General features: G+C 44.3%; 1 protein-coding gene across 5 annotated transcripts; it reads left to right on the top strand.

Moving 5' to 3' along the window:
• Nucleotides 1–30,592: 30,592 nt before the first annotated feature.
• On the top strand, nucleotides 30,593–60,551 carry Mmaa (metabolism of cobalamin associated A). Of its 5 annotated transcripts, none has more exons than XM_045131249.1 (7): nucleotides 30,593–30,618; nucleotides 44,486–44,956; nucleotides 48,683–48,805; nucleotides 52,169–52,339; nucleotides 56,601–56,686; nucleotides 58,863–59,012; nucleotides 60,238–60,551. In XM_045131249.1, exons 2-7 carry the CDS (start codon nucleotides 44,515–44,517, stop codon nucleotides 60,526–60,528), a joined length of 1,263 nt encoding a protein of 420 aa, XP_044987184.1. In that variant the 5' UTR covers nucleotides 30,593–30,618; nucleotides 44,486–44,514; the 3' UTR covers nucleotides 60,529–60,551. The 5 variants fall into 5 exon arrangements, with proteins under 5 accessions (XP_044987184.1, XP_044987183.1, XP_044987185.1 ...); XM_045131248.1 differs by lacking the exon at nucleotides 30,593–30,618 and adding an exon at nucleotides 30,817–30,950; XM_045131250.1 differs by lacking the exon at nucleotides 30,593–30,618 and adding an exon at nucleotides 43,889–43,967.
• Nucleotides 60,552–71,769: the final 11,218 nt, after the last annotated feature.

Here is a 71,769-nt window from a genome sequence, read left to right as displayed (position 1 = left end):
ATGATCATACTGTATTGTCTATAGTTATGGAAGTTCCAATAAAAAGTCCTTCCTCAGATATGCAAATGGAGCAAGGGAGGCAGTGAAAGTTCCTAAGAGTCCATCACTGTTTATTATGAAAAAGACAGCGGGGGGAGGGGGGCACATCTGCCCTCCCTCTCCGAGAATTTCTTATACAAGAGATATTAAGAAGACAGGAAAACAGATCTGGGCATTATGCAAATGTGGTAAAAGAAAGCATTAGCATAATGCAAATAAAGAGGAGATTAGAGACCCAGAGCTGCTGGAGGGCCGACCCCAGTGAAAACTCCAGCCACGGGCAGAGCAGGACAGTCAAGATAGATGGAAAGGGAGGAAGGGAGGGAATGGGGATAAAGGAGAAAGAAAGGGGAGAGAGGGCGAAGAGAGGAGGGACGTTGCGAGGTGCAGCGTCCTTGTCCTTGAGCATCCAGTCTCAGGTCATCCTCTCGGGTCCACAAACATTTCTTCAGTACGTTACTGAGAATGCTCTGCCAAGAGTCAAGATTCCATCCAGCCTTGGAGCGGGGCTGCCAGGCCATGTGATGGGGAAGTGAAAACTGGAAACGTTCCCAAAAGGGTCTTGGTCACCTGCAGTGTGGGTCACACTGAACAGAATTGGGGTGTCTGGCCTAATGATCCCTCCGTACTCACTCAGCTCTTCATATACTTCACTGGGCCAGTTGTGTGCTGACCAGGCAAAGGTGGCCTGCCGTTGGAGACACTGAAAATGACTGGGAATCAATAGTTCTGTTAGCATCATCAGATCCTTGACTGCTCTTTTCCCCAGCATCTGGACAGGCTGTGTTACGCCGGACTGACCTGCCTCTCTGATCCCCAAATATTAATCTTGGTGAGATCTATTGTGTATAGTTAGATGGTAGAAAATGGAGTGGTAATCCTATATTCTCGTTGAAATAATAAGATCGTGACTGATCTCTGGTGCCTAATTTCATCCATTACATATCCCACCCAGCACTCTCTGTTTTGGTTTAAGTATATCTGCTTAAAATTTTGGGGCTCAGTCTATGGAGTGCTTCCTGAGCAAGCGAGAGGTATCCAAGTTTTGATGCTTAGCACCCACATAAATACCAGGCCTAATGGTGGGCTCCTATAATTCTAGCGCTCAGGAGGAGGGCACAGGAGGGTTCTTGGGCAAGCTGGATAGCTAGACTCACATACACAAACACACACAACACATGTGCACATGCAACGATACATAGATAAATAGACAGACAGACAGACAGGCTGGAGAGATGGCTCAGCAGTTAAGGTGCTTGCCTGCAAAGGCTAATGACCCAGGTTCGATTTCCCAGTGCACAAAGTAGCACATACATCTGGAGTTTGCAGCAGCTGAATGCCCTGGTATGTCCATTCTCTCTGTCTCTTCTATTGCTCTCTGCTTGCAAATAAATAAATAAAAATATTAAAATATATATATATATATAGAGAGAGAGAGAGACACACAGTATTATAGATATTTGACTAATTAACAATTAAATATCACCAAAAGATTTCTAGTTGCAAAGCAACCACCCTGGGCTCTTTTTTTCTTCAATGTTGCTGCCCAGAGCTTGCCATTGCTCACATTTGTTATTGTTTTCTTTTGGTTGTCATCTCCCCGGCTCTGAATAATAAGCTCCTAGTTCTATTTCTGGTATATTAACTCTAGACCTTATTTATTGATTTCCTCCCTTGACACAGGATTTAGCTCTTATATGACTCCCACATCCCCTTCCTGCCTACTCCCAGTATAGCAATTTTGAGATTCTCATTTCCTTCCTGGCCTTCCTCATGTCTCCAAGCGTTGGACCGAGGTCCGAGATGAAGAGACGGGATCACATCTTCGCTTGAGCTTCACCTCAAACAGCCACGTCCACTGGAACCTCCAAGTGTGTGCTGCCAAGATCGACAGCATACAAGCCATGTCCCTTTAACATAGCCAACACTCCTGTGAATGGCCCACAAGTTGATTCTAAATGTTCCAGGCCAATAAACAGCACTTCCATTGTTGTAACTGTGTCAAATGTCCATCCAGAGCCAAACAATGAACCCTCATTGCCCCTTGCCCTTGTGGTTCTATTACCCAATGACTGAGCCCCTGAGGAGATAATATTTTCAAATGCATTGTCATCTTGTATGCTGTACTAGGCAATCGAAGTAACACTTTCATTTGAGCTTTTTTTTTTTTGCTTTGTATGTAGATCATTGATTTCTTTTTTTTTTTAATTTTTTATTTATTTATCTGAGAGCGACAGACATAGAGAGAAAGACAAATAGAGGGAGAGAGAGAGAATGGGCACGCCAGGGCTTCCAGCCTCTGCAAACGAACTCCAGACGCATGCGCCCCCTTGTGCATCTGGCTAACGTGGTACCTGGGGAACCGAGCCTTGAACCGGGGTCCTTAGGCTTCACAGTCAAGCGCTTAACCGCTAAGCCATCTCTCCAGCCCCATTGATTTCTGATAATGGGATTTCTTTTCTTTTTCTCCTTGGTATGTGTGCGTGTGTGTGTGTGTGTAGGTATGTGCCCTGAGGAGGTCAAACATGCTTGGAGTCCACCTTATTTCCCTGAGGCACAGTCTCTCACTGAACCTGGAACTCCCTGTTTTTCAGCTGCACTGGTTGACCAGGAAACCTCAGCAATTCTCCTGCCTCTGCCGCTCTCAGCGCTGGCACACAGACATGCATGGGCACACCTGCTTTTTACATGGTTCTGAGGATTGAACCCACGCTTGTACGGCAAACGCTCCTCCTGCTGAGCCATCGCCCCTGCCACAAGATTTTTTTTTATAGTTCCTTTATTTTTATTTATTCATTTCTGGGGCTAGAGAGATGGATTAGTAGTTAAGGCGCTTGCTTGCAAAGCCAAAGGACCCAGGTTCGATTCCCTAGGACCCACCTAAGCCAGATACACAAGCAGGCACATGTGTTTGGAGTTTGTTTGCAGCAACTAGAGGCCCTGGTGCTCCCATTATCTCTCTCTCTCTCTCTCTCAAATAAATGAATAAAAATACTGAGATATAGTAGTCCAGGCTGTCCCCAAACTTGCAATCCTCCTGCATTAGCTTCCAGAGTACAGGAATTACTCACATGCTCCAACATGTCTGGTTTCTTATTCCTTTTTTTAAAAAAAATTATTTGTGTGTGTGTGAGAGAGAGAGAGAGACAGAGAGACAGAGAGACAGAGAGACAGAGAGAGAGAGAGAGAGAGAGAATGGGAGTACCAGGGCTTCCAGCCACTGCAAACAAACTCCAGACACATGCACCACCTTGTGCATCTGGCTTATGTGGGTCCTGGAGAATCAAACCTGGGTCTTTTGGCTTTTGCAGGCCAGCACCTTAACTGCTAACCCATCTCTCCAGCCCCGATTCCTTTTCTTTTGACTACACATGATGACTCTTTGGATATGTCAACCTTACTGAAGTAAAGTCCTAAGTTATTCAAATGTTACTGATCTCCGTGTTGCTGGGAAGGGATTCTGAAGATATAAAGTCCTAAGGAAAAGAAGTTGAAAGGTATAGGACTGAAGTTGTCCTTTGAAAATACTGAAAACCTAGGCCCCAAATTTCTCTGAGAGAAAAAAATAAAAAATCCTACCTGTGGACAATAGCTTCAGTTGTTCCCAGTGTTTCACCTTTGCCTTAATCTTCTCTTCCTGACAACAGAATTTCACAGCCAGCCACTAGCTCATAAGCACTTCCTTGTAGTAAAGCTATCTGTCTGTCTATCTGTCTATCTATCTATCTATCTATCTATCTATCTATCTATCTATCTATCTATCTATCATCTGTCTATCTATCTATTGATCTATCATCTGTCAATCATCTATCATCCATCCACCTATCTATCCATCCATCCATCCATCTATCATCTATCATTTCCTTTCTGTTGCTTTAAACCCTCTTTAAGTTTTACAAATATTGTCGCACTCTTTTTAAAAAAATTTTTTGTTTATTTTTTATTTATTTAAGAGTGACAGAGAGAGAAAGAGGCAGAGAGAGAAAGAGAGAGAGAATGGGCACACCAGGGCCTCCAGCCACTGCAAACGAACTCCAGACGCGTGCGCCCCCTTGTGCATCTGGCTAACGTGGGTCCTGGGGAGTTGAGCCTTGAACCGGGGTCCTTAGGCTTCACAGGCAAGCGCTTAACCGCTAAGCCATCTCTCCAGCCCTTGTCACACTTTTTGAGCCTTCCAAACTCCCAAGTTTCTGGAGCCCACTTTCTAAGACCATGTTGGATGAAGTTGAGCTTAAAACTTAAAGTTATCTTTTCAAGCAAGCAGAAAAAAAGCGAAGATAAACAAAAAATTTCTAACTTCTTTCTTACTCTTGATTGCTGAAGCACAGAATTCCAGATTAGTGTCCCTTCCATGAACTTCAAAGAGAACCTGATTCCAGTCTGATTACCAGTCTCTTTCACTTGGTCTGGGCTTAATACTGAAAGCTGTATGGATTCTTTCTGTACCTTAGGCACGCTGAAATTCACAATTATAGTTTGAAGGTTCTTTATTCCACCAGTGTTGGGGGCGCATACTAATCCCCAGCCCTTTACCTGACAAGGCAGAAAGGGACCTGCAGGTGTGAGCAAGTTAATAATCTTGTGATGGACAGAGTGTCCAAATGTGTCTCATGAATTCACAAGATCATAAATTTTGTACCAGATATTGCTCTGGGTGTTTGGCATACAGTGTTGAGCAAAATGGGATAGATTTCCATCCCTCCTAGAGTCATCATCTTGGGGTCATTGAAGAATGTAAAATTGCACTTTGGTAAGTGTTCTTTATAGGCCAACTATCAAGCTCTGAGGAGGCCTGGTTTATCTAGTCTGAAGAGGGAAGGTATATTTCTGTGGTAACTAACTTAATGTTATGACTAAATCAAGACCATTGACATTGTCTTTTTTTGTTTTGTTTTGTTTTTTTGAGGTAGGGTTCACTCTGGCCCAGGTTGACCTGGAATTCATTATGGAGTCTCAGGGTGGCCTTGAACTCATGGCGATCCTCCTACCTCTGTGTTCTGATTTGCTGGGATTAAAGGTGTGCACCACCATGCATGGCAGACATTGTCAATGTTTTTTAAAAAGGGATGAAATTTATTTGGCTTTTTAAAATTTATTTTACTTGAGAGAGAGGGAAAGAGAGAGAGGCAGATAGAGAGAGAGGGAGAATGGGCAGGCTAGGGCCTTCAGCTATTGCAAAGGAACTTCAGACACATGTGCCACCTTGTGCATCTGGCTTACATATTTCCTTATTTCTGGGAGTTACGTTAACTAAAAAACAGTTTTTAATTATTTTTAAGCACTAAGTGTACCTTTGGGACTTTTACTCCTAGGTTTATTTTAAATTTGAAATAATTTTAAATGTTCACTTATTACATAGTGTTAACTATTTCTCTTGAAATATTCATGAAAATAGTTGGATGCTTGTGTGTGTATCTTTTTCATGGCAACAAAAAGCCTTCTTTTGGAAAATATAAGACTATTTTCTCAGTCCTTAGAAATGGTAACATATCTCAGGTTGACCAGATGACCTGGCAAATTGAAACAGGCTCAGTGGTTAAAAGCACTTACTGGCAAAACCTAATGGCTGAGTTCAATTCCCCAGAACCCACATAAAGCACAAAGTTGCTCATGTAGCCAAAGTTTGTTTGACCCAGCAAGAGGCCATGGTGTGTACTCTCCCTCCCCACACCCCACTCTCTCTCTGTCTCTCTCTCAAATAAATACAAATTTTAAAAAGAATTAGGCTAGCTGTACTTCTTTATGTGTGCAATAGCTAATCCTTTGTTCATCAGTGTATATTTACTCTCACGCTTGATTAAAAATATTTAAAACCTGGAGACCATGCCTCTAAATGAATTAATTGCACATATGATTTAAAATAAAGATATAACCGGGCATGGTGGCGCACGCCTTTAATCCCAGCACTCGGGAGGCAGAGGTAGGAGGATTGCCATGAGTTCAAGGCCACCCTGAGACTACAGAGTTAATTCCAGGTCAGCCTGGACCAGAGTGAGACCCTACTTCAAAAAGCCAAAATAAATAAATAAATAAATAAATAAATCAAATATATATACCTGCATCTTTTTTCCCATCCCAAATCCACTCTCTATTGAATCCTTTCTTCTTTCCAATTAGTCTCTCTTCTATATTTTTATATTTTTATTTTTATTTGTTTATTTGAGAAAGAGGCACAGAGAGAGAGAGAGAGAGGTAGGGAGAGAACGGGTGTGCTGGAGCCTCTAGCCACTGCAAACAAACCCCAGAAGCATGCACCTTGTGCATCTGGCTTACACAGATACTGGGGAATTGAACCTGGGTCCTTAGGCTACACAGGCAAGTGCCTTAACCGCTAAGCCATCTCTCTAGCCCCTCTCTTACATTTTGATGTCATCATTTTTTTAAAAAAAGTATTTTGATTTATTTCTTTGACGGAGAAAGAGGACATGGGTCCTGGGGAATCGAACCTGGCTCCTTTGGCTTTGCAGGCAAAGGCCTTAACCACTAAGCCATCCCTTCAGCCATCATTCTTTTTTCTCCTATGATGAAGGTTTTGTGTGGGTAGTGTCAGCCACTGTGAGGTCATGACCATCATATGCCTTCACCTTTTACTTGATCCTCAAAATATCCTTAATTACGCTCTCAATTAAAGTTGCACTTGAGGTGCAGCGATTAAATGGAGGGCCCCTGGCATAACCAGGCAAGCACTCTGCCTGGGGAGCTATCCCTCTAGACCCTCTTAGAAGGTCAGCTCCTCATTTGCAGCAAACCCGCTGCACTGGGGAAGTCACTTCAAGCTAGTGGCTCAATTTGAAGTGAGTTCACTGTCTCACCATGGGGGTGGGGAGGTGGTCTCCCCCGAACACAGTCAGAATTCAGGTGTGCTTTCACTAAGTTCACAGAAAACGCGACACTGCTGTGACTCCTTTGAGTGGTCTTGAGGCAAGGTCGGGGACGAGCCATGGAGCAAGGGCAAAGGCGAAATGTCCCTTCAAACCACCGACATTCTTTCCTGCCAGGCAAGCGGTGACTCGGGCCGCAGGGGGAGGTCCCCCCAGCCCTTCTGATCTCCCAGGGCCTTTGAAGCAGGAAGGCGATCCCAAGTGGGGTTTGAAGTGGCGCACGGGAGTATTTAGATGCCATCATCTTCAGCAAAGTGGTGGTGCTTTCTACACATTCCAATCCCATGGCCAGCCGCCTTGGTGCCTTTGTCGCCAGATTTTCCTCATTTGCATATTGAGCTTTGCATGTCAGTTGCTGAGTATTATTACAGTATTATTCACAGTATTTTTTTTTTTGAGGTAGTGTTTCGCCGCAGCTCAGGCTGACGTGGAAATTCACTTTGCAGTCTCGAACTCATAGCCTCTGCCTCCCAAGTGCTGGGATTAAAGACTTGTGCCACCACGTCCGGTTTATTTACAATATTCTTTTTTTTAAATTATTTATTTATTTATTTGAGAGCGACAGACACAGAGAGAAAGACAGATAGAGGGAGAGAGAGAGAATGGGCGCGCCAGGGCTTCTAGCCTCTGCAAACGAACTCCAGATGTGTGCGCCCCCTTGTGCATCTGGCTAACGTGGGACCTGGGGAACCGAGCCTCGAACCGGGGTCCTTAGGCTTCACAGGCAAGCGCTTAACCACTAAGCCATCTCTGCAGCCCTACAATATTCTTTGTACAGAGTGTGCAATGAGACAACTCACGCATAAACAAGTACATGTGACCTGTCAGCAGTGTCACTTCTAAGTACTTATGTAGGAGATAGCTACATACTTTGTAGGCTAAACTGTGTTACCAACACACATGACCTTGATCAGCTGCGGTTACATCTAATTAGGTAAAAGGAAGCTATGGAGAGGTGGGAAGGAATGATGAGATCCTTGCTTGAACAATGCACGGAAGAGTAAAGACCGAGTGAGGCATTTTTCCATTTCCTAAACGTAAGTCATCTGTCGACAGCAGTTCAGATCTGTGTGTTAACGTTATGCACATGCTTGTAAAAGTATCGTTTAAGCGTTAAAAATTATACCACAGTATAATGGGGCTGGAGAGATGGCTTAGCAGTTAAGGTGTTTGCCTGCAAAGCCGAAGGATCCAGGTTCAATTCCCCAGGACCCACGTAAGCCAGATGCACAAGGGGGAGCATGCATCTGGAGTTCGTTTGCAGTGGCTGGAGGCCCTGGTGCACACATTCTCTCTCTCTCTCTCTCTCTCTCTCAAATAAATAAATAATGTATTTAAAAAATTATGCTATGGGGCTAGAGAGATTGTTCAGCGATTAAGGTGCTTTCCTGCAAAGCCTAATGATCCAGGTTCCATCCCCCAGTACCCAGGAAAAGACAGATGTGCAAAGTGGCCCATGCCCTTTCGTTCTAAAAAAATAATTTTATTTATTTGAGAGAGATTATGACAGACAGAGAGAGAGAGAGAGAGAGAGAGAGAGAGAGAGAGGACATGCAATGACCCAATGACCTCTGGCTGCTTCACATGGATTCTTGACATATGTACCACTTTGTGCATCTGGCTTTATGTGAGTAATGGGGAATGGAATCCAGGCTAGCAGAAGAGCCTTTCACCCTTGAGCCAAATCCCCAGCCCTGCATTGCTGGCTTTCTTTTAATCATCATTAGGTTTTAATTATAAATGAATATATTTATATCAAATATATATCAAATTTGTATTCAAATTACATATGATTCACAAATATATAATTAGATAACTTGCTTTCTTCCCTTAGCAGTATTTCTCAAAGAATTTTTTTTAATAATTAACAACTTCCATGATTGTAAATAATATCCCATGGTAATTCTCTCTCCCCTCCCCCCCACTTGCCCCTTTGAAACTCCACTCTCCATCATATCCCCTTCCCCTCTCAGTCTCTCTTTTATTTTGTTTTTGGGGTGGTTTTTGGTTTTGTTTGTTTGTTTTTCAATGTAGGGTCTCACTCTAGCCCAGGCTGACCTGGAACTCACTATGTAGTCTCAGGGTAGCCTTGACCTCACAGCAATCCTCCTACCTCTGTCTCCCGAGTGCTGGGATTAAAGGCCTGCGCCACCACGCCCGGCTTTGCTTTCTTAATAAGAAGAAAAAGTTTGAGCACACTGTATAGCAAACAGTGTTAGGATTATGGACAGTAATAGAGCCCTTGGCAATTTTAGTGATCACATCAAACAGAGGAGAAGCAAACAAATAATAATATAAGTAGACTTCTTTTTTTTTCGAGGTAGGGTCTTGCACTAGCCCAGGCTAACCTGGAATTTACTATGTATTCTTAGGGTGGCCTCGAACTCACTGCAATCCTCCTGACTCTCTGCCTCCCGAGAGCCAGGATTAAAGGTGTGTGCCACCATGCCCAGCTAAATAGACTTTTTTACAGGTCAATTTCTCACAAAGTGTGTTTCCCATAACACATGCCTATAATATGTTCTGTGAGAAATAAGAAGGGGTTCAGACACTTATGAGATGGGGTGGAGAAGTGGCCCAGGGGAAGAGCTCCTGCCTGGCGTGTGCAAGGCCCTGGGTTTGATCTCCAGCAACACACACACACACACACCATACCCTTGTGATAAAAGCAGCAACAATAATAAGAATTCTAACCCCTTTTGTCAATTCGAAATGCATTTTGAAGCCGGGCGTGGTGGCGCACACCTTTAATCCCAGCATTTGGGAGGCAGAAGTAGGTGGATTGCTGTGAGTTCGAGGCCACCCTGAGACTGCTTAGTGAATTCCAGATCAGCCTGGGCTAGAGTGAAACCCTACCTTGAAAAACAAACAAAAAAGCATTTTGGAAAATTCTGCATTAGAGCAATATGCCACAATAATTATTCAACAGAGGGCCCTTTTTCATGAAAGAAATACTGTTTTTGCCCAAAGGCCATGAAGATCCACCTCTGTATTAAGTTGCAAAGGCCTCTTATTTTTATTACTTTACCTTAAAAAGGAGCCTGGCAAATAAAACCTTTCTCTTTAATAAATTTATTTATTTTTAATTTGTTTAATTGTCCATACGTGTGAGCATATATACTTGTGTGCATGAGCACACCAGGGTCTCTTGCTTTTGCAAAAGAGGGCCAGTCCAGCTTCATGTGGTGGGGGGGGGGCTGGAGGATTGAACCTGGGCCATCAGGCTTTGCAAGCAAACACCTTTAACAGCTGAGCCATTTTCCCAAGCCCACTTTACTATACTTCATGAAGTAAAATCCAACAGAAACACAAAAGTATTAAACAGCAATGGCTTCGCCTCTCCTGTGTGTCTCTCGACATGCCTTCCACAGAATTCCCCTCAGTGGGAAGGAAACTGGTTCTTTCTTTGAGGAAGAGGGGAGTGAGCCCTCCCCAGCAGGCTACAAAGAGTTTCAACTTTGACCTCAGCATGATTGCTGCTCTAGATTCTTTCTGATCGGCCTCACTTCCTCCGTTCTGTAGAAATGATGCTTCTCTTCCTCCCTGCTGACCAGCTGTCAGGACGCTGGAGAGAACTACACAGCCCGTTCCGAGAGAAAAGTCATCAGGAGTCTTCTTAACTGTTTAGTGGATCCTGCAGGCTTTATGGCTGGTCAACCAGGCCAAATGTATCAACTGGTACAATGGTGGCACGTCTGCTGTTGGAAAAACCAATTGCTCTCTGATTAGACTTGAGGCCTGCTCCACGGGGGAAATTTCTACCTGGTACTGAAAATCTAAGGAAACGCCTCTGACTGGGGAGGTCATAAGCCCTAGAGGAAAAGCTACTACTGTAAATTGGACTAAATGTATATATTATGCCCACCAAATTGCTCTCTAAATACTTATGTCTATGCCCATACATTAATGGTACTCTCACTTTTGGTTAGCGAAGCTTCTCTTTTCCGATGACAGGAACCATTGGGGAAGACTTAAAACTCATCAAAGTGCTCCAAAGAAGAGACAGTGGAGTGTTCTACCACACCCTCCAAGGCTCGGAAGTCATTAGGGAAAAGGTGGCAGAAAGAATGTAAAAGCCGGGCTGGAGAGATGGCTTAGCAGTTAAATGCTTGCCTGTGAAGCCTAGAGACCCTGGTTCGAGGCTCGATTCTCCAGGTCCCACATTAGCCAGATGCACAAGGGGGCGCACGCGTCTGGAGTCCGTCTGCAGTGGCTGGAGGCCCATTCTCTCTCTCTCTCTATCTGCCTCTTTCTCTCTCTCTGTTGCTCTCAAATAAATAAATAAAAATGAACAAAATTTTTTTAAAAATTTTTTTAAAAAATATTTAAAAAAAGAATGTAAGAGCCAAAGGGAGAGGAGGAATGCCTTAGAATACTGTCTTTCAGTCACAAAGTGGCCATCACATTCATTGCCTCACAGTGGCTGACACTATCTACACAAGATCTGCATAAAATAAGGGCAAAAAAAAATGATGACATCAAGATTAGGTGCTTGCATGCAAAGCCTCAGGACCTAGGTTCAATTCCCCAGTACCCATGTAAGCCAGATGCACAAGGTGGCACATGCATCTGGAGTTTTTTGTTTGCAGTGGCTAAAGGCCCTGGTGCACCCATTCTCTCTCTCTCTCTCTTTCTCTCTCAAATAAGTAAATAAATAAATAAATATAGCCATGCATGGTGGTGCATGCCTTTAATCCCAGCACACAGGAGGCAGAGGTAGGAGGATTGTTTGAGGCCACCCTGAGATTGCATAGTGAGTTCCAGGTCAGCCTGGGCTAGGGTGAGACACTGCCTCAAAAAACCAAATAAATAAATAAATATAGAAGATAGTGTAGTTGGAAAGAAGAATGGGTTTAGTGAAGGGAGGACAAAGTAGAGTAGACAAAGGAGGGTGGTGGTAGGGAATAATGATCAGAATACATTTGAATATGTATGGGGTTCTCAATAAAAAGGTTTTCTTTAATAAAAAACATTTTATTTATTTGCAAGGAGAGAGAGAATATGGGCATGCCACGGCCTCTAGCCACTGAAAATGAACTCCAGATGAATGAACCACCTTGTGCATCTGACTTTACTGGGTACTGGGGAATCAAACCTGGCTCCCTAGGCTTTGTAGGCAAGCGCCTTAACCACTGAGCCATCTCTCGGACCCCAAAAGTCTTTCAAACAAGAAAAGAAATGATGCTTTAAAAGTCCCTATGAGAACTTGCAGAGCTAACTTCCCGTGGCTACAATCCAGCCCATGGGTATTGAAGATATGCAGTGGGGAACAATTTGGGCATATTTTGATGTACTTGTCTTATAATTTGTGTGTGTGTGTGTGCATGCATGTGCACATTTGTGTACACTGCATATCCCTTGTGCACATGAATTCGAGGCCACCCTGAAACTACATAGTGAATTCCAGGTCAGCCTGAGCTAGAGTGAAACCCTGCCTCAAAAAAAAAAAAAAGAACAATAAAAGGCATTAACACTATAGTATAGGTTTTTTTTTTAAAAATCCTAATAATCACAGTATTTAAAATGGTAAAGTTTACATTCAGACATAATAGACTGGGGCTCCTGAAAGTACTAAGATATGCCTCTTGATAAGACCACCTTTCAGGGAAAAAAAAATTGGCATTACTAGTGTCACGAAGAAAAGCTTTTATTCCACCCCTCATTTCAAAACCATGTATAAACACTTTTCACTTCACTGAACAGTTTACTTCTGTGTGGAGAGGGGTCTTAATACTCGCTGCCAGCTTCTTTACAAAGCACGCTGGAAAGACAGGCACGCACAGCAAGTCTGAATGTGCAAACAGCTCTCACCAACTGTTCTTCTCGGAATAAGATAATGGATAAAGGGGCAACCATTTTTATCCAAGTGGTAAACACTTTCTTGTCCCCCACGTTACTGTTTCAGTTCATGGCTTGGCTTCCAGACTCCAGTGTGGCTCCCCAAGTACTTGCTAACTGGGTAAGAACTCTCCCCTTGCATAGAGTTAGAACAATAAATTAGCCAACCCGTCACTGAACACTGAAAACTTCTCTCTCATGCATTTGTTTTCCTTTTTTTGGTGTGTGTGTGTGTGTGTGTGTGTGTGTGTATGTGATTTTCAGTGTTTCTAAGGATGAGGCCTTTGACAAGAAATGCCACAATGAAAAGAGAAACTGTTCCCTTAGGCCAACGTCCTCTTTCACAGATTAGGAAATCGCAGCTTGAAGAATAAGGAGGCATGCCGGGCGTGGTGGCGCACGCCTTTAATCCCAGCACTCGGGGGGCAGAGGTAGGAGGATCGCCGTGAGTTCGAGGCCACCCTGAGACTGCATAGTGAATTCCAGGTCAGCCTGAACTAGAGTGAGACCCTACCTCGAAAAACCAAAAAAGTAAAAAATAAAAATAAGAAAAAAAGAATAAGGAGGCAGGGGGAGACCACTGGAGGTGATGGACATGTTCCTGGCATTGAGTGTCTTGTAGATGGCTGCAAAGCGCCAAGTGCAGATTGAGACCCTGTGCACCTCCGCTTCTTTCCCAGAGGAGCTAGCACGCTAGCTTCTCTGTGCTGTACGTCATTAATATCACATAATGCACAACAGCCTTTGTGGTTTAACGAACTCACAGTAACCAGTTAAAGTTTCTTCCTGAACATCACCGTTCACCATACAGTTGACTTAGTAAACAGCTGTCGTGTGACTCCTATATTTGTTTCTGGCTGTATAACTTTGTCCTTTTTTGTTTGTTTGTTTGTTTGTTTGAGGTAGGGTCTCGTTCTAGCCTAGGCTAACCTGGAATTCACTATGTGGTCTCAGGGTGGCCTCGAACTCACAGCGATCCTCCTGCCTCTGCCTCCCGAGTGCTGGGACAAAAGGTGTGCGCCACCACGCCAGGCTTTGGATGTATAACTTTGAATAATGTTGCTTTTTTTTGTTGTTTTTTTGCCCTCTTCTCTATCTTTAAATGACATGATTTATCAGCTTCCTATTTGAAAGCAGGATTTTGGGCTTGTTCAGGAAAAACTCAATTGGTTTATCAGAAAGGTCACGGCACTGTGAGCGCACTGTGAAGCCTCGGTGGCTCCTTGCCATTCTTCAACCAAGTTTCGCGGCAGACAATGCAATAGATACCAGAGACAAATTGATTGCTGGTCGGATAAAATCCAATTTTCACATATTCATCACGAGTCTCTCATTCTAGCAGATGCAGCCTGGCGTTCCAAATCCACGCTAGATGCCGGCTCAGTGCCTGTGTGTGTGTGTGTGTGTGTGTGTGTGTGTGTGTGTATGCATATATATGTATATATATGTATATATATGTATATATATATACACACATACATACATACATATGGTATAACTTTCACCACTGCTTCTGTACCTCGCTTTGAAATAACTGATTTACTTCTGTGAATTGGCTATCATGACATGCAATAAAAATGTAAAACTGTACGATGTAAATAGCACTTAAATATATAAAATTCAATAGCTGAGGAAGAGGACACTCATAACTCTTAGCTGAGATGAACAAGTTTTGGGAAGACAGTGATCATCAAGTACATGATTATGTTCTTACGAATAGACCAAGATAACCTCATCCTTCACAACTGCAGAATGAACTTGAGTCAAATGGTGTCCTTGCTCTTTCCTCCTCCAATCATACAGTCCAACTGGGAGCAATAGCTCCCTGGAGGGAGTGACTTCATGATGTTGGAATGGCCGTCTGTCATCCAAAATAACCCATCCTCCAAAGTCCCATATCATTATTTAGTCCTCCTGTGCTTGTAAGATAGATGTGGTTCATAAACTCCAAGCCAATGCCTATGAATATGCAGGCATGGCAAAGGTAGGTGATTGCGGTGGTTTGAGTATGAAATAACCCCCATGGCCTCACACTTAATCCCCTCGTGGCGGAGCCTTTGGGGGTGGACCCTGGCTGGAGGAGGTGTGTCACTGGGGGGTAGACCTCGGGATTTTATAGTCTAGCCCAGCTTGCTATTGCCAGCAAGTTCACTCTTGCTGTTTTCTCCTTGCCGAAGTAACAAGATGTAGTGCCTGGCTGTCTGCTGGTGCCATTATTTCCCCACCATGAAGAAACTTCCCTGTCATTGTGAACTAAAAAGAGAACTTTTCCTTCCATAAGCTACTTCGGGTTGAGTGTTTTGCCTCAGCATTGATAAGGTAACTTCTACAGCTATACAACAGGATGTCTATAAATGAAGCAAAAATCCTTGTCTTCCCAGAGTGGATGGTTCAGAACTCAAGTAACTAAACACAAATATGCTGTAAACCACCAATTGTGTAAGTGCAGGGGAAAAAGAAAGAGCAGAGAGAATAATCAAGAGTGCGTGTGTTTTGGGGTGGGGTAAGGTCTCCTTTAAATTGGCTCATCAAAGACAAGCACTGTGTGAGTGTGTGAGCTGTCTCCCTGGAATTCCTCCTGGGAGCACACTCCATGGGCACTGACTAGATGTTCTTTCCTAATGACGGCTGTGTGGCACAGGAATCCCCGGATACACAGTCACTTGTTCTTTCAATTCCTAGTGTGGTGATTCTGTTTGCATTTTGTGTTTGCTCTGTTACAGGCATTCTTCTGGGCTCTGGGTCTATAGAGGTCAGTGAGACAGACAGGATTCCTTGTTCTCACATCTCTTTCATTATAAATGCGAGGTGCTCTTCCCTAGAACATGGGAGAAAAATATGACAAGACACTGAAGTATTAAAACCGCTTATAAAGAGCACCATGGGGTAAGCAAATATGCCCGTGGCCATGCTTGACTGTAAGCTGACTGGATGTTTAATTATATATAAACAAGACAGTTTTTATTGGTAGGAACTGGTGACTTGGTAATGTTGAATGGGGCAGGTGAGCAGATAGATGGGGTGACTCCAGCCACCTCATCTCTCTAGACTGATATTTTACAGTCTAGCCCAACTTGCTAGTGTCAGCAAGCCACTCCTGCTGCTTCCTCCCTGCTGAAGGGACAAGATGCAACACCCCAGCTGTCTGTTCTGCCACACTTTCCCTGCCACGATGAAACGTCCCCTCAAGAGCATAAGCCAAAATGAACCCTTTCCTCCTATAAGCTGCTTCTGGTCAAAGTGTTTGACCTCAAACGGACATTTGGCTGTAAAGACAGTGACTGAAGAGTATGTGATATGGGCTTTCTCGTCACGTGCATCAGTGCCTCAATGTACCTATCAGGAGAGTGTAGCCCGAGTCCTTTGCCTGCTGGGTCTGGATGGTGGTGAGATGGTAACCCCCACACAGTAGCTCCAGTGCCCCCAGAAGACCGCTGGCCTTGGGTGAGCTCTCTTTCCAATCAGCAATTTGAGCCGATCAATAAATGTGAGGTACCTGGGAGGCATTTCACCAGCTATCCCTAGGAAGAAAATAATGATTTAAGATGTCAGGTAGGAAATGGATATCGCAGGGCTTACAAGAAACTATTTCCAGAAACTTGACTGATGTTCCCAAGAGCTGTCCAAATTGACAAGAAAATGTAGGACAATTGAACACTCAACTTTTGATCCTTTTATAAGGGCTGTTGCCCGTGCAATAAGTAGAAAGGCAGGTGAACCCAACCAATGGGGTTCTTTTAATTAAATCAACAGGCATTTCTCATTTATACCCACAAGCTGAAATACTGTATGAGATCAAAAAAGAAACAGCAGTTCAATCCTGTCTCCTTTTCTTGTGAAATTGAAAAGAAACAAAATAAGCCATTTGAATTTGATATAAGGCCAACCAGAAATATTTATCACCGGCAGCTGAATAATAGTCACCTGAGATCAAAGCTACTCTTTCCAAGTTCAGCAGAAATACACAAAGAGTTTTGATAAATATTGAATTATGTTTCAGGGCAACAGCTCATACTATTAAATATAATCTTTAAAAATGTATTTCCTTCTTTGAAATTAAAGTCCATCACCAAATACAATTTTAAAAATACATTGAATCGCTCACTATCTCTGCCTAGGAGAGAGCTTTTTTGTATCTTAACCTCGAGTAATTTTTCTCCTGAATGATAAGGAAAACTATTTGAACATTTTCAAAGAATTTTTTTTAAATAAAACATGTTGGGGTTGTATCAAACACATTTTAATCTACTGTTGCCAGCTTATGACAGTGTTCAAAGACTGGATTAGATAATGAGAATGATTTTGGAAGGAATTTTATGATGTGTTGGGCAAAAACAGGGTAGTTATGCACCTAAAAATACTGAAGAGCTTTCTAAACTTTGCACATTAGGATCATCAGGTTACGGTTAAAAAAAACGATGTGGTGCTGAAGAGATTGCTCAGTAATTAAAGGTACTTTTTTTTTTTTTCCAAAGTCTTATGGCCTGGCTTCCCCAGTACCCACCTCAATTATCAAGACTCTTTGGAGAAACTGAACCAATAGGACGAATTGTATTGAAAGGGAATTTATTGGATTAGCTTATAGCAGTCCAGACCCGAGAGTCAAGGAATCCGGTAGCTGCTCAGTCCACGGGGATGTATGCCACCGCAGTCCTGATTTGGCACTGGGGGCCTCGAGGCATCCTGGAGAGCCGCTGCTCTTCAGTCCATGTTGGAAGGCAGCAAGCAGCCCTGCAGCCAGGTGGGACGGAGGGATTCTTTTTGCCCAGAGCTTCCCTAGATCAAGCCCCCTTTGGAGAGGGACTGCCCACTCTGGGGGCAAGGGCTCACTGTGGAGAAAGGGCTTCCTCCATCAGTTAATCCTTCCTGGAAGCAACCTCAGAGACCCACTCAAGAGGAATGTCTGTGGATTCTTAAACAGATCAAGTTGGCAACAAAACTTAACCATCAAGCCGGGTGTGATGGCACGTCTTTAATCCCAGCACTCAGGAGGCAGAGGTAGGAGGATCAAGGCCACCCTGGGACTACATAGTGATTTCCAGGTCAGCCTGGACCAACCTCGAAAAACAAACAAAAAAAAAAAAAAAGAGAAAAAAAGAAAAAAAAAACTGGGCTGGGGAGATGGCTTAGTTGTTAAGCATTAAGGCACTTGCCTGCAAAGCCAAAGGATGAAGGTTCGATTCCCCAGGACCCACATAAACCAGATGCACAAGGGGATGCATGTGTCTGGGGTTCATTTGCAGTGGCTGAATGCCCTGGTGTGCCCATTCTCTCCCTCCCTCCCTCCCTCTTTCCCTCCCTCCCTCCCTCCCTCCCTCCCTCCCTCCCTCCCTCTCTCTCTCTCTCTCTCTCTCTCTCTCTCTCTATATATATATATATATATGTATGCCTCTTTCCCTCCCTAAAATAACATAAAAATAAATAAATAAATAAAAACTTAGCCATCACAACATACCATCTAAAGCCAGATAGATGCACGTGTCACTTTGCAGTGGCAGAAGGCCCGGATGTGTCCATTCGTTCTTCTCGCTCTCATAAATAAATACATAAATGAAAGAATGAATGCACTAATGTGAGCAGGGGAAAGGGCTCAGTGCTTAATAATGCTTGCTTGCAGAGCCTACTGACCAAAGTTTGACCCTCCCTAGTGCCCCCAGAGAGCCAGAGGCAGAGTGGTACCTGCAGAACAGGTCTCCTGGCCCCTTCCTCTCATGGGCACTCTGCTTCTCTCTGCTTTCTTTACTTTTGTTTTTGAAAAAACTTTACTCTGCTTTATCTTTAAAATAAAAGTGGCTCACGCATCTGTAATCCCAGTGACAATGGGTGGTGAAGCTAGGAGAATTCTCGTTGAGGGCCAGCCAATCTAACGTGTTTGTAGCAATAAGAAACCCTGTGTCAAGGAAGACAGAGGGGTACAGACACCTAGACGTTGTCCTCTGACCGCCAGCATGTGCTATGACACACGTGCACACACTCACACGCAAGTAAATAAAGACAAGAAAATACCCACGTTCGACTCTACTTCTCACAGCTTAGCTTCCTGGTTAACTGTAATCTGCAGTCAAGACCAAGAACCACCATCCTAAAAGAATTGTAATATTCAAAATTCTAGAAACTCAAAACGCATCTAAGTTGCCAGACAAAAACAGAGTGTTTGATTTTAGATTAGTATATACATTTAACGTATAAATATGCACCAGATATTGCATCAATCACCTATGTTTGACAGCCTTTATTGAGGTTCTATATTTTGACTGGGAACTTTCTTTGAAACTATGGGAGCAGCTTAGGAACACAAGCTTTTACGATTGGACAAAGATGTTTGAGGCCCTCTCATCCCAGGGTCCTTAGCCAGTTCTCCCATTGCTGCCATTTGGAGAGTTTGCCTTAGGTTGTGTTGCCTTGTGTCCAAGTTCTACAGCTGTCATCAGCAAGATGGCCAGCCAGAAACAACGCTATGTCATCTTGCTTAGTCCAAAAGCGGACTGTCTTTGCTATTACTTTTCAATGCTGATTTTTACCTTTTGGAAACCTATTTGCTCACATCTGTGTAGATACTTTCATAGATACTTTGGCATGGCAAAGTATCCTGGACATGTGAGACGTTTTGTATAAATATGAATAAATTTTATACATATTCAGATTTTATTTATTTATATATTTAGATTTATGGTTGTACATATAATTATATAGATCCCATATTTTTAATATATATTTTACAATTTATTTATTTATGACTGGGAGGGAGGGAGAGAGAGAGAGAGAAAGAGAGACTGGGCCTCTAGCAGAGTGGCAATCATACTCCAGATGCATGCGCACCCCCATGTACATCTAGCTTACATGGGTACTGGGGAATTGAACCTGGGTCCTTAGGCTTCGCAGGCAAGTGCCTAAACCACTAAGCCATCTCTCCAACCCTAGATCCCATAATTTTTGTGGGGGTCATGTAGATATTTATCTTGCAATGCTAGTGCTATGGAAGGGGCCACCAACTTTGTAGCCTACCCTCGATGACTGCTGTGGTTTGAATGAGAACTGCTCTCCCATAAGCTTATGTGTTTGGGGCTGGTTTCATAGGTTGTTGAGCTTTTAGGAGGTGGAGGAAGTGGTTCACAGCTGGTGGGCCTTGAGGTTTAATTACCTGGCCCCACTTCCTGCCCATTCTCTGCTTCCTGTTCCACCAAGGTAAGTGAGGCATCCATCTGAAACTCCTGTCCTCATAGGACCCACCTGCTGTCTGCTCCCCTGCCTTCCCTGGTGTGAGGGAGTGTATTCTAGAAAACTTGAAGCCAAAATCAACCCTTCCTCTTAAGTTGCTCCTTGTCAGATATTTGGTAACAGCTATAAGAAAAATAACTAACACAATGATGTCATTTTCTTTCAACACATTAAAGGTCATTTATAACCTGATTTTGTTTGCTGCTAGTTTAACACTCATTTGAAAATAATCAGTCTTTAAAAAAAAAAAGAAAGAAAAGAAAAGAATCAGTCTTTCCACATCCCATCTCCAGGTTTAGATTTGAGTACTTTTCACTAGTTCTGGAAAATTCTCAACCCATTATCTCTGTTCCATGTACATCTCTCCTTTTCTGCTGGATCTCTTGCTAGATGTGTGGTAGTTCTTACTCTAAGCTCCACATTTTGGAAATTCTTACTCATATTTTTCACTTTCTTCAATCTCAAAATTCTGAATCATTTCTTCTTACCTAACTTAAATGCTCTAATTCCCTCTTCAACTCTTTTCTCTGCCGTTGAATCCATGGAGTCTTGCGTTTCAATTTCTAATTTTTCATTTTTAGGTCTGCTTAGTGCTCTTACAAATATACTAATTTTTTATAGTTTCCTAATGCCTGAAGTTTTCTTAGCTTAAAAGCATGCTACTATAAGTAAATGAAGCATTCGAATATTTCACTTGATTGTAGATTTGTTTTTGTTGTTTTCTGCCAGTCTTGTTCATGGTAATTTGATTTTCTGTAGTGCCTGGTTATTTCTGTAAGCTGCTTTCTGTTTTTGTTTGGAATTTTTTTTTTTGAGAATTCTTTTTTTTTTTTCTTTTTGGTTTTTTGAGGTAGGGTCTCACTCTATCTAGCCCAGGCTGACCTAGTATTCACTCTTATTTTCAGGGTGGCCTTGAACTCACGGTGATCCTCCTACCTCTGCCTCCCGAGTTCTGGAATCACCCGGCATTTTTTGAGAATTCTTAAAGGCTTGAGAATTATTAAAGGCCTAAAGTGAAGGTACCTGTCTTGCTGGTGAAAAAATACTCTTGGGCTGGAGAGATGGCTTAGTGGTTAAGCGCTTGCCTGTGAAGCCTAAGGACCCTGGTTCGAGGCTCGATTCCCCAGGACCCGCGTTAGCCAGATGCACAAGCCAGATGCAAATGAATGCGTCTGGAGTTCGTTTGCAGAGGCTGGGGGCCCTGGCGCACCCATTCTCTCTCTCCCTCTATCTGTCTTTCTCTGTGTCTGTCGCTCTCAAATAAATTAAAAAAAAAAACTCTTGTCAGCTCAGAAACAATTCATGTCTTTCATTTTTTTATTCAATAAATCTGGGGTAGAACTAACTTAGGGCTTAATTTTTTGGACCACGTTGGTGTTGGACCACAGGAATCCTGAAACATTCGTGAGGTTGCCATTTCTCTGGGTGTTTTCTTCTCCAGCTCTGCTCTACTTCATGTGGAGACAACGCTCTTTGTGCAAGTAGAAGATTCCCTCCTGGGTTATTCTTATCACAAGGGAATCCCTCTCTTGTACTTTGCATTATGGGGCAAGTCACCGTTTATATCTTCACCGTGGATCATCCCTGGGCTTCAATTTCTATTGCAATCCACAAGGACTAAAACCAGTTTGCTGGTTTAACAAGTGGGATCCCTTCCCCATTTCAACCTTTTCTAGAAACTCCTCTCTCATCAGATCCTTGTTGCTTTAAAAAGCTATTAGAGAATGTGGTCTGTTGTGGATTTTTAGAATTCGATGAGACTAATTTCCCTAATAGGCAATCGGCTTCAGTACATGTTTTACAGATCCTTGCTGAAAAGAAGTAATCATGTCACTCATGATAAACACAGGTGGGCAGTTAGGTAGATGGCAACCTCTTAATTTATTATCTTCTGTGTTGGTTTTATGGCCTCATTTATTTGTTGGGTCATAAATTTAAATGTATAGGAATCTCAGGAGTAAATGAAAACATATCTAAATTCAAAAATATCTGCTCATGTTATGCTAGGATACTTAATGTTTTCACTAATGATACTTGAATGAGCAAAGTATGCAGTCAATATGACAGTAGGAATTTTGCTCAGTCTTTTCTTCCCTTTAACCCTTTCACACTGAACACACGTCAGCTGTCTTTCTGTGCTGTATCTTTTCATTAAGAATCAAGATTGCTGTTTTATTTTTGCTTGTCACGTGTTTTTTTTTTTTTTTTAAGTAGGTAAGAATACAATGTCTAAATAGACTTTGGAAAGTCTATTTGTTGCTCTGCTCTCCCGTAAATCAAGGAGTCAAAGAGTAGGTTAGAATAAAAGCCCGGACAGTTTTTATTTGGGTAAAGAACAGATTTACAGAGCTGGAGACAGATTCAGTTTGGAAGCAAACAAGTGCTTTATCCAGGGGGAAGGAAGTCTGGATTTTTAAAGGAAAAAATGGGGACAATGGAGGTGAAGTAAGTTGTTTTGAACAATATATAGAACAGTTCATACCCGTTTGGAACCAGGTCAGCTTGGTGCTGAGTGGCTGCTAATTCATGGTTGGTTGCTAGGATGCTGTGCTAGGAAGCAGTAAGTCTTTCCAGACAGGCAGTAAGTCAGCCTCAGTCTCAGGATTGGAAACTCTTAACAATCTATACTTCTGAAAGCATTCTTTCCAGGAAGCATTCTTCATCTGGAAGTTAAAAGACAGAGGAACTTGTTGCGATGAGGCAAGCTGCTGCCTGTCAAATGCGATTTCTGTGACTCAGGGGTTGGCTCTTGTTCCTCTCTCTCCGGACCAAACTGGAGCTGCCTTTGATTTTTATTCACCCCATCGCCATTCTTGCTCTAACCATTGAGGTAAAACTTGTTTCTTTGTAAGAGGAAAATGGTTTCTCATAGAACATTTGAGAAGTTACTTGTAACGTAAACAAGCAGGAAGGAAAAGTCACATATAATCCCCACACTCCTAGTTAGCCACTGTTAATCTAAAACAAGTTTTAGGGCTGGAAAGATGGCTTAGTTGTTAAGGCACTTGCCTGGGAAGCCTAAGGACCCAGGTTTGATTCCCTGGTACCTATGTATGTCAGATGCACAAGGTGGCACATTATGTCTGGAGTTTGTTTGCAGTGGCTAGAGGTCTTGGACTGCACATTCTCTTTCTGGCTTTCTATCTGCCTCTTTCCCTCTCAAATAAATATTTTAAAAAAAGCTTCTAGGTTGGAGAGATGGCTTAGTGGTTAAGGGACTTGCCTACGAAGCCTAAGGACCCAGGTTCTATTCCCTAGTACCCATGTAAGCCAGCTGCACAAGGTGACACATGTGTCTGGAGTTCGTTTGCAGTAGCTAGAGGCCATGGTGTACCCATTCTATCTGCTTCTCTCTCAAACAAATAAATAAAATGAACTTAATAAAAACCTAGTTTTCTTCTAATATACTTCCTACAATTGTTTCCAAGAAGCTCGGGCAATTTTACACTCCGACTTGTCCACTGACAGGTATATTTTCCATTATTGAAAGGCCTCTTTCCACTGCAGACTCTCCAGACACATGCCACTTTGTGCTTCTGACTTTACATGGGCACTAAGGAATTGAACCCAGGTCATCAGGCTTTGTAATCAAGCACCTCTAACCACTGAGCCATCTTTCCAGCCTGTTTAACAATTTATGATGGTGTTGATTTTTCTGGTCTGGAAAACAAATTTTGAGCATCAGTGTGTGCAGATTTGCTTCATTCCATTCTAAAAGGTAATGTTTATTCCTTCCATGCTAGGTCTTATCTCTGATACTGCAGGGGGAAATGTAAGGTTTGTCCTGGTGAGGAAGGAGCAATATCTTCTAAAGCACTCTCTCAAATCTTTTAGTTTGCAGCTTTTGTTAAACCATTTGTACTTATGGTGGAATCTTACTGGAACACTCACCCATTTGACCCTGGAGTGCCATCACTACACAGCTGGCCCAGTTTTGTTTTTAAGTCACCTGCTGTCATTTAATTCATTTCCTTTGGTGTTTTCCTTCCTGTGGAAAGTCTCGGACATCTGTCCCACATACTTTATGGCTAAGAAGGCTCATCTCTTACCTCTTTAACTTTCATGAGTCAGTTACTCTTACCCTTTCTATAGCTGTGATCTTTTCACTCCCTACATTGTACTGTAATCCTTCATAGCTCCTTTTTTTAATCCTTAAGTCTATACACCTTTAATTACATTCTATTGACATATCTAAGACTGAACCTAATGTCAACTAGCACATGGCTTACCTTATTGGCACCATCTTGTGGTGAAATTGTGTATTGCACTGGAAAATTTGCCGATGTAGTGCCATTCCAGTATGACCTCTGATAGAAAGACACTGACCTCGGACAGGTCTTGTTACAGTCATTGGGAGATCCGAAGCAGCCTTGTTACTTTAGTAACAGAAAAATGGGAGGTAGTAAACATCGGTGGCTGTTACTATTTCGTGCTCTGCTTTAAGCTCCTTGCATTGTGGCTCCTATGTAAAGTGGGGACTCCGGTGGCATGTATTTCACAGGGACGTTGAGCGGAACAGTGAAAGGTCAGATACAGTGAGAACCATTCAGTACTTCAGCACTTACATGTGATTAGTTAACAAATCATCACATTTCGTTCCCGCTTTTTTAGGAAGTTTCACAAAATAAGACATCCCCTAAGATTTTAGAAAATTACAATGCTGCAACACAGAAAAGCTTTTAAACAGTTGAATTAAAGTGCTTCTTTTTTTTTTAAGGGAAGTAAACATGGGAAGATCTTCTGAATTTTGCTTACAAAGTGAAACTGAAAATGTTGCAGAATGGAACAAATAATTAGAGAGAGGAATAGTTTAAAATTTTCAAGGGCCAAAATATGTTTTAATATTAAAAATAATTTGTAATCCCAAATTTTCTCAAGCCATTAAAAAAAGTATTAACTTTTAAAAATCCTTGGAAGAGGTACACTTAGCACAAACCTGAGTGTTTGAAGTGTTTCTATCAAAATTATTTATTGGAATAATGGATGAGCAATATTTAAAAGTAGAGAGGCATGGGTGCTATCCTCCTCCCTTAAAACTGCACTTTTACTAACAGTAGTCTTGCCAGAACCTGAATCTTAGCTTCCAAATGGCAGTGTCCCCAGAGTTAGCATTGTCCAACAAATCTTTGACATGCTATCATGTACATATAGTTTACACTATCTTTGTACTTACTAAGTTCATCAAGTTATCTAGAGCCAGATTTCATTTTGTAAACTGGAGCCAACATCTGCATCTGGCTTACATGAGTCCTGGGGAATCAAACCTGGGTCCTTTGGCTTTGCAGGCAAGCGCCTTGACTGCTAAGCTCTCTCTCCAGCCCCTCTGGTCATCTTGTTTCCCAATTTTCCCAGCAATATTTTCAGTCTGTGAGGGAAGGACAGAGAAGCGGAGTTTCCTGACCAGTGTGCTTGACTCTGCTTCAGATACAACATCCAAGGGCAGAAGAGCTGTGGCTGTGCCCAGCATACTCAGGCTCAGAACAGCACCAGGTTGCTGCAACTAGTTAGGATGTGGCACTCACATTTCCACACTTATGTCTCCAGTGTCCGTCTGAACTTATGAGGTGAGCAATCGGGAAAACCCATGTCACTGATTACTGAGATCCAGTGACTCTCCAGGGGACTTGCTACATTGACTTCTCAATTCTATGCTCAGAAAGAACATTTTACACAAACGAATTACTACATGTTAATTCAGATTTATCACTTCAAACACTGTCTTTCTCAGTATATACTTAGTGTGCATGGATGTGGCCTGTTTCTCCACTGACTTAATCTTTTTATCCCAGCAGTATTTTGTAGCATCTTTCATTAAATGAATTGTTTATGTATTTTGATACAATTTTATATATCACATTTATAATACTAGTTTTAAAATTTCATGTTCCAACTGTTGCTTGCATGTGTATTAGCCCATTGATGTGTGTGGAGAGCATGTGTTTTACCTGTGGTATAACATGGAAGGTAAGTAAGAGTGGGTCCAACAAAATGGCTCGTAAGTGGACTTGTGAAATCTGTCAGACATTTAAAGAAAACAGTGTTGACCTTACATAATCCTGGAAAGAGAGGAAATTATCTCAAACTTACATACATTAAAAGAAAAAACAGTTGGGTCAGACACATGGTTTAGTGATTAAGATGCTCATCTGCAAAGCCTAAGGACTCAGGTTTGGTTCCTCAGAACCCATGTAAGTCAGATGCACAGGGTTACTGGCACATGCATTTGTTTGTTTGTTACAGTGGCCTGAGGCCCTGGCATGCCTATTCTCTCTTCCTAATAAATAAAAATAGTTTTTAAAAAAGAAAAAATATCACAGACCAGAATAACTTATAATACAGATGCAAAATCCCAATGCAAAACACCAACAAATTGCACAGCAAAGTAAAAAGAAAATAAAATGGACCAAGAACTGTCTTAAGTACAAAATATAGCTTTGTAAATAGATCCTCCTAACTAGGTGATTACTTGACACAAATTCCCACAATGCAGCAGCAACAGTCTTTTTACTCTTCATGGTAAGAAAAGCCAGACTGTGACATGTGCAACACTGAAGAGGAACTTACATGATTTTACTCTGCCGGCTCGAGTACTCATTTGCTGCCACCTGCTGGGAGGCAGAACTGGGTGCCTAGCACCCTTGAAAGGTGTGATGACCTTAGAATTTGTAAAGCTGCATCTGTTCCTTAAAAATGAACATATACAGGTAGGTACCTTTAACCCTCCCCCCCCAATTAATAATCTTAAAACCACATGTAAGATGGGACCTGAATATAAAATGAATATCCTTTTCCATCCAACAGAAACTAGGTGGCATATTTGCATTTCTCATGAAGTGACTTACAATGCAGCTCCTCCAAATGGTGAGCTGCACTAAGTACTGAACAAGAATTTGTCTAAAGATGAGAAGAGGTAACCAACCACTTGACTTGGGCTAACAAGAGAAAGGGAAGTGTTGAACAACATAGTATGAAAAAAATAGTAAGTCTAAAGAATACAGTAGCGATGGTCATGGGCAAAATGCACCCCCCCCCCCCGGCCAAAAAAGATACACATATTCTCATTGCTGGTAGCCAGAGGACGAGGCCATGAGCCCAGAGCAGAGCCAGACCATGGAGGAGTGGCATGTGGGGAGACTGACTGGATGTGGACCCAGGACTGGTGACTTTCTTCTACAACTGCTGAGCCCCTCTCCAGACTCAGGGACTCGGTTTTCTCCTACAGGCAAGGCTGGGACTTCTAAGTGTGTTTAACTCCACCACTGTCTTACGTGTTCTGAGAGTGCAGAACTCACTTCCTATTGCACAGGTACACACAAAAAATAGTTTTGTCCCAGGATAGTTTATCTTCTAAGCCTTACCAAAAACTAATTAGGAAGTTAAGATGGTTTATTCAGGAATTTTTGAGAACTAGAGATGTTTTGAAATTTTGGGGGTCTCTTGGAGGGAGCGAATGGATTTTTTATGAGACCAACATGAATGTTTGGGGGCTAGAGGGTGGTGATCACCAGACTCTGTGGATTGTTACAATGCAAAGAAGGCAGAGAAATATGAGGAAGACTGAGGACCTTGAGATGGGAGATGATGATTATCCTGGGTGTCGCAGGCCAGCTTCACATGGCTGGGATAAAATCCAAACCAGACACAGTTTATGGGAGGAAGAGGTTTATTTCGGCTTCAGATGCAGGGGCAGTTTCATCCATGGCAGAAGCAGTGGGTTCCCACACATCCAAGCAGAGAGAAAACTGCAGCAAGCAAAACACTAACATACCCACCCATCCAAAAAAGCAGCAAGCAACAGGGATCCAGGCAGAGCTCAGACTGCTCTGTATACCTTTGGGCTGAACCCCAGGATCCACACCCTCAGTGATACCACCTCCAGCCAGAAAGATGGATACCCAAGTTACAGGCTTTAATAAAACACCCGAGGCTATGGGAAACACATATTCAAACTACCACATTGGCTATCTACTGGGCCCAAGTGCATCCCACCAATCCTTACAAGAACCTCTACCTGAGGTTACTGCCTCTGAAGATGCAGGAAGAGGGCCACAAACCAAAGAGTGTGAGAAGTTTCTAGAAGCTCTCAAAGGCAAAGAAACATGCGTTAACATATATAACCTCCAGAAAGGAATGTAGTCGGTTGGTGTGCTGATTTCACCTCAACGAGGTCTGTGCTGGACTTTAACCAACAGAAATGTAAAATAACAAATTCATGTTCATTTAATCTACTAGGTTTGGGGCAATTTTTACACTAGTAAGAGAGAACACATACAATTAACAAAACAGCATCAGTTACTATGTTGTAGCAGAACAGTAAGAGCTTCTTCCATAATTCACTTGAGAAAGGAGGCTAAGACGGAGGAAAATAGAATGCATAAGCTGATCCCTGGCTACTCAGCTGACCTCACCTCCTATCACTCTCTTGCTCGTAGCATCTACTCTCACCTTGTTTTGTTCTTTATACATGCAGTGGAGGACTGGGGAGATAGCTCAGGGGGTGAAGGTACTTGCTTGAAAAGCCTGCAGGCCAATTAAATTTCCCAATATCTGTGTAAAGCCAGATGCATAAAATCGCTCATTCATCTGGAGTTTGTTTGCAGCAGCAAGAAGCCCTGGTACACCTATACTCTCATCTGTCTTTCTCTGCTTGCAAATAAATATACAGCTTTAAAAAGACGCTATGGCGGGCTGGAGAGATGGCTTAGTGGTTAAGCACTTGCCTGTGAAAGGACCCCAACTCGAGGCTCAGTTCCCCAGGACCCACGTTAGCCAGACGCACAAGGGGGCGCACGCGTCTGGAGTTCGTTTGCAGTGGCTGGAGGCCCTGGTGCACCCATTCCCTCTCTTCTCTCCCTGTCTGCCTCTTTCTCTCTCTGTCACTATCAAATAAGTAAATAAAATAAAAATAAACAAAAAATATTTAAAAAAATAAAAACACACTATAGATGTAAATGGGTTACATGCAAATACTATGTGATTTTACATAAGTTTGTCCATTGTCCAAGTGATTATGGAACATTGTATTGTGCCTGAAACATAGTAGCTGCTCAACTATGCTGAAATTAATAAACATTTGAAATTATCACTGACAGATAAGAACTGACTGATCTTATCCTAACCCTACACACATAACACTGAGGTGTGATAACCAAATGATACATTAACATCACAATGTTTAGGCCTCCGGTGATGTGATATCATGTTTCTAAGAATGAGTCATGGGCTAGAGATGGCTCATAGGTTAAGGTGCTTGCCTGCATAGCCTAATGACCTGGGTTTGATCCCCCAGTACCCATATAAAGCCAGAAGCACAAAGTGGTGTATGCATCTGGAATTCATCTGCAGTGGCTAAAGGCCCTGACACACAACCATTCTCTCTCTTGCAAATACATAAAATTTAACAAAAAAAGAATAAGGTCATTTCTCCAGTGCCTCCACAGTTTTTAAGACATGGAACAGCATTTTAGATTTTAAGGCCAGGTTATCAGGAAACTACTCTATGAATGATTTTATATTTTCTTATGTGAACATAACGTTTTGAACAAACTTCTTCATTTCCTAATACAAAGTGATCTTTCATAAACTTAAACTTGATCAGAGAGCTAAAGGTTTTGCTGATAATCAAGGTTAAAGCATTTCATCGCCTGGGTTAGGTAGTCCTCAGCAGCTGGTATTGAAAATCAAGTCTGTTCTTTCCACTAGATCTTTCACTTCATTTAGATCTGTGGTTAACTTTCTGTGACTGACGCTGCATCTACAATTCACTTTGGGATCAAAGTGGCAGCTTTTAGTCCAAATTATAATAAAAATGAAGACAGGATGGAAGACCAATTAGTCTTTGGTTGTTCAATAGTCAGTACGACTCAACCTGTATTAGCTGAGACCAAACGCCTCCCAAATACATGCAATTATGCAAATCACACGTGAGGTCTGCATTCCAAAGGCTTTCATCTCCGATTAGGACCATTTCCACAGGTCCCAAAACTTGCTCCTGGATGAGATTTTGACCACCTTACGGCAGTTGTTTATCATTAATCACATCATCTAAGAGACTTAAAAAAAAAAATCTTAATTGAGTTAATCACCACTGTGCACCCGGGCGAGGTAGCAAATACTACGCACGGTCGTGAGCGCGCATCTTTCCGTGGGAGAACCTTTCTCCCCTCGGATGACTTCCGGGAGCATCGCTGAGGCGGGCGGCAGGGCTCCTGGAGCTGGGGCATATTACGAAACATTCGTCAGTATGAGTGGATGACTTTCACGTGGGAAACAGAAAGAAACTGGGTCCTCCATCCGTTCACTGCACGCACGGGACGCACTCACTCCAACAGGGAGCAAAGGGCCCGCGCTGTGCCTCCCCCCGCCACGTCCGTCGAGCACCGGGCGTCGGAAGCTTCCAGAAGCGCAGGAAGAGGCCCTGGAGGACCACGACCGCGGCGGGCGGAGACTCGCCTGCGGCGAGCACCCCGGCTTTCTCACCGCGCTCCCCCCCTAAGGCCCCCCAGGCGCGCCCTCACGCTCACTCACCCGCCGACACGCGCCGAGACTCCGCCCAGCGCCGCCCCCTCGCGCCTGCGCACCGGCCGCCGGAAGGGGCGGGCGCAGGGGCCGGAAGGGGCGTGGCGACGCGGCGCGGCCCGAGGTGGGTGAGTGCAGGGGCGCGCTGCGCAGTGCGCGCGGCGGCGTCCGGGCGTCGGGGCCGGCGCGGCGTGCGGCGGGCGGCCCCGGGGTCAGCGCGGAGGTCGGGGGCGCCCCCTGGAGGAGCGCGGGGGCGCCGGAGCGGCAGGATGTGCCTCAGTGTGGCGGAGGGTGGGGACGTGTGTGTGTGTGTGCGCGGGCGCGCTCGCGTGCCGACGTCGGCGGACTCGAAGGGAAACTGGACTGCGTACGCAGCGGGCGGAAGGCGTTGTCGCCGCGGGTTTTAGATGTTCCGTCCACGTGGGCCGGGCTGCGGCACCTTCGCACCCGGGGAAGGTAGTTTGGGGCTAGGCGGATGGATAACCGTACACTGGGCCTGGGAAAAGGGCACAGAGTGAATTACAAGACAATCGAAGGCAAAATGATATTAAAAAAAAAAAAATATATATATATATATATATATATATGCACACTCATGCATATATTTTGTAAAAACACATAGACTAGAAAAACTTTCAAAGCTGATAATTTAAAAAAAAAAAAAGCTCTCCAGAAGTTAAACACTTTGGGATCTGCAAGGCCCGTGTTTTGTGTAGTAAACGCATTCAGGGAAACCCTGTTTTCAGACAAGATTGGTTTGATCCTACTAAGAGATACAAAACAGGCTTGGAAAGGGAGCTACATAACCACAAGGCATTTTTAAAAATAATTTGAAGATGTCTAAACGTAATTGATAGCTGGTGAGATGGCTCAGCAGTTAAGGCGCTTGCTTGCAGATCCCAAAGATCTGGGTTCAATTCCCCAGATGCATCAAGTGGCACGTGCATCTGGAGTTTTTTTGAGGTTGCTAGAGGCCCTGGCATGCCCATTCTCATGTGTTCCCTCCTTCCCTCCCCCCTCCCTCCCCCCTCCCTCCCCCTCCCTCCCTCCCTCCTCCTCTCCTCTCTCTCTCTCTCTCTCTCTCTCTCTCTCTATATATATATATAGTGTATATATATACACACACATATATGTGTGTGTGTGTGTGTGTGTAAAATCTCTGCTTGCAAATAAATAGAATAACAACAACAGAAAATAATGTAATTGAAAAATCTGGTAGGTGCTTGAAACTTGCCACTCAGCCGAGGGTTGTCATGTGTTAATGTCGGTCTCTTACAAAGATCTGCTTTCCTTCTCCATGGGACAAGAGTCTGTATTATGCCGTTTTTTGTCTTGATTGTTAATGTCATTGGCAAGCAACTAAGCTGAAAGACACCCTCTTTGGGCCAGGTACAACTAGTTTGTGATCTGTGCAAAATATCATTTAAATTAGTGTCCAGAAACAATTGGAATCAGAATGGGAAATGTCTTAAACACTTAGACCATCAGGAAAGGACTTAAGAAAACTAAGTTTTCAGTAGAGTAGGGGAAGTATTGAGGAGGAAAGGTACCACAGCGTGTAAAATTTTAGGTGGGGAAAGTAAATGTCAGGTTTGGAGGACAGTGAGGAGACCCCCCTAGAGGTTTTAAGTGGAGGGTGAGAGAGAGCAGTGAGTGCAGTTAGGTAGTGGCAATTGGACTTTTCCCCTAAGGCAGCAGCAGTTGTCAAACTGGAGGGTTTCTGAACACGTGCTGAAGGGTCCTACTTCTACAGTCTTTGATCCAGAAGCCTGAGAACTCCCTTCTCACCTGCCTTCAGGCACTGCTGGTCTGGTTTGGAGAACCAGTGTCCTAGGATGTGTGGACCTAGGGAGGAATTTGAGGAGAGTAAGGAGACCACTCAAGATGAGTCTTGCTGTGAAGTGCAAGAGGAGAACTGGAAAAAGAGGTGGAAAGGGATAGAAATGTTTCTTAATCAACACCTGTTTAGTGGCAGTCGTGTGCCAGGCCTGTGTATCCGCACTCATTCGTACTCTTACCAGCGTATGTAGGTCGGCTTTCATTTTGCACATGAAGAAACTGTGAGAGTGTAAGAGATTGCACAGGTCTCAGCTCTCTGACACTGTAGATTTGAGCTAGCAAAGAGAATGAATTAAAGCATTTAATAGTGGTGGAATTTAGAAAAATAAGAGGTGTCTGCAGCATGTTGACCTAAAAACAGAATTTGGAATGTCTTTTAGGAAATACAACGAAAGGGAAAGTGGCCAGGGAACTTTCCAGAAGCCCTCTGTGAATTCAGTACGTTTACCGTATTGCTTTCATGTAACAGTAACTTAAACCCAGTTGCATAGTTGCTTGCTTAAGAAAGTCATTCTAGTCTATGAAAATATCACATTGCTGCAACGATTTGAAAAGGAGAAAGCAGCACCTCTGTAGGAGAGGCGGCAGATAGTAGACATTAATGGCATCTGACAGCTTAGCTTCGAGTTGAGCAATACAGCCATACGGAACCACACTGCATCACCCAATGCACTGCGCTGGAGCACAGACACTGACCTAATGTATTGATTTTGACAATCCTCTGTGCTTTCTCTGGCCAAGATAGTTATTGAAATTACAATTTCTTTGGATCAGTTCCAAGATAAATATTCCAAGTCACACTGGCTGCTGCTGAGCAGTTTGAGGGAGGAAAAATATCTATATGTTGAAGTCAGACTTCACAGAGAAAACCTTCAGGACAAATATATATTTACTCTAAAATCTAAGAAGGGTGCGCATCTTCTGCATAATGATCAGCCGAGGAGTGGTCATTGTAATAGTGTTGTGGATCCGTGCAGACTTTTAGCATACGGTCTTTTATTCTGTGGGCAGTGGACTATGGAATCAAAGGAAAGTCAGAGTCTATGGGAGACTGCTGTTGTACAGGTGACCTTAGGGCAGTGTGATGAGCACTGTTAGAAGGGAACGTGGTCAGTACATAATATAATGGTAAGAGATGGGAGTGAGCAGGAAAAGGATAGCAGTCCGTGGAAGATTGAGCAACGAGACACTTGAGTCGGGTAGAGGAGGAATTTACGAGGTGATAAGGAAGAGGATACTCCAGTCAGAAAGAACATCTTGAATGACAGCCACGGTGTCTGAAAGTGTGGAGCCTTTTCTGGGACCTGTGTGCGGATCAGAATATGGTAAAAGTTGAGGAGGGGTAACAATGTAAGTTGGAGAGGTGGAAACAAGAACTTACAGAGAGCGTGAGGTACTCATGTGATGGCTGGCTTAGCTGTAAACTTCACAATACCAGGAGCCACGCCAGTGTACCACAGGCCGGTGTACCCCACGTCCTAGCACAGTGCCCAGCGTGTGATAGGTTCTCAGTAAATATTCACTGTACGTGTGAATGTCTCATTCACGGAAAAACTCTTCTTTCCTCTCCCCTCCCCTCCCCTCCCTTCCCTTCCCCTCCTCTCCGCTCTTGTGTTCTCCTTGCTCTTCATTTTTAGCTCTTTTTTTTTTTTTTTTTTTTCCCCAGATAGGGCAAAGAGAACCATTTAGGGATTTTAAGCAGAGGAGTCACATGATCTTGAGGACAGGCGATAGTGTGGAAACTGACTGTGGTCAGAGAGGTATCTACAGTAGATTGGATCTTCCAAACTGAAGAGCATATATATTGCAATCTGCATTAAAGGTAGAAAGGACAGTATTAGAATGTATATCATATATAGGGCTGTAGAGATAGCATAGCAGTTAAGCACTTGCCTGTGAAGCCTAAGGACCCTGGTTTGAGGCTCCATTCCCCAGGACCCACGTTAGCCAGATGCACAAGGGGGTGCAGGCATCTGGAGCTCGCTTGCAGTGGCTGGAGGACCTGGTGTACCCATTCTCTCTCTCTATATATATATATATCTGCCTCTTTCTCTCTCTGACTGTTGTTCTCAAATACATAAATAAAAATAAACAAAACAATAAAAGAATATATCATATATAACAGGGTAAGTGGGGCTGGAGAGATGGCTTAGGGGTTAAACACTTGCCTGTGAAGCCTAAGGACCCCGGTTCAAGGCTTGATTCCCCAGGACCCACGTTAGCCAGATGCACAAGGGGGTGCACACGTCTGGAGTTCGTTTGCAGTGACTGGAAGCCCTGGCGCGCCCATTCTCTCTCTCTTCCTCTCCCTTTCTCTCTCTCTCTCTCTCTCTCTCTCTGTCTATCGCTCTCAAATAAATAAATAAAAATAAACAAAAAAAATTTAAAAAAAAAACAGGGTAAGTGGTGTTTGGTACAATTTAAGTTTCAGTTGTATGCATGTGTCGATGATATAAACATATTCTTTCCCATGGAATGCAGAGCTTGAAATCCACTGTAGTGGACAAATGCGGAGTGTAGGTGGAGAAGAAATGAATATGAATGATGTTTTTGAGAAAAACAAGTGTGAGTCTTAAAATGCGCCTATGCACGTGAACCTTCTTGCAGGAGGTGCGCCATCTTCCCGTTACCGTAACCAGTGCATTAGTTGATAACTTTAAAAACGCAGGCTTATTTTGGCTTCCAGTTTTGGAGATTTCATTCCATGACCAGTTGTCCCAGTGGCTTTGGCCCTGTGGTGGCCCATTGGATTATGATGGGAGCATGTGCCAAAGGAGCCGCTCACCACATGGTGGCCAGGACTGAAAGAAAGGGCCAGAATTTCAACATCCCCTTCTAGAGTATGCCCCAAGTAACTAAACTTCCACTAGTTCCCACTTCCTAAAGGCTGTACCTACCACCTCCCAGTTGCAACATGGGCTGGGAACCCAGCCTTCAATACATGTTCCTTTGGGGACACGTAAGCCCCGAACCATAACAGGAAGCGATGACTTAACCTATTTCAGTGTTTTTGCCTACTTGATATTTTTCATTCTACACTAATAAATTGGCATAGAAGTTTATTAGGCATTGTACTACTTGGAGATAACTTAATGTTGTAAATGCTGCAGAATTTTGTATGTTGGTAGTGCTTAGCCTACAGATCCTAAGATGACAGCATACTGTCAGGAATCATGAAGATTAATTGAAACAGTTTGATATGATTATTGCCTAAGTTCATTAGTTTCTTTCCTTAGGAAAACAAAGAAACATCGTTATATGAGCAGATATGAAGGCCTTCTCTTGACCTAACATGATTTTTGCTACTAGAATGACAATAAAATTACAGCGTAATTTTCTGTTCTGCCAGTGACATGTATATTAAGGTAGAAAGTTGCTCATCAAGCTTTACTTTTAAGAAGTTTATTAGCTCCTTTTAAAATCAGCTCAATTGAACAAAATAATGGAGTTAATGTAAGTTATGAATTTATCAAGTATGAATTTCTTCAAAGTGAAAACATTTTAAAATGTTTGCAGTTTGGTCTGTTCTGACACCTACTACATTATTGGCAATTCATATTGATTAAGTTTATATAGGAAATGTAAACTGCTTTCTAATTTTGAGAAAAGGGAAAAAATTAAAAAGATAAGCAGCTAGTCATAATCATGCCACTTTCAAGCACTATTTTGTATTTTCTGTTAAAGTAGCACCAGACAGGTCTGTGGGTGTGACATCCATCTTGTCTCCCAAGCCTATTCACTAAGTGCAAGGCTTTGGTTAATCCACCTGAGTGTTGCTGAGCCATCTCACCTATCAAATAGGATCTCCTACATTGTGGGATGGTACATGGGTTAGCTAGGAAAATGCATACACAATACTTCATGCATAGCAAACACATGGTAAGACAGCTCTTGGTGTCTACCATTTACATGGTCCAGAGAGGTGGGAGTGCTAAAAAAAAATTAGCCTTCAGGAAGAGTTTTAAAGGTGTGGAAACAGAACTAATATATGTGGATGGCTTTTTTACTTGGTAGGGATGAGGAGAAGTAAAATAGTGTTATTTTTTTCCTTAAAGGCCTTTTAAGATTATGTTGATGTAATGGAATTTCAAAGGGGAAAGTGTGTGGGGGGGATTACCATGGGATTTTTTTTATAATCATGGAAAATGCTAATAAAAATTTTAAAAAAAGATTATGTTGATGTCAAAGGATAGAGACCTTTGTCTAAGTAATAAACCTTAAAGTTTGTCAGATTTTTCTGAGAACAGTTGCAATTAAATTGTAGGCAACCACTATTTTTATTTTAGTTTTATTTATTTATTTAAGAGAGAGAGAGAATGGGCATGCCAAGGCCTCTAGCCACTGCAAACAAACTCCAGAGACTTGTGCCACTTTGTGCCTCTGGCTTATGTGGGTCCTGAGGAATGGAACCTGGGTCCTTTGGCTTTGTAGGCCAGTGCCTTAACCGCTAAGCCATGTCTCCAGCCCGCAACCACTATTTTATGTGTTGGAGAAATGGAACTACTTTTTTTAAAAAAAAATTATTATTTTTATTTATTTGAGAGTGACAAAGAGGCAGGTAGAGAGAGAGAGAGAGAGAGAGAGAGAGAGAGAGAGAGAATGGGCGTGCCAGGGCCTCCAGCCACTGCAGACGAACTCCAGATGCGTGCACCCCCTTATGCATTTGGCTAACGTGGGTCCTGGGGAGCTGAGCCTCGAACCGGGGTCCTTAGGCTTCACAGGCAAGCGCTTAACTGCTAAGCCATCTCTCCAGCCCAGAAATGGAACTGCTTTTATTTGTCTCATGTAGAGAATCAATTTCTTGCTGCCAGGTGTGGATCCTTATCAACTTGACTTTCTGTTTTGGAAGATTGCTTAGCTGTCAAAGATGCCTTGCTTCCAAACAAAGTACTTAGAAGGCAGAGTGTTAAGAAAGTCATGTCACACAGGTTAGTGGTGTTACCCAAACTTCTTACTTTGTATCTGTCAATGCAGAGTAGACAGCCTTTCCATTCATGAACCTGAAAACAGAATTATTGAAAGATTGCCATGTGCTGGGCACTGTTCTAAATTCTAAAGAAATTAAAGATACTGTATTTTTTTTTTTTTGTGGCAAGCCCAACAGACTGCCTTTTTTTTTTTTTTTTGAGAGTGAGAGTGAGAAAGTGAGAGAGAGAATTGGCACGCCAAGGCCTCCAGTCTCTGCAACTAAACTCAGACGCATGTGCCCCTTTGTGCACATGTGCAACCTTGCACACTTGCCTCACTGTGCTTCTGGATTACGTGGGACCTGGAGAGTCAGACATGAGTCCTTAGGGTTCACAGGCAAGCGCCTTAACTACTAAGCCATCTCTCCAGCCCAGATACTGTCTTTATGGAAAGTTCATATGGAAAGCTAACGTGAGTGATGAGAATTGAGGAGGGGCGAATAGACAATGGATGCATTCAGAACAGGATGACAAGTATCATGGGAACAAAAGTGGGGAGCATTGGCTAGAACTTAACTGCCTGGAAAAATTGGAGGAAAATGCATCTCAGAGGGGATGCGTTTGAGTTGAAGAAGTGTTTTTCAGGCCGGAAAAGAAAGCGGCCAGGACTCATTCTAGACTCAATTTTTATGAGAGAATGTATGTAGTTTTTAAAAACTTGCCATGCTCGGAACACATGAGCACCCCGTGGAGAGCACGTTTTCGGAATATTGCTGCACTTCTAGTCCTCACACGATTTTGCTAAAAGTCTCTGTGAAGTAGTGTTGCTAAAACATGATAATCATTTTTATCACCTTGCAGGCAATTCATTTTTCCTGGGATTTTTTAAAACAATGAATCCTAACCTTTAATATTTGTTTATTTATTTGAGAGACAGAGGGGGAGAGAGAGAGAAAGGGTGTGCCAGGGGCTTCAACCACTGCAAACCTACCCCAGATGCATGCATCTGGCTTTTATGGGTCCTGGGGAATTGAACCTGGGTCCTTTGTCTTTGCAGTCAAGAGCCTTAACCACGAAGCTATCTTTCCAGCCCATTTTCCTAGGCTTTTCAGAAGATATGCTAATTGTTTAATTTAGAAACTGACATGTTCATATACTGAATGTGACACTAATGGTTACAATAACCAGTTTCAACTCACCAAGTTGATTCTGTTAGGGAGGAATCTAAATGAAGAATGAAGCAGGTTACAGATTATGGCAAAGATAGTTAAATCATGAGTAGCTATTAGACATTTCTCATTAAAGATTCGGAGTTTTATCTTAAATTTTTTTGGTTGATATAGCAACTGTGTTAGTTTTCTATTACCATAATTGTACCATAAATGTACTACCTGAAAGCAACACTAAATTATTACCTTATGGTTCAGTTGGCACTAAATTCCATCCTAGAGGGTCTGAGAATCCGCCTCACTCTTTGCAGGTTCCACAGGCTGCCTGCATCCCTCGGCTCTCGGCCCCTCTCACTCCATCTTCGACGCAGTGGAGGGTACCATGACACACTTCATTGACACACTTGCCAGTTCCTCACTTGTCTTCCTCTCTCTGTTCTTTTTTAAATTTTTATTTTTATTAGTTATGGATATACTGAGTATAGAAACAACACATTGGTATCATCCTTTCCCTCATCCCTGCCCCTTTTCCAAAGGGGTCCTCCTCACTGGGGGTGCAGGTTATCCCTGTGGGGATTGTGGGTTGTGCATTGTGGGAGCAGCAGTCAGATATTGGGGGGAGGCAATGCCTCTGGGCATGACATCCCAACTTGCAGCTCTAACAATCTTTCCGCCCCCTCTTCTGCAAAATTCCTAGCCACGTGGGGTGTGCTTTAAGTCTACTTCAGTGATGGTCTCTTAGGAGCCCCTGGGTCTCTGGCTTGGCAGGAGTTGAGTGCCTCAGGGTCCGTCTCCTTCACCCTTGTGTTGATGCCAGGATCCCCGAGAAAGCAGCGCTCATGCCCATCTCCCCACTTCCTCTGTGGCTTTGGCGGGGCTGGGCTGAAGTGCGAGGGGTCATTTATCTCCTCAGGTCTGAGAAAAGAAGCCAATTTTCCAATGGAGAGTGAGGTCAGTGCCTGTTAAGTGAGATAAGTGTTTTTAATCTCCTCTCTCTGTTCTTAGTCCTCATCCCCCATTCCCTCCTTTGGAATTCTGCATAAAGTGCCAGAGGTCCTTTAAAAGTATGTCAGAAAAGCTTCTCTTCTGTCCCATGGCTTTCAGTCTCAAAGTCCTTCCAGTTAGTCATTAGAAGGGCCCTGTATTGGATCCATCTTTCCCAAATTTTCCCTGTGGCATTTCACATCCAGCCACACTACCCTCAAAACAGATAGACAGTTAGTAGCTTGGTTTTCTTTTCATAGAAGTCAAGTTCATGATGACAACAATCTGTTTGTTTGTTTGTGTTTGGTTTATCGAGGTAGGGTCTCACTGTAGCCGAGGCTGACCTGGAATTCATTATGCAGTCTCAGGGTGGCCTCGAACTCACGGTGATCTTGCTACCTCTGCCTCCCGAGTGCTGAGATTAAAGGCGTGTGTCGCCACACCCAGAGTCTTTTTGTATTGTAATCCCAGTGCTCCACTTGTGCGTTGCACACAGTAAAATGCACAACTATTTCTTGGGTGAATACTTTGTCATCTATTTGACTTGGAATCTGTAGTGGTTTGAAATTAAGTGTCCCCTATACCCTCAAGGAATTGCCATCCTGTCTCTTACTTGGTCCCCACTGGCAGAGCATTTGGGAGGTGCAGCCCTGTGGCCGGAGGAGGTGGGTGGCTGGGGGTGAACCTTGAGGCTTACTAGTCCAGTCCACTGGGTGTTCAGCTGTGCTGCCGGGACAGGAAGTGATGCCCACCTGCCTGTTCTGCTGCTCTGTTCTTGCTGCGTGGCAGCCGTAAGCCAAAACAAACCCTTTCTCCCAGCCAGCTGCTTCTGGATGGTCGTTTTGTCCAGCAACACGAAGGTAAATGCTCCAGGGTCCTCTCCTCTCTCTCACCGTAGTACTTTTGTTTGTTGTTAACTACAGGTTGTCATGGTAAGATTCGTTAATAATGAAAAATGATCTGTGTTAAGTAGTTTGAATTTGCTATTAGATAACATATGGAGCATCTCACAGGGTGAGAGGATGAGCTTTGTAATAGGATGTTCTGTACCCTCATAGCATTTCCTTCTCTGGTTTTTTGGGGCCCTTTTAATACTGTTATCATTACTGTGACTAAAAATGCTTTTCTTTACTCTGGCTTCATTTTCCATTTCTCAATGTCCCTGTCAAGGCTACACCCCTGGCTAGCAGCATTTACCACAGTCTGGTCACTTTGACTTCTCACCACCAGTCCCAGACACATCTCACCAGGCAACAAAGCTGATTGCATCAGCCCACAAAGGTCTCAGTCCCTGCCGCTGCCAGTAGACAAAAGCTAGTTCCTTGGTCTGCATTTATATCCAGGCCCATCCCCATCCCCACCCCTACTTCTGTATGCCAAGCCTCTTCCTGACCTTCCCAGTCTGCTCTGATATGACAGAAGAGACCAAGTCCCTGCCCCTTCTACATTCAGGCCTCAGCTAGAAAACCTGCCTCACCCTTCCTCAGCTTCCTCCCCCTTGCAGATGCAGCCCTGCATTGACTCTGGGTAACCTGACCTCCCCAGGGAGAGGAGGTTCCTATAATCCCCATCTATTCCACCACACTTTGTTCTGTTTGTTGTTAATTTTGTTTTTATTGGACATGGTGCATTTTATTCTGTGAGCTCTTGAAGTACTGAGATTATGTCATTTAAGACAATGAAGTGCCCTACCTAAAGGTGTAAGGGGCAACCTAATCCTTGGAGCCTATATAAAAAATCCTTTTTGATTAGTATTAGTTTTGTACTCAGTGAATACAGTCAAGTTGGTACCATTGTTAGCCTCTTCCCTGTCCTCCCCCCTCCACAGGGATCCTCCTTGTTGGGGAATGTGGGTCATGCATTGTGGAGTTAGCCCTCAGTTATGAGTAGGAGGCAATGTCTCTGTGTATCATGACCCAACGTGTGGCTCTGACATTCTTTCTGCCCCCTCTTCTGCAAATTTCCCTGAGCCATGTTGGATTCATTTTAGGTCTGCTTCAGTGTTGAGGTCTTGGGAGCCTCTGTGTCTGTGGATATCTGGTTTGATAGGAGTTGAGTGTTCTCTGTGTCTATCTCCTTCACTGTTGTGCTGGTACCAGGTTCACCAAGAAAGCCGCACTCTTGCTCATTTCCCCAATTATTCTTAGTTTCAGGTGGGTCCCTTTTGAGATATGATGGGGTGGTTCTGTCCTTAGGATCTGCGTCTTATCTGACCAAGAGAAGCAAATTCTCCAACGGAGAGTAAAGTTAGCACCAGATAAATGGGATAACCTTTGTTTGTTTGTTTTAGAGAGAATATAAAATGTACAGGCCTTCTTACAGCCCATGATTGGTGGGAGCTTGGGGGAAAAAAGTAGCCAGGCATAGTGGTGTATACCTTTAATCCTGCACTCTAGAGGCCAAGGCAGGAGGATCACTATGAGCTCAAGGCCAGCCTGAGACTACACAGTGAATTCCAGATCTGCCTAGAGTGAAACCCTGCCTAAAAAGAGAGAGAGAGAGAGAGATTTTTTTTTGGTAGAATTAGGTGGCAAAGTCCCTCGTGGTAATTTGGGACAACAGCTCCTTGAGCATTAACAAAGAAAGTCATGGCATGATGGCTGTGTATCAGGTGCTTTTTTCATCATTGTGCAGTTTCCAGGAGAAAAGCTGTATTCTGGCTAGCAGCTTCAGAGGATCTCCGTCCCTCACGGTGAGGAAGGCATGGCGGCAGGACACATAGCTGACTCCTCACATCTCTGTAGCCGACAGGACACTCTCGAACCTGAGCAGACAGAACCTGCAGAGGCCGTAGGGACACACTTCCACCAACCAGGCCTCTCCTCTACAGGTTCCATAAGTGTCTCGGAACAGCACTACCAGCTGGTGACTGTGTGATTAAACACATGAGCCTGTGGGTATGTTCCAGATTGAAGCTGGAACCTGAGACACCTGTGTTATCAATGCCCCACTACCGTTTTCACCATGTCACGTGGCCTGGAAAGGAGTATGTGATCAGGAAATAGCGGTTGAATAAAAATACAGTTCTTGCCCATGAACTTTCATTCTAGTGCTATCTGCAGTGATGAGAATTGTTTGTGAGTAGCATCGAGAGAGGTCTTTATCTTCCAAAACAAGTTGTTTCATTGTCTTTCTGTGCATTTGTATGAAGGGTACTGGTGGATGTTTTAAAATTTTTATTTATTCTTTTTTTTTTTATTAGAGGCAGGGTCTCACTCTAGCCCAGGATGAACTGGAATTCACTATGTAGTTAGTCCCAGGCTGGTTTTGAACACACAGTGATCCTCCTACCTCTACCTCCTGAGTGCTGGCCTTGAAGGTGTGTGTCAACACATCTGCAAAATTTTATTTATTTATTTGAGAGATAGAGAGGTAGAAAGAGAGAATGGGCATGCTAGGGTCTATAGCCACTGCAAATGAACTCCAGACACATGTGCCTCCTTGTGTATCTGGCTTATGTGCATATTGGAGAAGTGAACTCAGGTCCTTAGGTTTTACAGGCAAGCACCTTAACTGCTGAGCCATCTCTCTAGCCCTGTTTTAAAATTTTTACAACTTTAAAAAAATTGTCCTTCTAGAATAAGACTAATTTTGTATAACCAGAAGTTAAAAATGTCTTCCTCAAAATTGTTGTCATTGAAAAAAATCGATGATTAACAACTGTTAATCTATTTCTTCTTTATCTCTAGTAGAAATATTTCCTAGCTAAAATTAATTTCATATTTGCTGGCCTTGAGGTACCATTTAGAGAAGTACCTTGAAGCAATAAATTGACATTTCATTGTAGCACAAGGTACTGGGCAGGTTATGTAGGCCTGTCTATAAATCTTGTTTTCCACGGAAGTTAGGGCTGTGCCCTTACATTACTAATGTTTTATAAATTGGTGTAATAACAGCACAAGCTAATGTTGACTGAGCTTTTACTCTGTGCTCCAGGCTTTTTACAGCTAAGTTATTAAGTCGGTTTGTTCTCACAACTAGCTCTTGGACTTACTCTTTCTTCCAGAGGAAGTTGAGGCACAGAGTAGTTAAGTAACCTGCCCAAGGTCATGGCAGCCTAAGCAGCAGAGTGAGTGGCTGTGGCTCCTGACCTCTGGCCGTGCCGACTCAGCATCTGCGTTCGCTCTCTGCTGCAACTGGGAGCTGTGTTGCGAGCATCAGTGCATGTGAGGGAAGGGGCCGCATCTAGTTCCGGGGTGGCTCACAGACACTGACAAAGGGGCTGGGCACGGAAGAGGCGCTCTGAAAAGCACCGGGTGCTTCTGACCAGCCTTTCAGATGCTCCGGTCTGGTTATTTACCACGCGGCCCACGCAGTTCACTTCACATTAAGGCTTATTGTCGTGGACTGGAGGCTCCAGCCAGGTTCTTCTGGGTGAGCCTTGAGTACATACACACATCTAACTTGTGCCTAGAGTGCTGACTACTAATCACACATCCTTTGTAGAGAAATGAATAAGAGGCTCGCATCAGTGAGACCTGAAGAGGTTTTTCACTTCAGAATCGGGTATGTTGACCTGAAGAAATCATTAAGATGAATGGAAGAAAACAGCATGGCAGAAAATATCTAATCTGGTGAGGTTTTATGTATTAGTGTTTGTTTGTAGGCAATCTTCCTGTAGGCAAAATTCCACTTCACAGGCTGGAGAGATGGCTTAGCAGTTAAACACTTGCCTGTGAAGCCTAAGGACCCCAGTTAGAGGCTCGATTCTCCAGGACCCACGTTAGCCAGATGCACAAGGCTGCGCATGCGTCTGGAGTTCATCTGCAGTGGCTGGAGGCCCTATTGTGCCCATTCTCTCTCTCTCTCTATCTGCCTCTTTCTCTCTCTGTCGCTCTCAAATAAATAAAAATGAACAAAAAAATTCTACTTCACTACCGAGTAATAGTTTTCTGATCTGATTTACTCTGGATACTCAGTGCTGCCTAGGAGAGAATCTTCTCTCCTAAGTCTGCCATGGGAGCTCTCCCACTTCCTCTGCTACGATCCTCATTGCCTCATGCATCAGAAGGTGGGACAAGCAATATGCTTTTCATTTGGCCACTTCAGCACCTTAGCTTCTGTTGAACTCAGCTATATGTTTTTCTTCTAGGGAGGATAGCTCACGGCGCATCGCACAACATGAACATCCGCACGCTGCTGCGCTGTCCGAGGCAGCATCTCCTGCCAGGCCTTTTAAGCACACCTTTCCATCGCTGCCTTTTCGTCACTCACTCCAGCACCCATCTCGGAGCCGGAATCCTGTGTGCGCAGCCAGTAACTTCTCTTGGACTCCACTGTACAAGGAGGACCCCATTGTCAGATGGTTTAAGGAGAAAATTATGTGTGCGAGCAACCTTGATGGACCAAACAGAAGGGATTTCTGACAAAGAACAGAGATTTGTGGATAAACTTTATACTGGTTTAATCCAAGGGCAAAGGGCTAGCTTAGCAGAAGCCATAACTCTCATAGAGTCAACTCATAGCAGGAAGAGGTACTTAGCCCAAGTGCTACTTCAGAAAGTCCTGATCTATCACCAAGAACAAGAGCGGGACAGAGGGAAGCCCCTGGCGTTTCGAGTGGGTCAGTTCTCTTTGTTTGTTGTGTGGTAATTATTTCCTAAATTCTTTCTTTTTTTTATGAGAGAGAAAGAGGGAGGGGGGAGGGGGGGGAGGGAGAGAGAATTGGTGCATCAGGGCCTCCAGCTACTTCAGTGAAACTCCAGGTGCCTGCACTGCGTTTTGCATATGCATAACCATGTGCATGCGTCACTTTGTGCCTCTGGCTTACATGAGATCATGGGAGTCAAACATGAGTCCTTAGGCTTCACAGGCAATTGCCTTAACCACTAAGCCATCTCTCTAGCCCTACATTCTGTCTTTTTAAGAGACATGTATATTTTTACTTCTGAGAGACAGAAAAATAGAGAAAGCATGGCTACATCAGGGCCTCTTGCAGCTGCAGCTGAGGTTCAGATGCATGCACCAGTTTGTGCATCTGGCTTTATGTGGGCCCTGGAGAATTTAAACCAGGCCAGCAGGCTTTGCAAACGAGTGCCTTTAACCACTGCACCATCTCCCCAGCCCAAATTCTGTCTTCTTTCAAAGTAAGTGTGGTGGCATGGTGGTGCACACTTTTAATCCCAGCAGTCAGGAGGCAGAGGTAGGAGGATCACTGTGAGTTCAAGGCCAGCCTCAGACTGCATAATGAATTCCAGGTCAGCCTGGGCTAGAGCAAGACTCTTTTTCCAAAAAGCAAAAATCAGTATAAATAGTTTGAAATCAAATGAAATTTGCTTTGTCTTGAATATCTGATTGAATTTTTTAAAAAAGTATTTATTTAGCCGGGCACGGTGGCACACACCTTTAATCCCAGCATTCAGGAGGCAGAGGTTGGAGGAGCTCTATGAGTTCAAGGTCACTCTGAGGCTACAGAGTGAGTTCAAGGTCAGCCTGGGCTAGAGTGAGACCCTATCTCAAAAAACCAAAAAAAAATAATAATTTGCAAACATCGAGGAAGAGAGGGAGAAAGACACAGAGAGAATGTGTACCCCAGGCTCTCTAGCCACTGCAAATGACCTCCAGATGTATGTGTCACCTGGTCATCTGGCATTATGTAGGTACTGGAGAATCGAACCTAGGCCATCAGGTATTTCAAAGAAGTGCCTCTAATCACTGAGCCAGCTCTTTAGCCTCTCTGGATGATTTTTAAATGTCCTTTTTAGCAGATAATAATCTTCGTGTATTAGAAAAGTTGCTATGACCATTTGAACCAAGGGCTTGTATTTTAAGAGAATAAGAATCTTCCTGTGGTAAAAATCCTGCTGTTGCTTACAGAATGGGAACGCGCCCAGGACCCGCCGCGAGCCTCCGAGCAGTAGTGCTGCCGGGCCTTTCCCGTGTCGTGGTGCGTGACCGATGAGCCTTGTCACGTTTCAGATTTCTGCTTCTCTCGTATTTCATCAGTGTGACTTTCTTTTGTTTCTCTTTTGAAACAGACTTTCACTTATAACTCAGGCTGGCCTCTAACTCTCCATTCTCCTGCCTCCGTTTCCTGAGGGTAGGGTTTCCAAGCATGCCTGCCCATAAGTTCTTTCAAATATATGTTTTCTTAATGTTAGTTTTATTTTTATTTGAAAGCAGAGAGAGGTAAAGATAGAAGAGAGACAGAGAGAGAATGGGAACACCAGGGCTTCTAGCCATTGTAAACAAACTCCAGATGCATGTGCCCCCTTGTGCATCTGGCTTACGTGGGCCCTGGGGAATTGAACCTGGGTCCTTTGGCTTTGCAGGCAAATGCCTTAACCCCTAAGCCATTTCTTCAGCCCTCAAATATTTTTTTAATCCATTTTTAGGAGGGACTGGCAAGCCAGCCCTCTCAGTACTACGGTGGATCTTGAAGGAGAGATCGTAGTCATTTGACTGGCTACAGTTAAATGTTCATTTGATTTGGGCAGCAGGAATTAAGCAAGGCAGTTGAAGTGAAATGAACACATTTCATTGTAGTGAGCCAGAATATGTGAACCAAAGTCTTCTGCAAAAACAACTTGACCTGGGGGGTTGAAGTGCAGAGCTTTGCAGGTAATGAGTAAATACATGGAAATACTGACATATAATAGACTTTAAAAAATATTTATTTATTTATTTGAGAGAGGGAGATGCTCCAAGGTCTCTTGATACTGGAAACAAACTTCAAGACACCTGCACTGCATTTTGCATCTGGCTTTCATGGCTTCTGGGGAATCGAACCCACATGGTTAGGCTTTGCTTTGTAAGTGCCTTTAACCACTGAGCCATCTCTCCAGCCTGACATATAATGAAGTTTCATATCATTGTATATCCTCAGCATACGGGCTCAAACCTCCTTGTTTTTAGAGTAATTGATCCAAATACTTTAAGGATGTTTTCACAGATAGCCTACCAATCAATATTCGTTCAACATTTCCTGCTTCTTCTGCCCTCAGCAAGGGCCTCTCATTTTGAGGGTTCTGCACTGGGTCTTAATAATCTTTATGTGTCGTGGACAGAGAAAATAGCAAGCCCCCACAGAGGAACTCCAGTTATGATGAAGTGTCTACTTCAGAGAGTCCTTGAGCAGGAAACATCCCACACACGTCTGGAATTCAGTTAGACATCACACAGAACTTTTCCATTGCTCCTCTGAATATCCTCTCTCGACCTCATAAGGCTAGATAAACTTACATCTTTGCTGTAGTTATTTTATCATTGTTATTTATAAAAGCAACAAATATTTATTTTGGATAGGAACCCACCAAGAATTGTAGTACTGTGGTCTATACACACTTGTGAATATAGTTGAAGGCCTATCTTGAATGTGCTTCACTGAGCGAGTTTCTCTCTCGTACCCTGCATGTGTGCCATACGCTGTCCTGAACACTCTCACATGACTCTTAGAACAACCTACACACACACATCCACACACACACGGGGGGGGGGGGGTGGCTGTTGTAGGATCAGTTTTTGTGCTGAGGCATGAAGAGGTTAAGCAACATGGTCAAGGTCCCAGAACTGGAAGGAGGCCATGCTGACCACCCCAGGGTTTGCCTCTTACCTGCTGTACTTGACTGACTCCAAGTTGAAACTACTCTTCCTTTGGGAATGCAAACTTTTCTTTTTCCTCAGAATTTCTCTTATAATGATATTCTTTGAGTTATGAGTGAGATGAAGGAAAAAAGGGTTCTATGTATAGAAAATTCCTTTCTCAATCAGGAATTTCTAGAGTAGTCCGTTGTTTTTCCAGTGGGCCGATAAAGCAGACAGAACTGGGGCAGGTGGAATAATTGCCCATGGCAGTGAGAGTAAGGCAGCTGGAGAAACTCAGCTCCTTGAAGCAGGCAATGAAGTGTAGCCAGGAGACCCACATTGTGGAGAAAAGGGCAATGTAGGGTTGTTTTTTTTTTAATAATTTGTCTTTATTTATTTATTTGATAGAAAGAGGGAGGGAGAGAGAATGGGTGCGCCAGGGCCTCCAGCCACCACAAATGAACTCCAGATGCATGCACCACCTTGTGCATCTGGCTTACATGGGTCCTGGGGAATTGAACCTGGGTCTTTTGGCTTTGCAGGTCTTAACTGCTAAGCCATCTCTCCAGCCCCCAAAGTGTGTTTTATAATTTGTGAAAGTCAATTTTACACATATGGAACTCAGATTAAAAAGACAGATTTTCATCTATCACTTTAGGACATGTTAAAATATACTAATGGTTTTAATAAGTTCGGGACAACAGGTGATAGTCTTAATGCTGATTTGATTTATTTTATTAAATTCGGGGATCTCTTTTCACTGTAGGATTGTCTGGGCCCCCTGGTGCTGGGAAATCCACCTTTATAGAATATTTTGGGAAGATGCTTACGGAGAGAGGGCACAGGCCGTCTGTGCTGGCCGTGGACCCTTCTTCATGCACCAGCGGCGGTGAGTGTGGCTGACCTAACTGCACGGCTGGGGGCTCGGCTCCAGCCGGGGCGCGTGCCGGCCGGGTCTTGGCTCATGGAAGGAACAATTCCTGTCCTGCACAAGTGAGGTGGAGACTTCTCGAAGCAATTGGGGCGCTTCGGACTCTGCAGAAGAGGGCATCTTTGAGTAGTTCCGAGGGATAGCATGTGTGGGAAATTGAGGCCGTCCGAGAGCAAACCTCAGCCCTTTGGGGATCATGTCTGGTCCCCTTCTCCACCTGAGTGCGCCCGCAGCCCGGCCGCTCACCCGCCGTCCGCGTGGTGGCGCGATGTGCCTCGCCTCTGAAGCCTTGAGGGACGTCGTAACAGCAGCTCGTAAGGTCTCATCTGCTTGCACGTCCCGGGAAATAGGATGCTCTTAGAAGGATGAGGTAATATATTGCTATCCCCTGGAGGACTGAACGTGCTACCCTGCGCACTGCACGGTGCCCAGCAGTTACTTACTGCTATGAGGTCATGTAGTCCCTCAACATTTCACTTACAGCTCATCAGAGGTAACACGAATGTAAACTTAGTTCCTCAAAGGATCATTTAAAGAAAACATAAAGCATAACCTATAAACCTATAAACTCAAAATATATGTTTCTCCTCATGCCCTCCTCATGACTTAAGCAGTTCTTATTACAGTGATTCACTTAGCCGGCGTTTGTCCGCTGGAGGTGAGGCATTAAGCACAGATGGTGCTGTGTTGTAGATGCTGTGAATTAAGACCCGGGGCTTCGGGCCTGCCACAGCTTATGTTTTATGGGGGAAACACAAGCAAGACGCCCCATCGCAGTGATTGCAGTGTTATGTGTACCATGAACAGGGTACTTTCTGTAAATTGGGTTTGTATGCTGTGGTGTCCTGTGAGATATGATCATATCTGAGCGGCCTTAGGTCAGTAGAGAAGTAGACAGTTCTGTTACTTGTAACTGAGAAATACAGCTCGGGGCAGTTGGAGGGTTCCTTCGCTGTGCTAGGAAGGGTGATGGGCAGTAGACTGTGTACTCCCGAATTTCAGAATAGAATCCACGTTGCTGTGCTGTCTGCTTCCTTCAGTTTAAGAACTTTCCCTTCCGCCTTTATAATACTCTAGAATATGTGCTATAGAAAAAAGCAGTTATAGCTTGCAGTAATAATTGATGTGGCACCCATTAATCGGTGATTAAAATAGCATAATTGTGTGGATGGTAAAGAGTCCCTTTCTCAGGTTATACACTGAGAGAAAAACCCACACGAGGATAAGCAGAACCGTATGAATAGAATTTCTCCCTCATCCGAATAGGACAGATATTTGGAAGACAGCACTACATTTATTCGAGAGGCATTTGTTACTTGATCTGTGGACACTCTTTGGACTCTCAGACCTCTAATAGCTTGGGCACCACCCTTAGGCATCTACAACTGACAGTTTTGGATTCATCAGCAAAACAATTATCTTGGAGAGTAACCTCCTAATGTTTCGTTCGGTGTGATGGGAGCTACAGGAGAATAAAGTGCAGCCTGGGCAGATTGTTGACTTACATAGGGGTGATTTCTTGCCCAAAATTACTTTCAGACAGAGGTTTATGTGAAATAAGTCAGGTAGTTGACATATGTGGCAGGTGTGTGCTCTAGAATCAGTAAATGAGTCATAAAGGAAAAGAGCTTGTCTTTAAGGAATGCCTCAACTTTCAGATCTTAGATGGGGAGGAGCATCCTTGGGCGGAGAGACGGTATGCAGGTTAGAATGGCAGCACCTCTTCACGGGCTTTGATGTTAGCATCTTAGGTGGAGAATGGCGTCCTTAGGCGGAGTGACAGTGTGCAGCTGAGAATGTAGCACCTCTTCACGAGTTACTTATATTAGTGTCTCTAGATGAGGAACGATGTCTTCAGCAGAGTCACAGTATTCCGGTTAGAATAGCACCCTATCGTCACATGGTATCACATGCAAAAAGAAAGTAGGAAACAGTAATAGTAGTTCTAGTAGGCTTTCTTTTTTTCAGAATTTTCAAGTATTCATATTTGGTCAAATACTTCAGGAAACTCACAAGTATAATTGCTCACTTTCCTGGGTATTAGTCAAGTGTGTACTAAGAACTTTTTGTTTTTTTTTGAGGTAGAGTCCTACTCTAGCTCAGGTTGACCTGGAATTCACTATGTAGTCTCAGCGTGGCCTCAAACTCACAGCGATCCTCCTACCGCTGCCTCCCAAGGGCTGGGATTAAAGGCTTGCACCACCATGCCCGGCTAAGTGTCTACTAAGAACATTTTGTTTAGCATTCAGTGTCTAAGGACCTTACTATGCTCAAGCACATGTTTTGAACCTTGGAACAAATGACATTGGGGCCAGTTCTCTGTTGCTGGAGGTGGCTGCCCTTGAATGCTTCTATCCATTGACATCCCACTGCTACCCGTGGCAGATGACTACATCACTAGACATTGCAAGTTTCCTGTTTGCGTAGGGGTGGGGACTGGCTCAGTTGAGGACTACTATGAAAGATATAAAATATTCAGATACAAAACCCAAAAACATGTTGCATGAATAGTTTTCCATCTTTTCCACTTACTTTGCATTCATTTAAGCTCCAAATTTTCTAACTCGTAAGGAGTTAGAAGCAACAGACTGAATCGAAGGGCAGCTTACAGATACATTTGCATAGCATTTACATAAGGCTGAGGAAAATGTCATTTCTACAAATGCAAGAAGGAGGAATAGAGGCTGCTCATAGTAATAAGAGAAGGAGGGTGTCACCTAGGTTCTCATGTTCTCCAGGGTGCTGGCCGATTGCAGAGCAGTTATTGTACCGTACAAAGTCACCGAGATGAGTATGGTGTGCGCAAGTTCCAGAAAGACTGTGAAGGAGAGGTGACTTTGGTCTATATAAGACAGATAAGGTCTGTGTTGTTTTTACCAGGGTTGGAGCACATATTCCATTCCTCTGCATGATCTCACTTCAGCCTGACAGTGGATTACTATCCTTTGTATGTAGTTTGAGGAGAGGATAGTTCAGGAAGGCAGGCTGGCGGCATCAGAGTGCTGGTCTGGGACTGGCAGAAGCTACAGCTGCATGGAGAAAGTAGAACTGGGCTCTGAGGACCTTTGGTGCTTAGGCTGAAGGATTTGGTTTCAAGCTCTGGTCAGTGGGAGGCCCTTGTCAGTTTTATGGGGCTTGGGATGGTAGAAAGATTAATGCAGCATGATTATATATAGTGAGTCAAAGGCAAACCCAATAACATGGAATACAGCTAGAGATTCTGGAAGAAGTGTCATAAAGCATGTGCCTTGGAACTGGCTGATTGATAACTGATTGCCCCTCGTAAGTCTTCCACATTTGTGAAATGTAACTGTGTTTTAGGATCCCTCTTAGGTGATAAAACCCGAATGATTGAGCTATCAAGAGATATGAATGCATACATCAGGCCATCACCTACCAGTGGGACTTTAGGAGGTGTGACAAGGACCACAAATGAAGCCATTTTGTTGTGTGAAGGAGGAGGCTATGACATCATTCTTATTGAAACAGTAGGTGAGTGTGATCTTCATTTTAAAAAATAGGATATACTTGTATACTGTAGTGTATGTATAAGGTGGCATATTCTGTGGGCCACAGGGGAACTGTAAGCACTGGGGTGACCTATGCAAGCCAAACACAGTGTCTTCTTTTTGTAAGCATGCCTCATGTGCTTAATATTCACCAGGAAAATTAGTGTACTTGGGTAACTTTTGATTATGAGGCTGTGTTTTATTTCTTTTTTTAACATACTGTTTTGTTTGTTTATTTTATTTTATTTTTCTTGAGGCAGGGTCTCACTGTAGCCTAGGCTGACCTCCGTAGCCAGTGAACCTCCCACCTCAGCCCCTGGAGTGCTGGCCTTATAGGTGTGAGCTGCCACACCCGGCTCTTCACCCAGCTCTGATTCACCGTAGGTGTGAGCCGCCATGCCCGGCTCTTCACCTGGCTCTCGATTCACTGTAGGTGTGAGCTGCCACACCTGGCTCTTATTTCACTGTAGTTGTGAACTGCCATACCTGGCTCTTATTTCACTATAGGTGTGGACTGCCACACCCAGCTCTTGTTTCACTGTAAGTGTGGACTGCCACGCCCAGCTCTTATTTCATTCTTATATCTTTGGCACATATTTACTTGTGGTGAAGACAGCAAAATAAAAACCCTAAGAAATTCATGATCAGTGCACGCCAGTTGAGTTACTGTGTGACACAACCTGAGTCAGACTGGGGGTCACGGCAGACTTCCTAGAGAAGGTGACCGCTGATCTCCATTTGGGAAGAGCTGCAGTTCAGAGGCGTCGGTAAAGGGCGTTGTCCAGCCCCAGAGGAGTGAGACCCGTGACTCCCTCTGAGAAACGGAGAGCAGAGGGCAGAGATGTGGGTCAGGGCTGCTCGTCGGAACGTGTCCCGCCGAGCAGTGCGGCACTTCCTCTGAGAGGAGTGAGGCGGCGGTGGCGGGAAGTGCCGAGGGAACGGCTAGAAGCGCTGGAGCGGAGGCAGGAGGCAGCGGGACCGCGGTGCCAACCAAAGCGAGGCATCATGAAAGGCGTGCGAGCTTGAGAAGAAATGAGGGGACGTTGGCAGGGCTCTACCCACGATTAAAACTGAGATGAGAAAGGGACAGTGAAGTTCCGGAGAATGTGGTGGAGAGGAGCAGGTGCAGAGAGGAAGTAGTGACTTCTGTTGTCAGTACAGCAGGGTGACGCGCTTGCTGTGCGTTCATTCAGGGACGGCCTCCAGAAAGGCCTGAGCAGTGAATAGACTAGCCGTCGCCACGGAGCCCATGTTTCATGCTGAGTTCTGAGTTTCCTTTAGGTGAATTGGAGGAAATAGACAGAAATGGAAAGCTCCTATCAGTTTGCTAGGGCTGTCATCCTAAAACACCACAAGCAACCTTTGGTCGCTCACAGTTCTGTGACGGGAAGTTCAGGAACAAGGAGCTGGCAGGATGGTTTGCCAACAGCCACCTTCTTGCTGTGCTTACACATCTCGGCGCACATGCGCCCTGGGGTGTCGTCCTCTTTCTGAGAGGGCACCAGTCTGTTTGGATTAGAGCCCAATCCTCGTGACCTCACTTAACTTCTCTAGAGACCCCATCTCCGAATAAGTTACATTGAAGGGTTAAGGTTTCAACCCAGGCCTGGGGAGAAAAGACAGGCCTAAGTCAGTCGCTAACATCAGCCAGGATACTCTTTGGTAACCAGTTACCCTTTGGTAGCTCTCATTTAGTTTGGAGGAGAATCCAGGGAGAAGGTAGTATAAAAACTAAGCAGGTTACCTAGAAGTTGTATTTCGCTGCTTGTGCCAGAGACTCAAAATAATAGTCACTCAACTGAAGGAGAGGTTATAGTCTTGTAAATTAAAAGCAGGCCCGGGTGGGAGGCGGGGGCAGATGTGGTTCTACAGTGACTCCAATGCCCGGGGCTGCCTCTGTCGCCTCTGTCATTTGCTGTCCGCTCTCAGCACTTAGCTTCCATCACGTGGCTGCTCATGATGGAAAGATGGCTGATGAAGCTTTAATATCACATCTGCTCCAGATCAAAGGAAGGAGGACAGGGAACAAGAGCAGGGAGGGGGAGGCAGAAGAGGTGCTGCAGCTGGCTAGCCTTCTCTGAAGAGCTTCCATGGAAGCTCCCACTCAGCTCCGGCTGGAAGGGGCCCTGTGAGTGTGGACTTTCACAGGTGCGGGGTGCCCTGGTGTGAGAAAGGGGCCCCTGTGAGCGTGGACTTTCACAGGTGCTGGGTGCCCTGGTGTGAGAAAGGGGCAGGAGTGAGCACTGACTAGGTGACTAGTGGTTTTCTGCCACACTGCAGGAGTTTCTAGGTGAGTTTCTGGGGAGCAGGGGATATGGAAGTTCAGACAGCATGAGTCAAGTTTGTCCAGAAATGAGACTGTAAAAAGAAAGTGAGACACATGGTGAAGGGTGAAGGACGCTATGAGATTTTTAACTTACTTTGTTTGGTTTTAAGATGATCAAGTCCTGAGCACAATATACATTTTGCTGAGGGGCCGGAGCCTATAAGCAAAGAAGGTTCAAGGCAGCAGGAATGGGGGTTTGGGCACTGGGAAGGGGAGTGGACAGTGCTTCTCATGGGAGACTGTAGAGGGACAGCCAGGCTGCGGCTGTGTGGGAATCTGTCTGTCTGCGGCGCGGTGCAGGGAGAAGCCAGTGCAGGCTGCCTGTGTTGCCTGGGAAGTAGGTACCACAGTGAGAAGGGGCATCAGGGGCTGGCTTTCAGGAGGCAGTGAGGAAGGGTCAGAGGATACGGGAGACGCTGCCCCTGCCGCAGGCCGCCCACAGTGGACAGAGGCCTCTGGCGTGCTTACTGTTGTAGCTGGCTTCTTATGGCTGGGATGAAACAGCCTGACAGCAGCAGAGGGAGGAAAGGTTGATTTCAGCTCAGTTTCAAGGGAAAGCTTCCTCGTGGCACAGAAAGCATGGCAGGAAGCAGCAGAGGGCTGGCCTGCCCACTTCCCTGGGTGTAGGTAGTCTGGGCACCCATGACACACCTCCTCCAGCAGGGCTCCGCCTCCCAAACTGTTGCCAGTTGGGGCCAGTTTTTTCTCAAACCACCGTCCTCAGAAAGGAAAGAATGCAGAGTAGAACTGCCTGTGAGGCAGGAGGGAGGCGGAGGTGGCCGCAGGGTGGGGCTAAGAAGGAGAAGGCCAAAGGATGAAAGTGTTGGCAGACATGAGCACCAATGCCAAAGAAGTCAAGACAGAGCTTCGATGGAGTCTCTCCATCCAAAGCAGAGGTCTAGTGGAAGAGGGAGGGGTGCTGGAAACCGAACCCCCAAATTCATGCACGTGACATTCAAAGTGGGGACTTTGGGAGGCAATTAGGATTAGATGAGGCTATGTAGGTGGGGGTCCTGTACGGGACTGGTGACGTGTGTGTGTGTGTGTGTGTGTGCGCGCGCGCGCGCGTGCATGTAGGTCAGAGGTTGACATCAGGGTCTTCCTCAGTGTCTCTCCTCCTTAATTTGTGAGGCACGGTTTCTCACTGAAGCTCACTTATTCAGCTAGACTTGTCAGCTAGCTGCAGGGATGCCCAGTCTTTGCCTCCTCAGACCTAGGATTTGAGGTGTTCACCGCTGCACTTAACTTTCACATGGGTGCTGGAGATCTGCACTCAGGTCCTCATGCTTGTCTGACAAGCGCTTCACTGGCTGAGCCATCTCCCCAGTGTAATTAGTAGCTTTTTAAGAGGAAGAGACAACTGAACTAGCATGTGTCACAGTCAGCTTCACGTCGCTGGGATGAACCTCCAGACCAGACACACTTGAGGGAGGAGGAAGAGATTGGTTTCAGGCTTACAGATCCAGGGGAAGTTGCATCATGGTGGAAGAAGCAAGCCCACTCCAGGGAGCCCAGGCAGAGCTCAAGCACTCTGCCTGTCTTGAGTCTGGAATTCCAGATCTTCCCCCAAACACACCTTAGGGCTGGACCCTAGGATCTGCCCACAGTGACATCAAGGTACAAACTTGAATAAAACTCCTGACTCTATTGGGGGACATCCATTCCAGGTGCCACAGCATGCTTACTCTTCCTTTTATACGATGTCTCTTGCTCTGGCTCTTGAACTTGCCAGCCTCCAGAACTTCGAGCCAAATAAACTTCTGTTTTTCAGAAAGAATCTAGTCTCCCGCATTTAGCAACAGCTGTTTAAAGGGGTTAATATGTGACCATGAGTACGGGAGACGTGAAGAGGGGCAGAGGTGAGGAGTTTGCACATGCACAGTACCTGAAGGTCTTAGGGTTGTGATTGAAATTCCAGGTGTGGGGCAGTCGGAGTTTGCCGTGGCCGACATGGTTGACATGTTCGTTTTACTGCTGCCACCAGCGGGAGGAGACGAGCTGCAGGTAATGAGCTGGATGCTTCCCCTGCCCAGTCTGTGTCTCTGAACACCCAAACGTGTTGTAAATTAAATCGAAAATGCTATAGAGAAAACCATGGCTAACATACCTGAATCATGGGTAGATTCCCTGTTCATGTTTTTTTTTTTCCTCAACTTACAGTGATAGAGATGACTTTGAGCAAATCATCACACGCCTTGATTTTTTCCTCCACGTCATAAGGAGATGACTGAAATACCTGGAGCGCTGGCTAAAAGGGAGGGCTGCTTCATGGGTGTTTGCTGAACATTGGCTCAAAAGTTCTTCATGGAATTCCACTTTGTTCTTAGTGGGGACCTCCCTCTCTAGCTTATATACTATATGTAGTACACTGCTCTCTTGAAGTGTAAAACTCTGTCGTTAACCACCTAGTTGGTGCAGATTCTCAGGCCTCAGGCTCTCTTTACCTCAGACACCAGCTGGGTTCCCAGGCCACCTGTGCCTCTGAGCAAGTCACTACAAATCTGAAGGTTCCCACCGCTCCTCAGGTTCACTAATTCATTAGAATAACCGCTCCTCAGGTTCACTAATTCATTAGAATAAGTCAGGAAGCCCTACAATTCTAGCTCTGTGACAAAGGCTTCAGTTGGGACCAGCCAGATGAAAAGGCACGTGGAGAGAGCTCAGGGAGGGGCCCAAATGCAAAACCCATATGTGCCCCAGACTCTTTTCCCTCCTCACACTTGGATGTGTGTCTCGTCTCCCAGGTTTGGAGGTTCTTAGTGGGGTTTCACTATGTAAACATGGCTTGTCCACTCACCTGCCAGAATAAGTGAGCTCTGTCTCCAGCTGAGTGGTCCAAAGCCCATCCTTCTAATTCCTCAGCAGGTCTTTCTGGGGTGCTCAGTCCCCTATCCTCAGTTACATCGTGCTGAGTGCAGGACTAGTCCCAGGCATCCACCACCCGTGAATAACGGTGGCACTGCAGTCATTCAGGGCGTGCATTCCAAGGGGTCTGGGGTGTCGCTTACGGGGCTAGAGTGCTTGCCCAGCATGCATGAGGCACTGGCTTCAATCCTCGACACCTCACGAATTGGGAATGGTAGGCACGTGCTTGTGATCCTAGCTCTTAGGGGTTGGAGACAAGAACATCAAAAGTTCAAGGTCATCATCAGCTCTATAGTGAGTTTGAGGCCAGCCTAGGCAACTGCTAGGATTTCCAAGTTCCCTCCCAGGAGCTTCAGGCAAATGCAAGACACTCTTAGAACTCCTTTCAGTTGGCTTTATGGTTTCAAATATCAACAATAGCAGACTGTGAATGGTGTGATCTAGAAATTTAACTTGGAGCTTAATAAAAGGCAGTATCTAAAAAGTTTGAAAGAAGTTTTAACAGCAAAGTGTGTTTCTCAAGTATGATGTGAGCCTTAAATTGTGTTCTTTGCTGTGGTATTTTTATTCAACATAATTTAAGTCAGTCATAATTTTAGCCAGTGCCCCAGGCTGGAATGTTATTAGCTATCGTATCATATTTTGTAAAATGCAGATTTGGAAAACGTGCACAATTAAGGGAAATTTCAAGAAGGCTTTGCTTTTGTAAATGCAAATATTAGTGAGTGCATTTTTTTTTCATAAGCATCCTGGTGATGGGTGGTTTTGTGTTGCTTGTGATGAGAATCAGAATCCATCAGGAGATGAGGGTCTCCCTGCCCTCAGCCGTGCCGTGTCTTCACCCGCTTACAGCTCTGCTTTTACTTCACCGTGTTCGTCCCTAAATGACTTCTTTTTCTTTCTTTCTTTCCTTCTTTCTTTTTTTTTTTTTTTTTTTTGAGGTAGGGTCTCACTCTAGTTCAGGCTGACCTGGAATTCACTATGTAGTCTCAGGGTGGCCTCGAACTCATGGCGAGCCTCCTACCTCTGCCTCCCGAGTGCTGGGATTAAAGGGGTGCGCCACCACGCCCGGCTTCGTCCCCTAAGTTTTGATGAGATATTACAAATGGCTTCCATATAATCCCAAGACCTGGTGCATTTTAGTCATTTCTATCCAATAGTCGTGAGTCCCAGCTCGTAGGACTTGGGAAGCTATAGAACATGGCCATAGAGAGTATGACTTTCACTTTGTGGCTTTGACCATTCATCTCACTTCTGTGCTAGTTGTGATTGAATAAAATGTTTCCGGTAAATGTGACCCCTGTCTGCTCTCCAGGGCATCAAAAGGGGCATCATCGAGATGGCGGATTTAGTAGCTGTGACTAAGTCTGATGGAGACTTGATGGTGCCAGCACGAAGGCTACAGGCCGAGTATGTGAGCGCGCTGAAGTTACTCCGCAAGCGCTCGGGTGTCTGGAGACCACAGGTTAGCTTGCGTTCCATCGCGTTTCTCGCCCCCCGCCAGTGGGCGGCCTGAGTGAGCCTGGAGGATATAGGTCCTGGGCTGGGCACATAGTCAGTCCTCGCTTGAATGCAAACATTACAGTTTCAAAATATCACCAAGCCAGAGTCTGTAGTCCTGATTTTAAATGCGATCTTTCAAACACACGTTGTCCAAAACTAGAGTGTGAGGTGATGACTAGACCTCCCGTGCTTGAGGTGCGTGGTCTGGGAGAGGCAGCGGCTGGGTCCTGAGAGCAGCCATGCTCAGGACTATGGAGCGGTGAGTGATTTGGTGACATGCTGGACTTTGAGAAGCAGGGCATGGCTTGCAAAATGGTACTTCATTCACATCGTGCCTGCTAAATGCTATTTCCAGTAAGTTGGAAAGAAAAAGAAAGGAGACTCCTGTGGTAGTGATGGAGTAATGTTGGCGCAGGCCACTCTTCTGCAGGAGGATGTGTTTATAATGACTAAGCTGTAGTCCTTAGTGCAGCACAGAGGCTTACTGCCTGCTCCATCTTACACATGGAGTGCTGGAAGCTCAGCCCTGCGCTCAGAGTCATGGAAATGCTGGGTGCTGGGCTCTGCACTCGCTGAGTCATGGAGGTGCTGGGCTCTGCATTCGCTGAGTCATGGTAGTGCTGGGCTCTGCTCTTGCTGAGTCATGGAGGTGCTGGGCTCTGCACTCACTGAGTCATGGTAGTGCTGGACTCTGCACTTGCTGAGTCATGGTAGTACTGGACTCTGCACTCGCTGAGTCATGGTAGTGCTGGGTGATCGACTGCGCTCCCTGAGTCATGAGAGCTGTGCACTCACTGAGTTTCTGAGCCATGCCAATTCAACAGGGAATAAAGTTTTCATGATCTCTTTTCCAGCCTTAGGAAGCCTCCCTCTCTTGCATGTTATTTCTTGTCCTGTGACTCAAGTCCTCTGGATAGCCTTGATCACCTATCTGAACAATTTTAAGCTAAATAAATCTCTAGGCTAAAACATTTGACCTTAAATCAATGTCTTATTTCTGCCATGTCCTGAGTAATCCTAGGTACGTTACCTCAGGACATGTGTAGATATATTTACTTTGACATAACAGTAAAATCTCATTTTTGTCATTTGTCTGTTTCCATAAACTATAACAATTCATTGGCCACCCTCAGAAAGTCCTTTCTGTTGCCTTAAATGAAACCGTTCTGGCTCTGCCTTCTCGACAGGTCATTCGCATTTCTGCCAGAAGCGGAGAGGGCATCAGTGAGATGTGGGACAAGATGAGAGAATTCCAGGAGCTGATGCTGGCCAGTGGCGAGCTGACCGCCAAGCGCCGGAAACAGCAGAAAGTGTGGATGTGGAATCTGATTCGGGAGAGCGTGCTGGAGCACTTCCGGACTCACCCCGGCGTCCGGGAGCAGATCCCACTCCTGGAGAGGCGGGTGCTCAGTGGAGCCCTGTCCCCGGGCCTCGCGGCGGACTTGTTGTTGAAAGCTTTCAAGAGCAGAGACCATTAAAGTTACCCTGCACTGTCATCTTACATCGTTTCCTAGTGTTTAATTCCAGAATAGTGCTGTGTGTTTCGCCATTCTTCTATCATGCCTTGTCTTCTTCTTCTTCTTCTTATTATTATTATTATTGGTTTTTCAAGGTAGGGTCTCACTGTAGCCTAGGCTGGCCTGGAATTCACTATGGAGTCTCAGGGTGGCCTCGAACTCACCGCAATCCTCCTACCTCTGCCTCCCGAGTGCTGGGATTAAAGGCGCACGCCACCATGCCTGGCTTGTCTTATTTTTTTAAAGATTATTTTATTCTATTTATTTATATATTTGAGAGAAAAAGAGGGAAAGAGTGGAGAGAATGGGTGCATCAGGGCCTTTAGCCACTGCGAACAATCTCCAGACACATGTGCCACCTTGTACATCTGGCTTACGTGGGTAGGGGGAATTGAACCCAGGTCCTTAGGCTTCGCAGATAAATGCCTTAGCTGCTAAGCCATCTGTCCAGCCTGTGCCTTGCCTTATTTATGTGCGAATGGTGCAAGGTTAGGCAGTGAGGCAGTGCTCCTGAGGCAGTACTTACATTACCCATTTCTTTCTTTTCCTTTTTATACCCTGGCACAGTGGCCTGGAGTTTCATTTTCTGAGTCAGCAGCAACCGAAGCTGAGGAGCAAAGGGCATGTATCCTAAACGGCCACTATCATTCTGTGTTCTCTGAATTTGGCGAGAAAAGCTAAGCAGGAGAGACCACATTGGAGAAGGCTTTTTTTTTTTGAGACCAGAACAACACACAACGGTTTCTGAGAACTGAAAGTCCCGGCTGGCATTTAGCGTACCGCACTGTTCTAAGAATTGCTGAAGTGCCATGTATTCCTGTAACAAAGCAACTGGAATGATATGAACTCAGTGGTAAAGTTGACTTGGCTGGGCTTGCAGACCTCTTACCCCAGGACACGCAGGAGAGCCAGAAGGGAAAATCTGTCAATTTCCCAAAGACCTCCCAAATCCCCAAGAGATGTGGGTGGGGGAATAACTCAAGGCTACTCAGTGGGGTTCGAAGATCACTGGAGACCTCTACTCCTTCCCTTCCGTGGCCGTTTCACTGAACATTATTACCTGTCCTTTCTTCCTGGTGGTGAGCACAATTTGCCTTATGGAGAAAGAATGGGCTGTGGAGTTGGACTGTGTGTTTGAAGTTAAGTACGATCAACTTTTAGAGCCTGAATATTTAACCCAGCCTGGAGGCTTCAGTTTCCTACATGGTAAAATGGAACTGCTATATTACTCTAAAGAGTTGGTGAGGGGTGCTGGAGAGATGACATAGCTGTTAAGGCACTTAACAGCTGCCTGCAAAGCCAAAGGACCCAGGTTCAATTCCCCAGGACCCAAGTAAGCCAGATGCAGAAGGTGGTGCGTGTATCTGGAGTTTGCAGTGGCTGGAGGCCCTGGTGTGCCCATTCACACATACACACACTCTCTTAAATAAATAAATAAAAATAAAGGGCTGGAGGGATGGCTTAGTGGTTAAGACCCTTGCCTGTACAGCCAGAGGAACCAGGCTCAATTCCCCAGGACCCACATTAGCCAGATGCACAGGGGGCACACATGTCTGGAGTTCGTTTGCAGTGGCTGGAAGCTCTGATGTGCCTTTTCTCACTCCTGCTCTCTCTTTTCCTCTCTCTCTGACTCTAATAAATAAAAATTAAAAATATTTTTTAAAATTATTTTTTAAAAAGCTGGTGAGGGTTAAATATAAGTTTTTTCCTGTGGTCTTATTACCACCACAAGCTCTTGTGATATTTTATGATTGTCTTTAAAGCAGTGGTTCTATTTGATTCTTTGTCTCACACTGTTGAATGGCAGTTACAACTATGTACATTTCAGTAAAATTACTTTGATCCATAAAATTTCTCCACTGCATAAAATATCCTTCCAGAAGTTTTAAACATACTCTATTCTGAATTCCTTAGGGTATTTTACATAGCATGCCAGTTTTTAGTGTTTCTTACTCTACTGGTTCCTGTCTGAAGTCCATTTTCTTGAGTATTATTTCAGCACACATTCCTTCATATTGTTGAAAGAGCTGTGGGATTGGCATATCCATCTTCGGCATGAAGGTTGATGGAAGCTGTGAGCAGTCAGCCAGGTGATTTTCCTGATTTGAGGGCGGACCACCATTAGACCATCCCATCAGATGAAAGTCTGGTGGTTTAGAAACTTCCAGAGAAGGCATTTCAGAATTTCCTTTAGAAAACATTGTAGAATAACAAACCTTCCATTTGTGGAACAATGTGAGGTGCTACGGAGCGTTCACAGCACAGTAAAGAAGGTAGAAAAATGGGACTCTTATTAGCCCTCAATTTAGCTATGCATTTCTTCTCAGAACTCCTTTTAAATATGGGGCTTGGAGAGATGGCTTAGCAGTTAAGACATTTGCCTGCAAAGCCAAAGGACCGAGGTTTGATTCCCCAGAACCCACATAAGCCAGATGCACAAGGTGGCATGTGTTTGGAGTTCATTTGCAGTGGTTGGGGGGGGGGCTGACACGCCCATATTCATATTCTCTCTCTGCCTTGCTCTCAAATAAATAAAATATTTAAAAAATATATATGTAGTCACAAAAATGTTAGAGAAGCCCTCTTGTCTTCCTCAAGCTCTTCTGTATCACTGGCTATGATACAGATACCAATTTCTAAGGTATTTTTACCTTTATTTTTTTATTTGCTACACACAGTGAAATAGTTGTGGTGGTTCTTTTCCTTTCAAATCTGAACCCCTCCATTTTATTAAGCTCAAATATCCGGTGACTTCACCCCTACCTATGAATCTAGTGTGCTGACCACTGCCCGTGGAAAAGCAGAGGCATTGACTCAGCTATGTGTGGGCCAAATCTCCTCAGCTCTTTCACTCACTGGCCATATATATGATTTCTCTGTGTCTATCAATTTTATTATCTGTAAAATTATGGTGACAATAACTATTTTATAGTGCTATTGAAAGAAGTGAGAAATTAAGTGTTTGGCACTCAGTGATTGACAGGTATTAAAATAAACATCCCATGATCATAATAGCTTGTTGATCTGCAGAACAGATCAGTGTTTGAAGCCGGGCGTGGTGGTGCACTCCTTTAATTCCATCACTCCGGAGGCTGAGTTCGAAGCCAGCCTGAGAATGCATAGTGAATTCCAGGTCAGCCTGGGCTAGAGTGAGACCCTACCTCAAAAAAAAAAAAAAAAAGACAAATTAGTGTTTGCTTTCAGATTGGTCTTACTGCTTATCAACTGTGGCTCAGTTGCTAAGAGCCCTGGGGGACTTTGCTGACTTATGCATGCCCACTGTACCATGGGAATGGCAATGTGTGATGGTTAATCTTCATTATCAACTTGGTTAGGTTTTGGAATCACCTAGCAGGTACAACTCCAGGGTATGTCTGCGAGCATTTCCAGAGAGGTTTAAATGAGAAGAGCCACTCTGAGTAGAATGTGGGTGGTACAAGACTGGAGGAGAGGAAGGAAGGGAGAGAGAGGGAGAGAGGGAGAAAGGGTAGAAAGGAGAGAGACAGGAAGCTGAGTACCAGCTCAGCTCATTTCCTGATGGATGTGAGCATGACCAGCTGCCTCACACTTGCCTCCACAGCCAGAGCCATTCTTGCCATTGTCTTCCCCTTCCCTGTCACCATGACTAGCCTCCCAACTGTGCGCCAAAACTAATGCTTCCTTATTGCTTCTTGTCAGGTATTTCATCCAGCAATGAGATAGCCACTCAAACAGTATCCTTCCAGAGTTGTTGAAAAGACTTTTTTTAAACATCCATACATATCTGGACATGCCTAATAGTTACTTCTTAAGGTGGGTGTAAAGATTCAATAAATACTACCTCCATATTCAAAGGATAATTGTTTTTATATATCTTAAATATTTTATTTATTTTGAGAGAGGTAGAGATAGAGAATGGGTATGCCAGGGCCTCCAGCCACTGCAAACTAACTCCAAAAGCATGTGCCACCTTGTGCATCTGGCTTATGTGGGTACTGGGGAATCGAACCTGGGTCCTTAGACTGTGCAGGCAGTCACCTTAACAGCTAAGCCATCTTTCCAACCCAAGGTCATTCTTTTCTGAAAAAAAATATTTCATGGTTTAGCTGCCTTAGTCTAAACTGTGACAATCATTAATTTCTGTAGGTAAGAAGAAAATAGACTACATGACAAATTGAGCTCCAGAATTGACATTTTACTAAAACAATGCAACATCTTATCAAAATGTGTACAGTTACTTGAATAGTTAGCATTAACTATTGCAACATACCTAGCCGGGAACTTGAATAATCATTCATAATATCTAACATACTTTTCCTAAACATTCATGGTTATTACCCACTTTTCATATATGTATACATACACACATATATACACATACATATATACATATATATGGCTATATACATATATATTACTTAATGAAGCCCAGTGTTTTATTTATCTATATTTTGAGTGTCTGTGTGTGGTGTATGCATGTATGTGGGCCATATGTGCGGCGTGGTGTGTACATGTGTGTGCAAATGCACCCATGTGTGGAGGCCAGAGGAAAACACTGGGCTGGGCCTCATTCTTTTCTTGCTCATCTTCCTCTTTCCTAGAGTCTCTTAATCAGGAGTTGCTGTTCTTTTAGTAAGACTGGCCTACCAGTGAGCCCTGGTGATTTTCCTATTTCTGCCCCTTACATGAAGAGGGGCGAAGGTGTGTGAGCTATACCCAATGGTTTACATAGTGTTGCAGTCAGATCCACATTGCTGGTAGAAATCATCCAACCAAGAGCAGCTTGCGGGAAAAAAAAAGAGGTTCATTTTGGCTTACAGGCTCGAGGGGGAAGCTCCATGATGGTAGGGAAAACAATGGCATGAGCAGAGCGTGGACATCACCCCCTGGCCTACATAAGGTGGACAACAGCAAGAGGAGAGTGTGCCAAACACTGATTTGGGGAAACTGGCTATAACACCCATAAGCCCGCTCCCAACACACTCCCTCCAGGAGACATTATTTCCCAAATCACCATCAGCTAGGAACCTAGCATTCAGAACCATGTAAGTTTGTGGGGGACACCTGAATCAAACCACCACACATAGGTACCGAGGAATCAAACTCCGGCATCTCAGGCCCTCATATTTGTATGGCAAGCACTCTTACTTACCGAACCATCTCCCCAGAATTTAAGGGGGGAAAACAAAACAAAACAAAGAGCTGGAGAGATGGCTTAGTGGTTAAGGTGCTTGCTGCAAATCATAAGGACCCAGGTTTGATTCCTTAGTACCCACATAGTCCAGCTGCATAAGGTGGCACATGCATCTGGAGTTTGTTTGCAGTGGCTAGAGACCCTGGTGTGCCCTTCTCTCCTCTGTAATTAATTAATTAAAAATAAAATATTTTTTATCTTTTTTTGTAATTCTGTGTGTGGGAGAGAGAGAGAGAGAAAGAGAGAGAGAGAGGAAGAATGAATGGACATACCAGAGCTTCTAGACACTGCAAACTCTAGATGCATGCACTACTTTGTGCATCTGGCTCTGTGTGGGTACTGGAGAATTAACTAACTGGGGCGATAGGCTTTGCAGGCAAGCACCTTAACCAATGAGCCATCTCTCCAGCCCCCATTTATTTTTAAGAAAAAAAGAATTCGTACTATAAAATGTAGATGACATGAGTCAAAGTGTGTTAATATTTACATAAAGTGTGGTGGTATAAGGGCAACCTTGGGGTAATTTGTTTTGCTTAGCCACCTCAGCTTCTTGAAGGAATGAGGGGAGGGCATGCATAAGTCAGCAAAGTCCCCAGGGGCTCTTAGCAAGATCAAACGCTTCATCTAAATGAATGTTGCTTTTAACTAACCCAGAGGAAACCACGTGACCTCGTCATGGGCGCTGTCTTCAAATAACAGCAGAGCCATTTCTCAGCCTGACTGTTGCAAGGTCCAACTTCTCTTACACACAAAGTCACCCTGGTCCTCGGCCCTCACTTTGCAGACTCAGCATTCCTCCCTGCGACTGACTCGTTCCGCCACGTGGAGTCCCAGTCCCAAGAAAACCATCCTCACAAGTCACTGTATGTCCTTACTCTTTCCAGGCTGTGAGCAAATAGAGACCAGACACGCAGCAGGGTAGGAAAGGGTTTATGGTGGCCTCCAGCCCCGAGTAGAGTCCATCACAGCAGGGCATGTATGGTCAGGCTGCAGCGGGACCAGAGCTGGTCCCCTGGTGTTTGCAGAGAACAAACAGGAAGTGTAGCTGGGCCCCAAAACCTTAAGCCCCCCCTCCCAGTGACCCATTTCCTCCAGCAAGGTTCCACCTCCATATACATCCAGCGGCGTTTGGATGAACACTAAATGAACACACGTCCCACGCAAAATATGATTTAAAGAGGGTTGGGGATTTGAGAGTTCTGACCGTATGCGCAGCTTTTATTGAGCATTCATCAGGAGAGAACTGTGGGGAGCTAGAGGTGAATGGAAAGGATGTTTTTGATGACTGATGAGTGACCACTCCTGAGCTGATTGGCTCGGGTGTGTCCTCACAAACCCCGAGTTGCTTGCCAGTTCAGATCACTTTCACGGGTTGTTGGGTTCATGATCAGTTTCCTCCAGAAATCTTCGGAGAAGCTCTGAGCTCCTGCCTTTGAGACTCCTCGGCCCAAAGTGCGCAGCCTTCCATGTCCTCGGCCTTGCCCCGGGGCAAGTGAATTAGCTCGATGTCCACCCGCCTCCTGGAAGTCCCACGACCTTCTCAAACAGACCACATTGCTGGCCATCACGTCTTCAACCACGTCGCAAGTTTGTGGAGGACAGTTCACGTTCATTTCTTCAAATGCAAGGCGACTGTTGTATGTGATGCTCAGTGGTTGACGGCCGGTGGGTTCCCTGAGGTTAAATGGTGAACTCCCTCCCATTAGACGGAAAAACTGAGCATCACAGATATTAGGAAGTTTATCTAAAGTCACTCTGTGGTGGTTTGATTCAGGTGTCCCCCATACACTTATGTATTCTGAATGCTAGTCTCCCCAGCTGATGGCAACTGGGAATTGTCAGTGTTTGGCACACTCTCCTGTTGCTATTGTCCACCTTGTGTTGGCCAGGGAGTGATGTCCACCCTCTGCTCATGCCATAGTTTCCCCCTCAAGCCTATAAGCCAAAATAAACCTCTCTCTCTCTCTCTCTCTCTCTCTCTCTCTCTCTCTCTCTCTCTCTTTTTCCCCATAAGCTGGTCTTGATTGGGTAATTTCTACTAGCAATGCAAACCTGACTGCAACACATTCACTGTCCCTAAATCTGATGCATGGTACTAGACTCAAATATTGGTTTCCAAAACGTGCAAAACACCTTTGTGCATTTTATTTCATTCTTTCTATAAGATAGTTCAGTGACAGATGTCCTCATGGGTGGATATCCCTGTGGAATAGAGTGGTTAAGGGGTCTGTTCATTATTTGGAGGGGAAGAGCCTGCTCAATGTTACCTTAAGTCTTTTCCCTTTTTAAAAAAAATATTTTATTTTATTTATTTCTTTGAGACAGGGAGAGAAAGGCAAAGAGAGAGAAAGAGAATGAGCACACCAGGGCCTCCAACCACTGCAAATGAACTCTAAATGCATGTGCCACCTTATGCATCTGGCTTATATCATCCTCAGGAATCGAACCTGGGTCATTAGGCTTCACAGGCAAACACCTTAACCACTAAGCCATCTCTCCAGCCCACCATAAGTCTTTTCTACAACCTAATGTCCTTGTATTTTTCTCTTTTAGAGCATGGTGTGACAATAATGTTACTGAAACATAAAATGTATCCATTCATTTGTTACATACTTAAATTTATGTGGTTATACACTCTTTGTTATTGGCAATATTCTTCCATGGACTGGCGAGATAGCTCAGTGCATAGCCTGCCTGCCCTGGTTCTGTTCCCCAGTACCCATGTAAAACCAGATGCACAAAGTGCACCTAGCCTTTTATGATCCAGTTTTATAAGCAGATTATTGATTTACTTCCTTACTAAATTATCATTACTTCTCACTATCTGGTGAAGGTACTTCAGAAAGCAAGAAAGGAGCCAGATGTGGTGGCTCACACCTTTAATCCCAGCATTTGGCAGGCAGAGAGGTTGGAAGATGGCCCTGAGTTTGAGGCCAGCCTGAGACTACAGAGTGAATTGCAGGTCAGCCTGGGCTAGAGCAAGACCCTACCTCGAAAAACCAAAAAAAGAAAGAAAATGAAAACAAGAAAGCGTCAATAAATTAAAGCAGAATGCTTAAACAAAGCATGGTGTCTTCTAAGTGTCAGTTCTTTTATGTAGACAATTACCAAATTACTAGATTTTAGAGTTATGTTACCCTAATCTTTATACAGCTGAAGAACTGACTTGTAGAGGGTAATACACTTTAGACACAGGTGTTTTAGGTCAAGGCAACTAGGGAGAAGGCAAGAACAATGAAAATAAGTAGAAGGTAGATTTATTTTAAATACTGAGAATCTTATAAAAGCCCACAGATGGCAATAAAAATTTAACTTTTTAAAAATATTTTTTAAATTTATTTATTTGCAAGTAGAGACAGACAGAGAGCGAGAGAGCACACCAGAGTCTAATGCCACTGCAAATGAGCTCCAGACACACGTGCCACTTTGTGCAACTGGCTTTATGTGGGTATGGGGAATTGAACCTAGGCCTTCAGGCTTTGCAAACAAGTGCCTTTAACTGCTGAGCCATCTCTCCATCCTTCAAAGTTCAACATTTCAAGCATGGACCAAACAAGGATACTCATCTTTACAAAACACCCATTCTTTCCAGATAAAGCTGGTTTTTACAGCTTTGATCTTAAATGTTCCCCAAAGATCCAGGCTAAAGGTGCAGTTGCCAGCCTATGGTGCTTTTGATAGGTGTAAAAGCTTTAGGAAGTAGGGTTGATGGGAGGAAATTAGATCACTGGGGAGTATATTGCCTGTGGAGAGTATATTGGGTCCCTGGCCCATCCCCCTCTGCCTCTGCTTCCTGGTCACTATGCAGTGGACGCCTTTCTCAAGCACACACATCTGGCGTCATGGTCTGCTTCTCTCTCCACAATACCAAAAATGCCCAGTGACCATGAGCTGAAGCCCCTGAAACCATGAGCCAAAATAAATACTTCCTGCATGTAAGTAGTTCTTCAGCTCTCATCTGAGACCCAGAATGCCTCAGTCATATTTTGCTATCTCAGTTCCAATTATTCATAAGTATATGCATATCTCAACCCTAAATTTTAAGATGTGCTAAACTACAAGAGCAAATGTGGTCTGAACAGACAAAGCAGTATTGGAATTATCAAGCACAGAATTTAAAATAACTGTTATTAATATGTTGTAAAGGCTTTAGTGGGGCAAGTTGACAAACATGCATGAACAGATGGGTAATATGTAAACAGAGAAATAGAAACTCCTCTAAAGAAGAACCTGGAAGAAAGGAAAGTAGCAAAAAGTGATGGACACCCCAGTGGGCTCATCAATAGAGTCAACGTGTCCAAAGAGGACCCATGAGTTTCAGAAGATGGCGAACATTGCCTGTGGCCATGAAAGATTTTTAAAAAATGATGAAATAGAGTAGAACATTGAAGAACCATGGGGAACAAACAACGTGTAGAATACTAAAACAAGAGGGAAAAAGAAAGAACTTTCTGAAATTCATGCCTGACAACTATTCGAGATGAATGATGGACACCAAACTACTGATCCAGGAACCTCAGAGAACACCACGCAAGATAAAAACCAAGCAAACAGGGTTGGACAGATGGCTTAGTGGTTAAGGCACTTACCTAGAAAGCTTAAGGACCCAGGTTTGATTCTGTGGTACCCATGTAAGGTGGCACATGTGTCCGGAGTTCGTTTGCAGTGGCTGGAGGCCTGGCATGCCCATCTCTCTGTCTCTCTAATAATAATAAAATAAATAAATAAATAAAAATATTTTTTAAACCAAGCAAACGAAACCAAAATCTAATGAATCCTCACATGTAGCCACACCATGGTCAAAGTGCTGAAAAATGAAGGTGAAATGAATGGAGGCAGCTCTCACATAAGAACCAAACTGCATCAACCATCATGTATCTCTTGTATCTCGTTTTCTCTGCTCCACTCTACTACACTTGATTTGGTCATGACTGATTTCCATGGAGACCATCAAAGACATGGCTAGTTCCCATCTCACCTCATTATCTTACAGTTCTAGTTCTCGCTTAATGATTCAGCTTCTTGATTTCAGTGTCGCTGTTTTGTTTTTTTTTTTTTTTTTTTCTGAGGTAGGATTTCACTCTGGCCCAGGCTGACCTGGAATTCACTCTGTAGTCTCAGGGAGGCCTTGAACTCACGGCGATCCTCCTACCTCTGCCTCCTGAGTGCTGGGATTAAAGGCGTGCTCCCCCATGCCCGGCCAACATCTTGATTTCAAATCCCTGATAAAAATCTGATTGGCCTGTTCAAGTTTTGGAGGCAGTAGGGGATCCTGAGGAAGTCTATGGAAGAGCCTCTCAGACTGGAGCCCACTTCAGTCTCAGCTGGGCATGGTGGAGGTTTAAGAAACTATAAATACGGCTGCTGCTTATTCACCAAGAGCAGTTTGTAAGCCGTCTCCTTCCTGAAGTGTGTCAGCAGAACAGGCAGTGATGTACATTTCGAACCTGAATAAATTATTCAAAAGATCAGCAGAGGGTTCCAAATGAATGAAGAGATTTGCTTAAACCACCAGTACAACTTTTCTTTTTTTTTTAAATATTTTTTTGTTTATTTTTATTTATTTATTTGAGAGCGACAGAGAGGGAAAGAGGCAGAGAGAGAGAGAGAGAGAGAATGGGCGTGCCAGGGTCTCCAGCCACTGCAAACGAACTCCAGACACGTGCGCCCCCCTGTGCATCTGGGTCCTGGGGAATCGAGCCTCGAACCGGGGTCCTTAGGCTTCACAGGCAAGTGCTTAACCGCTAAGCCATCTCTCCAGCCCCAACTTTTCTATTCACTCAGTGATCGTTCTACTACTTGGGTGAGAGACATGCTGGAGAATGGATTGCTGCAACGCACACCCCTACATCAGGAAATTCACATTCCTGCCCATTCCTGAGTGCATCTCGAAGTACATACTGTGGCCACTACCCAGATGGTTGTGCGACAGGTCTCTAGTGACATCTCTGCTCTGCTTGGCTGGACTCACTGCTGTGCTCCGAATGTGTTGCCCAAAGAGCCTGTGTTGGGGACGTCACCGCCATTGT

This window comes from Jaculus jaculus, chromosome 12 (assembly GCF_020740685.1).
Source record: "Jaculus jaculus isolate mJacJac1 chromosome 12, mJacJac1.mat.Y.cur, whole genome shotgun sequence".
Classification (NCBI taxonomy): domain Eukaryota; kingdom Metazoa; phylum Chordata; class Mammalia; order Rodentia; family Dipodidae; genus Jaculus; species Jaculus jaculus.
Note: the sequence above shows the minus strand (reverse complement) of the source record. Positions and strands in the feature narration are given on the sequence as shown.

Excerpts from the sequence above, each read along its gene's own strand:
- Mmaa (XM_045131247.1), top strand. The coding sequence starts at position 44,350 with ATGGGAGCTCTCCCACTTCCTCTGCTACGATCCTCATTGCCTCATGCA. Across the intron at positions 48,806-52,168 it reads TTCTTCATGCACCAGCGGCG|GATCCCTCTTAGGTGATAAA; the intron begins GTGAGTGTGGCT and ends ACTGTGTTTTAG. Across the intron at positions 56,687-58,862 it reads CGGGAGGAGACGAGCTGCAG|GGCATCAAAAGGGGCATCAT; the intron begins GTAATGAGCTGG and ends TCTGCTCTCCAG.